Raw genomic sequence first — 72089 nt, forward strand, 5'->3', positions numbered from 1 at the left:
GCTCCCATAACAGTTCCCTCTTTTTGTCTATATAACTTTCCACAAAATTCAAAAAAATTATTTTGCAGGCAAAAATCCAGTAATTCAATTATGTATTCTGTAACTGGACATTCACCTAAAAAGAATCTTACTGCCTCTGGACCAAAATTACGACTGATATTTGTGTACAGGCTCTTAACATTTATAGATATCCAGAACATATTTTCATTCTATTGTACATATCTGATTTTCTCTAAAATCAAATATATCTCTGACATAAGCTGGTAAAAGTTGAACTTTAGGAAGCAAGAAATAATGAAGAAAATGTCCTATTTTACTTAGAAAATATTCTCTGTCCAAATCTATAGGATGTCCCGGGAGGTTATAAATACATTTATGAACTTTAGGAAGACAATAGAAGTGAGACATTTTACATTCCTTTACAGCAAACCTCTTATCAATGTCTTCCCAAGTAAAATAACCCAATCTGTATAATTTACCAAGTAATTCATTATATTCATCTAAGGCTTTAAGATACACACCATTTTCAACATTTTCATAAATATTATCGTTATATGTCATTATGCATACATTCTCTGACACTTTCCCTAAGGGTATCACCACATCACAGGTGTGTGTTAGTGTTGGTCCACAGTTCATGCAGTGGGACATGGTGGACATGTTACTGTGGTTTGTCCACATGGCCTTGCATATGACTTATGTGAAGTGTGTTATGTTGTTATTTGGGTGTCCAATGACATAACATGCATTGGCAGTACGTGTGAGACACGGGCCTTTGGCAGGTGCCTGTGGGGCATTAGGTGTTGGTGCAGGCCAGATGTGGCAGGCCGTTGCATTCTGTCAGTCCTACAGTCCCAGACCACCATACAGTATATTCCCCTGGGGTGTCAGGGTAGGTGTGATAGTTGTTCTTGCCAATACCTTCTACCAGTCTTGGTCAGGTGGTGTGGATGCTGACATAGGACACATGCACTGCATGATGCAGTCTTCTGCTATTGCCATATACAGGTGGGGTCTTACTGTACCCATTCCTTGCAGCAGGGATATTGTCAGAGTGGTGCCTATGGGTGGTGTTTGCATGGCTGGGTGCATGTGTGCTATAGACACTACTTGCATCTGACACACATATATGCATGAAGCATTACAGTTATGCTGGCATGTGCTGGTACAACATCTGATCCCCAATACATCAGTCCTACCTCCTTTGTGATCTGCAGCTGTTCAGGCAGACATACCGGTATCCCCTACTACATGTCCAGTTACTGTGATGCATACCTATATGTACAAATCCAAGGGTGTCTCCATTTTACATTGACACATTATATACTGTATGCCTGGGGTACTTTCCCCTGTCTACTGCTTGTATATCTAGCCCAACAGCCATGCCATGTCAGTCTTTCAGATGTGACACATATTACCACCATACATTTACAATGGCTTACTACTAGCATGTGCTATACTGGTGGTGATTGTCTTTGGCACTGCAGTTGTGAGGGCTTATCCCTGTTATCAGCAGTAGTGGTCAATGGCCACCAGGTCTTACCTCAACATGCATACATACTGACCACTCTCACACATTATGAAACACACACCATCCAAACATGCACAGACCTGCATATTGTGCAAATGCTACAACCTATCGTGCTACCTTGGCCACCTCTGGGCATCTGTGCTCCACTTGTATTATACCTATTAATACATGTTACTACATTTCTACACAGTATTGGGGGGCACACTTGAGTTTTACTACATTTCTACATTGGATTGGGGGAAGGGACAGACCTGTCTGTTTCTATGTGTCTAAATAGGCGTGGGTAGGCACACCTGACTGTTACTACATTTCTACATAGGATTGTGGGGGCGGGGGGTTACACCTGACTGTTTTTACATTTCTTCACCGCATGGGGGGGCACACCTGACTGTTACTACATTTCTATGCTGGATTGGAGGTAGGGGCACATGTGACTGTTTCTACATGTTTACATGGGAGTGGGGGGCACACATTACTGTTTCTACATGTCTACATAGGATGGGGGGGCACAGCTGGCACTTACACACATTTGCTATTACTGTACTGGTATGTCATGTACTTCATTTCATTCTGTATTCTAACCTATCATATTGACTAAAGGCATATCAGTGTACTACAGGTCTTTGCTTTGGTTGCCCTACATATTAGTGTCTGACTTCCTACCATTCAGAACTAACATCCCACTGCCTTACCTGCTGTATTTTGCCTGTGTAGGCCAGGGGGGAAGGTTATCCATAGGCATCATTCAACGGCCATCGCAGAGGCTCTGTTTGGGTTTGTCTACACCTGTCCTGCTGACTGAGACTGTTGTTGGGTATGTGAACCTCCCTGCCTGGCATGTGTGAGTCATATGGACACACATGTTGCCCAGCACATTTCCTGCAGTGGGTTTGTCCCCCTGTGTAGTACTGGCTACTATGGTGGCTCCAGTATGTGTTACAGAAGTCTTGGTGCCACTATGGGTGTCTACTATCTGCTGCCATCACATTCAGCCACCCATTTCCCTTGCATGCTCACATCCATACCATAGATACAGGTAAAGCCAGATTCTACTCTTTTTGGCAATTGGTAGGTTGATTGACTTGCCTTGTGGGTGTGCCAGGATTGAAGATGGTGCTGGAGGACTGCCTATGTTGGATGCACATAGTACACTCCCTATACATGGTTGAGCACAAGTAGTGTCATGTATGGCATCCCTTTAACTGTATGCATAAGTCAGAAAGAGTTCTCATTCCCTGGATCCCTACTGTGTCTGTGTATGTGCTATGTGTTGCCTCTTTGCCAAGGCCAGGGCATACTGGGCACACCTCCATCTACCTACTTGGGCAGGCTCAGGTTATTCCTCCTCTGAGTCACTCTGTGCCTGTACAGGCCTTGGCATTGGTGGGGGGGGTGTGTGGCCCTGTCCCATGCTGTTCCTGCTGCACCTGTTTCCGCAGGATCATATTGTGTAGCATGGCACATACCATAACAATTTGAGTACATGTAGCTGGTGAATAATGCAAGTCTCCACCGGATGTTTCCAGACACTAGAACCGTGACATGAGTATCCCAAACACATGCTCTATTATATGTCTGGTCTGTGCATGTGCCTCATTATGGCATTCTTGTTCAGGTGTGTGTGCATTTCTGATGGGTGTCATCAGCCATGGCTCCAGTGTGTAACCAGCGTCCCCCACTAGGTGGCCGTAGGGGATGTCCCCATTGACAAATCTCTGGTACAGCTGCAACAGATGCCAAATGTGGGAATTGTGATAGCTTCCAGGGCAGCCAGCACACCAATTCATTATAATGCCCTGGGCATCACACACGACCTGGCAGTTGATGGAGGGGAGGCCCCTGCGAATGATGTAGGCCCTATCTTGATTATCGGGTGGTGTTTTGATGCATATGTGCATGCAGTCTATAGCACCTACCCTTCCCATGATGTCAGCTAACTCCTAGGCTTACACCAAGCTATTCCTTCTCTTACACTGTTGGGACCTGACAAGCATGCTGGGGAAAAGTGGGATTCACTATCATTCCCCTCATTTGCATAGGATGTCCTGCTAATGCATAGTTACATTGACACACTGAGCCTCCCCCTTTAGCAACCACTACTCACTGGCCATGTTGTCTTCTACCTGCCATTGACTTTCATGGCAGAATACTGACTTTAGTTAGAATGTTTATTTTAGATTTATTTTATTATTTTCCCCCCGATCCTGTTTGCGCGCAGCTGCCCTATGCTTAAACAGTCGAGATCGAGTAAAAAAAAAATAAAAGTTGATTTTTTCATTTTGTAAGCTGTGTGCATTGCCAATGGCCTTATACTTGGCCATTGGCATGCTTCCTGTCTGATATGCAGCCTTTATTTGGAGCTGTCACGGCTCTGATTTGGATTTTGCAGAAATGTACTCGGTTACTAACCGAGTACATTTCTGCAGATTACACTAGTCCTGCACAGCCATTTTCAAGCTTCCTGGATCACAATTTCACCTCATTTGCATGGATTTCTCCTGCAAATGTGGTAATTTGCATACAGCAGCTTAGGTTCATAGGTTCATAAGTTCATAGGTTCATACTAGGCTATCTGCCCTAGGGCATTTATAAGCCTAGCCAGAGTGTGTTTGGCTTTCGCCACCCATTTTAAATTAATTTTGCTATGCCTTTTTTTGAGGTTAGTATACTGTGCCTCTGTCTAACAGTGACACAGAAGTGATAGCCAGGGTAAACCTACGATTTCCCATCCACTCATCAAGATTCCTCTTGAAGAGAGTCAATGTGGGACTCTGCCTAACCTGGACTGGGATTTTATTCCAGAGTGAAGGGAGCCTCTGGGTTATGAATCTGTCCCTCCGGCATGTCCTATTTATTTCAGTGCTGAGGTTCAAGTCTCTCGAGCACGTAGCTCGATGGGATTTGGATTTTCTGAGGTGCAGCATGTCCATTAATTCCGGGTTGGACATGGCTTTATACGTCAGGCACAGATCGCCTCTGAGCAGGTGGTATGCCACTGAGTAGAGCTGGAGTTTCTTTAACCGGGCAGCATATGGCATCTGTTTGAGCCCTTTGATCCTCTTGGTGAGGTACTTTTGGGGTCTTTCCAGTTGCTGCAGGTGTCTGGTAAGGTACATCCCAAAAGGGGCATTGTACTCAATTATGGGCCTGATGAGGGGTGAGTAAAGAGGTACAATGACTTCCCCTGATCTAGATGTGAATCCCTTCATTATTAGGTGGGCTATATAAAATGTTTTTCTAACCACTTTGGCAACGTGGTTGTCAAATGAGAGATTGATATCAACTTGGGTCCCCAGGTCCCTAATGACTTCTTCTGTACTTAATGGATTACCACCTATGTGGTAATTTGTGGGCACTTTATTTTTGCCAAAGGGGATGACTATACACTTTTTGGCGTTTAGCTTGAGGCCATGGCTCTGGCACCAGTTGTCTATTTCTATGAGGCCCTTTTGGAGGATGCTTGTGTCGGCTGGAGAGTTGATTATGGCGCCCAGTTTGCAGTCATCTGTGAACTTGGTCAGCCACAGTCCTTCCGTGTTGGCCTGTACTGCCGAGAAATATATACCGAACAAGAGAGGTCCCAGGACTGAGCCTTGTGGGATGCCACTTGTAACTGGGTTGAGTCTGACATGGCTCCAGCAATTCTAACCATGTGGGTTCTGTCCTTGAGCCAGTTTGCAACCCATCTAGTGACATAGGGGTTTATATTTAAGCTGGTGAGCTTATCTATAATGCCCAAGTGGGGTATTGTATCGAAGGCTTTGCGAGGTCCAGGTAGGCTGTGTGGACCAACTTCCCCTCGTCAATGGCCTTGGTGACTGTTTCAAAGAAATCGACCAGGTTTAAGAGGCAGGATCTGCCCTTAACAAAGCCAAACTGGGTAGGATCCAGTGTCTGTAGGTCCCCAATATCTTTATTTATGAGGTCCATGATGATCCTTTCCATAGCTTTGCAGACCAAGCTAGTCAGGCTTATGGGGCGATAGCTTCCAGGATCCGTTGAGGCACCACCTTTGTGGAGAGGGACCACTGTTGCTGTACGCCACTCTTTGGGTACATATCCTGTAGTAAGGCTAAGATTGAACAGTAGTTTTATGTTTGGGTTTAGCTCTTCTTGGAGTTCATGTAGACGCAGCCGGGCACCATCTGGTCCCATTGATGCTGTGTTTTTTGCTTTGGAGAGGGCGGCTCTTACCTGAGCATCTGAGATGTCACGGGGGCAGCACTCTGTTGGAATAGATATTTGCCCTTTTGGTGGGGAGAGGGGGAGAAGTTTGCACTGAACCTGTCAGCTAGGATGTTGGCAATGTCTGTGGGCTCGGTGTATTTTTTGTCATTTTGGACTAATTCTGAGCATATCTGGGAATTCCCACCCAGGTTCCTAACATAACTAAAGAAAGCCTTGTGATTATCCTTTGTGTCCTGTGCAATTTTTCTCTCGAAGCTGGCCTTAGGCGATTTTATGAGTGCCCGTAGTTTTTTGCTAATACTGATCAGAGATGCCTTCTCTTTTTGGGATTTTGCTCAATCATGTAGTAGCTTCCTCCTTCTATTGTATAGTTTGTTTATGGCTGGGGTCCACCAGACAGGACGTCTGCCTTTGGAGGATTGGGTCTTGGTTTTATTTGGGATTGCATGATCCATGCATTCCTGAAGGTGTTCATAGAATGTGTTTATAAAGGATTCTGCGGTCTGGGCCATATTTTCCACAGGCCCGGGGGCTTTGAAGGATTTCGCCTCGGTTTTGAGGCGTGTGAAATTTTCTTTAGAGAAGTTTTTCACTGTGGTTTTCTGGGCAGGGGGTGGGGTCGGGATGTGAATATCCAGTGAGATTAGTTTATGGTCTGATCTTACCAGTGAGGGATACACTTCTGGTCTGGAGCATAGTGTCCCCATGTTGGTGATGATCAGGTCCAGTATGTTTTCCCCTCTTGTGGGAGTGGTAACAAGTTGTTCCATAGCATTTGAGTTTATAAATTCTAGGAACCTTTGGGTTAGGGTGTTGGAGCTAGAGTAATGCTCCCAGTCTATGTTTGGGTAGTTGAAGTCGCCCAATATAATGGTGTTTGGAGAGACCTTCATATTTTCCAGTATTCTCAGGAAGGCCAAGTGGGGTTCCTGTGTTTGGGAGGGTGCTCTGTAGCAGGCTATAAACTGGAAGGCAGTTTTACCCACAGTTAGTTGCACATGGATAGTCTCTGATGCTTCGTGCTGTGCCACCAACCTGGAGGTGTGGGTATCTTTGACGAATATTGATACTCGTCCTCGTTTTGTGGTTCGGTCCAAGTTTTGGGCGAAAAGCATGGTATGAGGTATAACCTGGTAGTGCTGGGGTGCTCTCGAGCCTTGAACCAGGTTTCTGTTACTGCACAGATATCGATGTTCTCCATGCTAAGGAGTGTTTCGAAAAGTGCATCTTGAGGTTTAGACTTCTGGCGTTGAGTAGCATTACTCTTAGTTTCTTATCCCTTGTGATACCTATGGAGGTGGGTTTGTCTTTTGAGCCTTGCCTAAAAAGGCACTATGGGGTAGCAAGAGCCTTTGCCAATATCCGAAAGCTCAGGGGTGACAGGTGCAAGCCGTCCCTAGCGAAGCATCGTGGCTTGTCGAGCATGTCATCCCAGGCTGACAGGCATTGGATCCCCTTTGAATGACACCAACACTTAAGCCAATTGTTGAAATTGATCATCTTGTCTTCATATTGTGGCATCATTCTTGGTGAGGGTAAGATGCTACTCAAGGTCAGGGTCATACTGGCCTGGGCTACATGCTCAGAGAGCTCCTCTATGTCTCTTTTCATGTAGTCCAGGGAGGTACGTCTCAGGTCATTCACACCAGCATGGACAATGACTGAGTCATATTTGTACTTGCCTTGGAGTGACCTGAGTGCTTGTGTTATGTGGCGGATCCTAGCTCCCGACAGGCAGCTCACCGTGACCTTCTCCTTTTTCAGCCTGGTGAGCGGGACGTCAGTGTGCCTGACGATAGAGTCACCTATTACAAGTGTATCAGGTGTGTTGTTTAGCCTTAAGCACTGTGACTGTTCGGCACACTGGCTTTGTGAGCTATGTGTTGCACGTGTTTTGTTTTGGGGTAGTGGTTGCTTGGGTGTCTGCTTTGGAGGTCTCTGCTGCTTAGGCAGATTTTTATTTAGAGCCTCCGAGTATGTTTTTGTGTGTTTATGTGTTTGGTTTGTTGTCGTGGTAGGTCTATGTGAGACTGGAATTGTAGTGAGTGTGGTTTCCTTCTCCTCCTGACTGGTTACACCAGTACTTAGTTGAGAGAGCTTAGCCTCCAGTTTGGCTATATGGTTGCATCTCTCACATGTGTTGGAATTTTTTTGAGAGGAGGAGAGGGTTGTCTGTGTACATGAGGCAGTTGTAACATTGCCTCAAGATTCCCAGATTCACCAGCTGGACCAGAGAGGAGATTGACAACTCACCTTTGGACATGCTAGAATAGTATTGGGAATTCCTTTATAATTGAACAAAAGGGCCAATGGGGAACAAGGTACTCAAGGGGAGTTTGTGAGGGTGTAGTGCTTTTATTTTTTTAGAGCTGACTTATATAATTGCTTTAGTGAGCAAGTGCCAGGTAACTTAAATGCAATGTGTTACAGGTAACTTAAATGCAAAAACGACAAACAGTAACTTTCTTTCAAGTGAAACAAGAAAATAAGTACAGTAAGCAATGCAGATATCACTAGGGATCCACAGAAGTGCTAAAAGGCCGCGTTTTAGGTGGAATTAGCGTTTCAGGAAATAAACAAACAACAAGCATACAAATAAAGCTAGATTCAGCAGGCCTGGATCTAGTCTATGCTACAGCAAACAAGGTGTACCAATTTCAGTAAGAAACAGTTAGAATATGCAGGCACTATAAGCCTTTAACCAGAAATTCCCTGCTCAGAAGGGCAGAGTCCAGCCTCTCCTCCCACAAGAGTGCAGACCGCAATCCTTCTTAATGTAAAATAATTGGCCTGAAGCCCAAGTGCTTAAACCAGAACTAATACACTTTTAGAATAACAGACACTGAGCTCTCAATCAGCAGTTCCTAACTTAGAAGGATGTAAGCTACCTGTCCTACCACCACAGTGCAGGCCGCAAACCTTCCTAATGTAAAACAACTGGTCTGAAGCCCAAGTGCTTAATCCAAAAGACTTAGAAATGATAGCTACACTTTAATCAAGTTACTACCAGCAGTAATAAATACAACTGAATACTTTAAAGAGTGCCTGGATTAGTGCTCAAATTATACAAACAAAGCTAGATTCAGCAGGCCTGGATCTAGTCTATGCTACAGCAAATGAGGTGTACCAATTTCAGTAAGAAGCAGTTCAAATATGCAGGCACTATAAGCTTTAACCAGAAATTCCCAGCTCAGAAGGACAGAGTCCAGCCTCTCCTCCCACAAGAGGGCAGAACACGAACCCTCTTAATGTAAAATAACTGGCCTCAAGCCCAAGTGCTTAAACCAGAATTAATACACTTTTAGAATAACAGACACTGAGCCCTCAATCAGCAGTTCCCAACTTAGAAGGATGTAAGCTACCTGTTCTGCCACTACAGTGCAGACCACAAACCTTCCTAATGTAAAACTGGTCTGAAGCCCAGGTGCTTAAACTAAAAGGCTTACAATGAGTTACACCAAGCAGTAATAAATACAATTGAGTACTTTTAAGATGACGCAAAAGCAAAATAAAGTAAGAAAAAACACAAATACAGTAAAAGCAGATACATTTTTTTTTTTTTTTTTTGGAAAGAGAGAAAGGAGTAGCAGTAGTCCATGCAGGACTAGTGCAGGAGCGCTTGTGCACGCCCCTGCAGGCTGTTTCTGTATCGCACGGCAGACATATTGCCTGCTAGAGCTCCTGCACTAATCCTGCAAGCCATGCAAGGTATGCAGAATCTGGTGGGTTATTTCTTTTAGGATATTATGGAAAGAGATGTGGTAATTTATTGTGTAATAAAAATACAGAAGGCAAAGATATGTTGAAGCAAATAAAATGTGACTATGCACAAAAGGATGGGGTGGATGAATGTATTTTATTTTCCTTTTTTAACTAGGAAGATTGTGTTAAGGTTATTTTGTGTTATTTTTCTTTGGTATTTCAGAATTAGATTATGTTATATGAAGAAGGAATAATCTGAAGATAGGGTTGTAAAGAATATTAATACTGTATTTCATAAATAATTTTTATAAATAGTATAAATAATGTGAACACACACGCACACACACACATACATACACACACACATACATACACACACACACACACACACACACACACACACACACACACACACACACACACATACACACACACACACACACACACACACACACACACACACACACACACACACACACCACACATATATATATATATATATATATATATATATATATATATATATATATATATATATATATATCTACCCCCGGATTCATGAAGCTTGGCGCAAGGCCGGTGTAAGGCCTGCGCCAGCCGTGCGGCGTATAAATGGTGTAGTAGCGCCATATGCATATTAATGAAGGTGCGCCGCTACCACATCCACGTGCATAGGACACGTGCGCGAGTGCATGGGGTGTTACTAAGCTGCGACCGGAGGCGTGTCAATGTCGGCTGGCGATGAGCAACCTAAACTGCTGAATATTATAGCCTGCCTGCAATAGTAATCGCACCTATCAGTGTCTGTGGATAATAAAACGTATGCAAAGCATGCAAGACAGTTCCTGGCCACACAAAATGGAGAACCAAACAGAAATGCATGCAACATAAGATAATATTCCGTCCATGGAACAAATGATATTTAAAATCGTGTGTCCATAATGTACTGCACTGTCAGAAGTTATACCCAGTGGAAGTGAAGCGCATCATGTCAGCGTGCCGCCAATACACACGTCTAGCCCCATGGGTATGGTCACCAGCAGTTCCACAGTGGTAGTGATAGTACACAGCAGGGCAGTTGTGGCTATATAACAACCGTAAAGAAACCTGACAGTCCAAATTGTATACCAAACACACACAAACATATGTATATTAAAATGTGCTATACACATAAACAGGAACGTAACCGTCACATACACATAGGATGCTATACGCGGAACCGGGATATCCAAAAGTAGAACCCATGCATGCAAATGCAATATGCAACAACCCCAGTATAGCACATAACCTGCACCCATGTCCGAATGTCCACCAAATCCAGCTACCAGCCTTGCGCATCCGTACACCTGCACATAGCGAGTATTCCCCATATATAGTAGGAAGTATCGTCCTAGGCAGTGTCCGGATTGCAAATATGTATCCCACGAATGTAAACATCCCATCACAGGTACGTAAATCCAAATGCCCGCGCGTTAATGTTACGGAAAAATGTGTGTACATCCCGCGTGGGATAAGTAACCTGTTGAAACCTCAGAGTTGTTTACACACCACGGTGTCCATTACTGTACACATCTGGACAAAACATATATGTGTAGTCACGGTACTGTTCAGTTTCTACACAGACATGCAATTCATACTACGCAGGATGGAACAGCTGCCCACCATGCAGGTCACCCCACTAGGGTTGCCACTTGTTCAGATGGCCAAGGTGGGACATCCCTTGTAGAAATGTGAGAATTTTCTGGATAAAACATACCCCCGGCCAGTGCAAAGGACAGAATTACATGTGTATGCCAAGATAAAAGCTCATGCCATAGCATTTGAATAGCTTATGCTATCCCAAATAATAGTTATGTGTACCAGATACAAAATACCTGTATCATGCAACTAGTACAGAAAATAAGAAATATATTATTGTCTTAAAATCACAGGACATTTGCCATGTCTTAGGTGTCGTTGCAGGACACAACTGTCCAAAGTGGGACCTCCCTAAAGAGGAACAAGTGGTAACCCTACACCCCACAGAATTATCGACAGTATATATTCAACTCAATCACATACCGACACCACCTCTCAACCTATTACAGCAACAAAACCTGGACAAAGCCCAAAAGGATGGGAGGACAAATAGGGACAGATGTAATTACTGCTCCCACAAGCTTCGAAAGTTCACTGAATAATAGTATGTACATAAGCAGGAAATGTTGTGAAGGATGTGGGGTAGTCCCCAGTATTACAGAGGTCCGTAAATATACTGTAACAAACCGTCACATATGTTGACTGTACTACTGCATACCTGTAGTTAATTCATAGTTACGTCATGTGCAAAATAATAACCCCCATAAGAATGAATACAGGAAATAGTCAAATGTGAATGGGAACACCACTCACTGTGGATTATGTATCGTAACCACCCCCACCCATATTATGTATTGCCAACATCATAAGCTGCGGACAGGTGCCCAAACACCTGTGTCTGTAAACAGATTAAATGTTCAAAATGTACAATCCCTGTCCATGTGCTTTGTCTGACATTTGAACATGGTCAGGGCAGTTCCGTTCACCAGTCAGACAAGCCTAAACCCAGATCACCACATGAACACCCTGACAATTAAAGACCTGTATGTGTCAGGAATATAAGCCTTTGGGTTCTGAATATCCCTGCAGTGATGAAATATGCAGCTTGGGTCCAGAGCAGTAGGGAATAGGGAATGTGTAACATGTAGTACCACATTCTTCCCAGCAGGAGAATGGATGCCTGTGACGTAAGTGAAGCAGAGAGGCATATGCTAATGTAGCTATGTACTATGGGTATGCATATAAATGAGTCAGAACACCAAACGTATACTGATTACAGCATCCGGCCAACGTGAATACAGTCCCGGTTGAACAACGACTACAGCACATATAATGTGAAAGTGTAATGAATGCGTCTGTGCTGTACAGACAGTTAAATATGTAAAGGTGAACGTGTGTTTCGCAAAGATCCGTTAACGGGATTACAGATAAGTACTGGTACTGTCACAAGTAATAAAGCCCACATAAGCACAAAGACTTAGTAAACATATGTAACCCACAATAAGGATATGTATACCGCCTGCTGTAACCTACAATAAGGAAATGCAAGTGCGCCTGTGCGTGTGTGATCCGCTCACAGCATAGTAAATGAATGCTGTTTCCCCCATGTTAGTTATACATGGCTCAAACCCGTTAACCTCGTAAAGTAAGAAACCGGACGAAGCCATGCAAACTACCGGTACATATAGGGACAAACCCCAGATATGTGCCAGAACAAACATAGAAAGTGGATAGAATAACGGGTGTGTCAGTAGCATGGCTTCTCTGAAGGGTATGCAGTCGTAACCTGAACTGCTTGCCAGAAATCCCCACCGTAAGTCTCAGATGAAATGCCACTACATTGCCAGATAGATACAGGTTTATGTAAAACACAGCGAAGATAAATGGCCAAGCAGCTGTACACTCAGCGACAATCTGTATAGTGGAAAGGTATCAAACAAGCGAAAGGAGCTCCAGACCACGAAGAACACCAAGCCCAATAGTTCTTTCCTTAACGCAGTTTTATTGAATGCACAAGTAACAGCAGCGTTTTCGCTACAAACACAATGTAGCTTCTTCAGAGGATTTTAAAACACACAAAAAGTATGTATGCTCCTTTTATACAGGAGTTACAAATCACTAATTTGAAAAACCACTTAATGACATCAATTACTGGTGCAATTACAAATTAAAAGGGCTACCCACATACTAAAAAACTGAAACGTTAAATAGTTGCAGTTTCCCTTACATGCTCTATTTAAATACTACAACAATTTAACATTTAATATTTAAAAATGCTCATTCAAAGCAAATAATCAGCAATAAAATAAAAAGTAAAAAATATACAATATACAAAATAAAAATGAAAGACGCAGTCTAAAACATGAATAACACTCTAAAACGTCCATATAATAAACTCATATATGAGTGTTAAGGGAAGTAACAACCATAAACATAGTCGCTCAGACAAGACCTCAAACAGCCAAAAAATTTTTTTAAACAGGCCGATGGCCGTATGTGTACACACAAGATCAGCCATATATACATCGCAAACTTACTTAAGACATACATGCCATTTTTTTAATTAAAAGCAAAAACACATGTATATGTAAAATTTAAAAATAGAAGCCCCAACATCAGGGGTATGTATGTACTAAACGTGCGCTGTATGGCTTACATAGTAAACTTTGATGTAAATATAAATCCATTAGAGCACAAACAATACTTGATGTCACAACACCTCAACCAGATAGCTAAACATTAAGCCCAAGAGTTGGAATAATAATTTTCATCTCAAGTATGATTTGTACTTCAATACTGGGGCTATATTACAACTTTCATTGAGCCCCGGAGTATTAAAGGAATCCAATTTTAACTGCCATAAAAGCTCACGTATTTCCAGTATAAGAGAGGTGGGACCACCCCTAATAGAGGAGGCCACATGGTCAATGCCCATAAACAAAAAGGCATGGCCAGGGTTGTTAAATATATGCTTGGCCAGTGCATTTTCGCATTTATTATTTTTAATTGCGTAACAATGCTGGTAAATGCGCTCCTTAAATTTCCTATCCGTCTTGCCGACGTAGAAAGCAGGGCAACATGTACAAAAGGCCAAGTAAACGATTTTGTATCACAACTGATCCTATGCTTGATAGAATATTTTCTATCTGAAATATCAAATGAACTACCTGACTTGATAAATTTGCACCGATTACACAAGCCACAAGGGAATGAACCCTTAGCCCTGTTAAAAGCATCACCCAAAGGAGCGCATTGTAGTAAGTCCTTCATATTCCTACCTCTCTTAAAGACAATACAGGGTTTAACACCCAGTTTGTCAGATAACAACGCATGTGTGGAAATGAAGTACCAATTCTTGTTTAAAATACCTAGGATAGTGTCGGAGTTTAGGTTAAATGTCGTAACAAAACTACAAGTGAACTCCTGTGGTGGGGTTTCAATAACAGAATTTTTGTCACAACCTGGTGGCAATAACAAAATATCACTGGCTACAGGCCCAGAAACAACCTCCCCTATAGATAGTACAGGAAGAAGGGGTTTATAAAAACCATCCCTTCTCTTAGTGGACACTTCGTTTATCAGGTCGTCCACCAAACACAATGGATAGCCACGATGTAAGAAAAACTCCTTCAAACAAGCAACTTCCGATGAAAAATCACTCACCTCACTGCACATTCTTGCCGCCCTCACCAATTGGCCTTTTACTATAGCTCTTTTTTGTTTTAATGGATGAGAGCTCGTAAAATGAAGAAAGGAATTAACATATGTTTCCTTTCTAAAAATGACCGATTTAAGCTGGCCAGACAATGGAAATCTTGACAATCTAACATCAAGATAGTCGGTCAAATTGGTGTCAAAGCGGTAGGTGAATTTTAAAAAGGTTGTTGTTAAGTTCAAGTACTCAACAAAGGCGTGTGCCATTGATGAATCGCCCTTAAACAATATAAAGATGTCATCTAAAAAACGTGTGTAATAAATCAACCTATCATTCCAATCTTTGTTGTTGAGTACAAAATGCCTTTCCCAGTAAGCCATAAATAGATTGGCTAAAGCCGCCCCACAAGGTGAGCCCATAGCTACACCCTGTTTCTGGATATAAACATCTTTTTCAAACACAAAAAAATTGGAAGACAAAATAATGTCTAATAATTCAGTGACATTATTAATGTCATTTTTGGGGGCATCCAGCTCAATTAAAAGGAGTTCAACCCATTCCAGTGCTTCCTGGTGAGGAATAGGTGTATATAGATCGACTACGTCAATGGTAAGAAAATTTGTAGTCTCTTCTAACATAAGACCATTCAAGTTGGAAAGAAAAGACCAGGAGTCTTTACAAATGCTAGGAATGAGTTTAACATACTTAGAAAGCAAAGAATCAATATATTTAGAACAAGGGTAAGAAATAGATGACCTACCATCTATTAAAGCCCTCATAGGGGGGTTGGCCAAGTTTTTGTGGACCTTGGGTATACCAAACATGACAGGTGTTTTAAAGTTCAAAATATCTATGTATTCGAAAGTGTCCATGTCAATTCTACCACTAATGAACAGGTCCCTGAAATAACCTCTAATTCTCCTTGAGCAGACGTTCATTGCATTTAAAGAAGAGGCTTCATAAGCCGGGGAATCAAGGACCTTATACATTCTTTCCACGTAGTCAGTTTGTTCAAAAATGGCCAACCCACCCCCCTTGTCAGGTTTAATAATCCTGACTGCAGATGCCCGTAGTTTGTTTAGGGCTGACAATTGTTCTTTAGAAATGTTAAAAACGTTGCTAGATTTCGGAATAGATACCTTATCCATGTACCTAATATCTAATTCACAAGCACACTCAAACATTTTAAAGCCACATGTAAGGTGGATTAAATACACTAGGCAGTTTTAATTGATTGTCACAACCTGTCGCATCATTGAATAGTAGTTTTAAATTAAGCTTCCTAACGTAACATTTTAAATCTAGCAGGACCCTAGCAACATCACATCTACTAGATGGAACAAAGGCATTACCTAGTGCTAGAAGTTCAAGAAGCTCTGGCTCAAGGGAAGGGAAGAAAAATTATAAATCTTAAAATCACCACATGCATTTACCAAGATAGTAGGTGAACCATTAGTAAACACCCTTTCAGGCGAATTCAATGGTTCCAATTCCTGTTCCCCCTCTGGCCAGTTGATTGTTCCTGTTCACTAAAAAAGAATTGTCGGAATTTGAGCTTCTGGAAGTGCATGCATTATTAGTGGCGATAGGTGGAACAATACGCCCACCCTTATTGTTGTCTTGTCTCTCCTTATTTCTGTTACTTCTCCTTAAAGGCCGTTGGCCTTCAGTGTTAGAAATGTCAGGATTATCATTAGAAAAAGTTTCCATATCTTCCCTATCTAAATGTCTAGACAAGTCATCCACATTTACGGCCCGGTTGTTACTACTTAGCTTGGGATAAGCCCTTTCATTGGAATATGCCAACCTATCCCTATATAATTTTTTTTTTTGATTTATTAGTTTTGAAATCAAAACTAATAAATAAAAAAATTACATAGGGATAGGTTACATAGGGCTTATCCCAAGCTAAGTAGTAACAACCGGGCCGTAAATGTGGATGACTTGTCTAGACATTTAGATAGGGAAGATATGGAAACTTTTTCTAATGATAATCCTGACATTTCTAACACTGAAGGCCAACGGCCTTTAAGGAGAAGTAACAGAAATAAGGAGAGACAAGACAACAATAAGGGTGGGCATATTGTTCCACCTATCGCCACTAATAATGCATGCACTTCCAGAAGCTCAAATTCCGACAATTCTTTTTTAGTGAACAGGAACAATCAACCCCGTCAGAGGGGGAACAGGAATTGGAACCATTGAATTCGCCTGAAAGGGTGTTTACTAATGGTTCACCTACTATCTTGGTAAATGCATGTGGTGATTTTAAGATTTATAATTTTTCTTCCCTTTCCCTTGAGCCAGAGCTTGTTGAACTTCTAGCACTAGGTAATACCTTTGTTCCATCTAGTAGATGTGATGTTGCTAGGGTCCTGCTAGATTTAAAATGTTACGTTAGGAAGCTTAATTTAAAACTACTATTCAATGATGCGACAGGTTGTGACAATTCAAAATTAAAACTGCCTAGTGTATTTAATCCACCTTTACATGTGGCTTTAAAAATGTTTGAGTGTGCTTGTGAATTAGATATTAGGTACATGGATAAGGTATCTATTCCGAAATCTAGCAACGTTTTTAACATTTCTAAAGAACAATTGTCAGCCCTAAACAAACTACGGGCATCTGCAGTCAGGATTATTAAACCTGACAAGGGAGGTGGGTTGGCCATTTTTGAACAAACTGACTACGTGGAAAGAATGTATAAGGTCCTTGATTCCCCGGCTTATGAAGCCTCTTCTTTAAATGAAATGAACGTCTGCTCAAGGAGAATTAGAGGTTATTTCAGGGACCTGTTCATTAGTGGTAGAATTGACATGGACACTTTCGAATACATAGATATTTTGAACTTTAAAACACCTGTCATGTTTGGTATACCCAAGGTCCACAAAAACTTGGCCAACCCCCCTATGAGGGCTTTAATAGATGGTAGGTCATCTATTTCTTACCCTTGTTCTAAATATATTGATTCTTTGCTTTCTAAGTATGTTAAACTCATTCCTAGCATTTGTAAAGACTCCTGGTCTTTTCTTTCCAACTTGAATGGTCTTATGTTAGAAGAGACTACAAATTTTCTTACCATTGACGTAGTCGATCTATATACACCTATTCCTCACCAGGAAGCACTGAAATGGGTTGAACTCCTTTTAATTGAGCTGGATGCCCCCAAAAATGACATTAATAATGTCACTGAATTATTAGACATCATTTTGTCTTCCAATTTTTTTGTGTTTGAAAAAGATGTTTATATCCAGAAACAGGGTGTAGCTATGGGCTCACCTTGTGGGGCGGCTTTAGCCAATCTATTTATGGCTTACTGGGAAAGGCATTTTGTACTCAACAACAAAGATTGGAATGATAGGTTGATTTATTACACACGTTTTTTAGATGACGTCTTTATATTGTTTAAGGGCGATTCATCAATGGCACACTCCTTTGTTGAGTACTTGAACTTAACAACAACCTTTTTTAAAATTCACCTACCGCTTTGACACCAATTTGACCGACTATCTTGATGTTAGATTGTCAAGACTTCCATTGTCTGGCCAGCTTAAATCGGTCATTTTTAGAAAGGAAACATATGTTAATTCCTTTCTTCATTTTACGAGCTCTCATCCATTAAAACAAAAAAGAGCTATAGTAAAAGGCCAATTGGTGAGGGCGGCAAGAATGTGCAGTGAGGTGAGTGATTTTTCATCGGAAGTTGCTTGTTTGAAGGAGTTTTTCTTACATCGTGGCTATCCATTGTGTTTGGTGGACGACCTGATAAACAAAGTGTCCACTAAGAGAAGGGATGTTTTTTATAAACCCCTTCTTCCTGTACTATCTATAGGGGAGGTTGTTTCTGGTCCTGTAGCCAGTGATATTTTGTTATTGCCACCAGGTTGTGACAAAAATTCTGTTATTGAAACCCCACCACAGGAGTTCACTTGTAGTTTTGTTACGACATTTAACCTAAACTCCGACACTATCCTAGGTATTTTAACCAAGAATTGGTACTTCATTTCCACACATGCATTGTTATCTGACAAACTGGGTGTTAAACCCCGTATTGTCTTTAAGAGAGGTAGGAATATGAAGGACTTACTACAATGCGCTCCTTTGGGTGATGCTTTTAACAGGGCTAAGGGTTCATTCCCTTGTGGCTTGTGTAATCGGTGCAAATTTATCAAGTCAGGTAGTTCATTTGATATTTCAGATAGAAAATATTCTATCAAGCATAGGATCAGTTGTGATACAAAATCAATTGTTTACTTGGCCTTTTGTACATGTTGCCCTGCTTTCTACGTCGGCAAGACAGATAGGAAATTTAAGGAGCGCATTTACCAGCATTGTTACGCAATTAAAAATAATAAATGCGAAAATGCACTGGCCAAGCATATATTTAACAACCCTGGCCATGCCTTTTTGTTTATGGGCATTGACCATGTGGCCTCCTCTATTAGGGGTGGTCCCACCTCTCTTATACTGGAAATATGTGAGCTTTTATGGCAGTTAAAATTGGATTCCTTTAATACTCCGGGGATCAACGAAAGTTGTAATATAGCCCCAGTATTGAAGTACAAATCATACTTGAGATGAAAATTATTATTCCAACTCTTGGGCTTAATGTTTAGCTATCTGGTTGAGGTGTTGTGACATCAAGTATTGTTTGTGCTCTAATGGATTTATATTTACATCAAAGTTTACTATGTAAGCCATACAGCGCACGTTTAGTACATACATACCCCTGATGTTGGGGCTTCTATTTTTAAATTTTACATATACATGTGTTTTGCTTTTAATTAAAAAAATGGCATGTATGTCTTAAGTAAGTTTGCGATGTATATATGGCTGATCTTGTGTGTACACATACGGCCATCGGCCTGTTTAAAAAAATTTTTTGGCTGTTTGAGGTCTTGTCTGAGCGACTATGTTTATGGTTGTTACTTCCCTTAACACTCATATATGAGTTTATTATATGGATGTTTTAGAGTGTTATTCATGTTTTAGACTGTGTCTTTCATTTTTATTTTGTATATTGTATATTTTTTACTTTTTATTTTATTGCTGATTATTTGCTTTGAATGAGCATTTTTAAATATTAAATGTTAAATTGTTGTAGTATTTAAATAGAGCATGCAAGGGAAACTGCAACTATTTAACATTTCAGTTTTTTAGTATGTGGGTAGCCCTTTTAATTTGTAATTGCACCAGTAATTGATGTCATTAAGTGGTTTTTCAAATTAGTGATTTGTAACTCCTGTATAAAAGGAGCATACATACTTTTTGTGTGTTTTAAAATCCTCTGAAGAAGCTACATTGTGTTTGTAGCAGCTGCTGTTACTTGTGCATTCAATAAAACTGCGTTAAGGAAAGAACTATTGGGCTTGGTGTTCTTCGTGGTCTGGAGCTCCTTTCGCTTGTTTGTTTCCTGGTCTTTGGTTTCTTGATAGTGGAAAGGTATGGTATGGATATAGATATATGTGTATACACATAATACACAGACGTAAACCAAAGCAATTTATGAAATGAGGATTGTACATGTATATATGTATACACAACAGATTTATGTCCCATAGATATGACATATGTACATAAATAGGCGACATTACATCTAATATGGGTAGACAAACAGACATGCAGGAAAGGTGAATAAACCGCAGCATTCAAAAACATTGGCCAGAAAGTGACAGTCCAGCAAGTTCTACACTTTAAACATGCAGATAGGTGTCCATTGCAGGACTCCATAAATTGGAATACGTAGTGTCAACCAACATTGACGCAAAAGAAGTGACCGCAGCAAATACGAAATAGTTGTACATGCAACAGTATCAGGTGCAAGGGTGATGACACATGTGTCGATAGAATGTATGATGTACGAACTGATATCTGGAGAGTGGGGAGTGCATACAAGTGTCTCCACACTTCAGTAACGCACACATTAAAAATGTGTAATGGGTACTGTAGAGGGTTGTCAGGTATGGGAATCATGGGTATGCAGATATGGGCCTAGGTGTTGTTTGGCAGGGATTTCATAGGCCCGCCCCGCGGGAGTGATGTGGGTATAGCACACGCCTATATCCCCAGTAATGGGGCAAACCATCCACTGGATATTGCGGAAACCATTTTAGCAATATGTAGGGCCCTATATCAATGTCATGTAGTCGATAATCATGGATGGACATGCGTACGACCAAGATGGTACCCATAACTGGCAAACTGTCAGAATAACACAGCTGCACTAAGGCATAGTACATGAAATACAAATAGGGACTATATTAGATATACTCCAGACAAAGTCAGAACATTGTGAGAATACTGGCGTACCCATGAATACGGATGTTATGAGTGTTACTAATCATGTAATGGAAATGTCAGTCACTATTATCTACCGCACAGTCCGTAATGCCTTGCCAGCAATTTACCAGAAAGGCACATCACTATGACAAATGTAACAAGGTCAAACGTCAGAGTGTTTACCCATAATGTGTACAGGTTAGAGGTATGAAGGTAACCTGTCCAGAATACATGTACAGAACTAGTGATACTAGGTGGACAGGTGAGAAGAAAGACATCAGGACAAATGAGAAAACATGTACAAGTCACACGCATGTACACCGACAAATGTGAATGACAACGTATGCCCTGTGAATGTCAATGTGGAAGGTTAATAGACACAAACATAATGTGTCCCTCAGGGTGTCATGCAGTGTCACCGTAACAATGTCCAGTCCCCCAGGCACGTACGTGAGCTCTGCCACTGACGGAAAGCGCAAATACCGGCGCACACATATGGCACATGATAGACCAATTAGTGTGGATAAGCAGCTGTTGGCCTGTGTGAGGAATACAACTGTCTGGGTGGGTGTGTCCTGCAATATAAATGTAATGGCATGTGGCCTGTGATGCCACCATACAGTGTGTGTATTGGTGTCAGAAAGTTGTTATTTTGTTACAGACACATACTCCGCAACTGTACAGATTTACGAAGAATGTGCAGAGTTCTGCCTCATATGTTGGGTGTGTTCCCCGTAACAGTAACATTCTGGCACTTCCATGATAACTGAAGACATGAAATGATGACAAACATGCATAAGACACCAAATCCGACAGAAAAGCCATACTAATGCAAAACCTATTATTGTGTCAACTATTTACGTTTGTAAGAGCAACATGTCAATACTGCCCTTATGTGTCCCACTATCAGATAAGGCCTTGTCCAGCAACTTGCTCTAGGAGGTGGAGTGGTATGAACAGAAACAGATACATGTGTGAGGAAACAGCAATATCGACTGCAAGATAACGCAGAAGGTACGACATGAGCTGCAGTAGGACATGCAGTACTGTCCGCAGGTATGTGCTGACATTGCAAATGACACAGCAGTCTACATGAAGAACCTTTAGGGCTGTCACCTTTACAAATAATGATACTGGGACATACCCACAGCCATGCACACAGCACAAATAGACATACACACATCAAAACTAGGCCATGATACATGAAGCCTCCGGCATGTACGAGTACAGTGAGAGTACAGCAAGGATAGATGTCTGCCAAGATATACAGCAAACGCCTGTAAGGGCGTGTAACACCGCCTGTAACACGGACGTTGCATGGACAATGTTGGGAGTTGCAACAAACCCCATTGGTATGTGAAAGCTATGCAAATATGCGATACATAAAACAGTCAGCTGCCCATGCAAGAGCAGGGTTATGGGCAGAAAATATATATATATATATATATATATATATATATATATATATATATATATATATACATATATCTATATATCTATAGAGAGAGAGAGAGAGAGATACAGACACACATGTGGCAAGGCTGGAATCGAACCTACACATGACTACCCTATCACACTACAGCATGACGCATTTACAGAACACGCTACCGAGACTACTAAACACAGCAGACACACAGGCATTCTACTAGGTGCATGTCAACATCCGCAAAGACAAATATGGCAGCAGGATACGTCTGTATTGCAAAGCATCTAAAAGCATGACCTGAGTCCCCAGGCGGACGGGAGCATGCACACATACACACACACACATCTGGCAGGCCTGGGAATCGAACCTACACCTAACTACCCTATCACACTACAGCATGATGCATTTACAGAATGTGCTACCGAGACTACTGAACACAGCAATCCCAGAGGCATACTTCTAGGTGGGTGACGTCATCCGCAAAGGCAAAGATGCCGATAGGGAATGTATGTGGTGTGAGGCATCTAAAAGCATTACTGTGTCCCCAGGCAGCTGGAAAAACACGCACACACACACACTTGGAAGGGCCGGGAGTTGAACACACACCTACCTACTCTAACACACTACAGCATTACGCATTTACAGAACGCGCTACCAAGATTACTGAACACAGCACTCTCAGAGGCATACTTCTAGGTGGGTGACATCAGCCGCAAAGGCAAAGACGCCGATAGGGAATGTATGTGTTGTGAGGCATCTAAAAGCATTACTGTGTCCCCAGGCAGCTGGAAACACACGTACACACACACACACACACACACACACACACTTGGAAGGGCCGGGAGTTGAACACACACCTACCTACTCTAACACACTACAGCATTACGCATTTACAGAACAGGCTACCAAGATTACTGAACACAGCACTCTCAGAGGCATACTTCTAGGTGGGTGACATCATCCACAAAGGCAAAGACGCCGATAGGGAATGTATGTGTTGTGAGGCATCTAAAAGAATTACTGTGTCCCCAGGCAGCTGGAAACACATGCACACACACACACACACACACACTTGGAAGGGCCGGAAGTTGAACACACACCTACCTACTCTAACACACTACAGCATTAAGCATTTACAGAACGCGCTACCGAGATTACTGAACACAGCACTCTCAGAGGCATACTTCTAGGTGGGTGACATCATCCGCAAAGGCAAAGACGCCGATAGGGAATGTATGTGTTGTGAGGCATCTAAAAGCATTACTGTGCCCCAGGCAGCTGGAAACACATGCACACACACACACACTTGGAAGGGCTGGGAGTTGAACACACACCTACCTACTCTAACACACTACAGCATTACGGATTTACAGAACACGCTACCGAGATTACTGAACACAGCACTCTCAGAGGCATACTTCTAGGTGGGTGACATCATCCACAAAGGCAAAGACGCCGATAGGGAATGTATGTGTTGTGAGGCATCTAAAAGCATTACTGTGTCCCCAGGCAGCAGGAAACACACACACACACACACACACACACACACACACACACACACACACACACACACACACACACACTTGGAAGGGCCGGGAGTTGAACACACACCTACCTACTCTAACACACTACAGCATTACGCATTTACAGAATGCGCTACCGAGATTACTGAACACAGCACTCTCAGAGGCATACTTCTAGGTGGGAGACATCATCCGCAAAGGCAAAGACGCCGATAGGGAATGTATATGTTGTGAGGCATCTAAAAGCATTACAGTGTCCCCAGGCAGCTGGAAACACACGCACACACACACACACACATACACACACACACACACACACACACACACACACACACACACACACACACTTGGAAGGGCCGGGAGTTGAATACACACCTACCTACTCTAACACACTACAGCATTACGCATTTACAGAATGCGCTACCGAGATTACTGAACACAGCACTCTCAGAGGCATACTTCTTGGTGGGTGACATCATCCGCAAAGGCAAAGATGCCGATAGGGAATGTTTAGAGAGTGAGCAGTCTGAAAGCATATTACCGTCCCAAGGTAGACGTACACAAACACGCCAGTGCTGTCAACGGGCCAACTAAATATCTACAGAGCACAACAAACACTGAATAGATATGGGATGCGCCACAGACAGTACACCCTTCGAGAGAGCAACAAGTGTGTTCAATGTAGGCATCCATCGTGACATTGAAATTGGACATCTGGTGCCTGGATGACCACCATGGCTATACAGGATGTTAATGGCCATGCCCACACCCTTAGTATCACACGTCTGTTTGGAATGTACTGTGTGTCTATCTACACAGCGGCGTACTGGGCATGCTCACACACATAGCTGTTGCAAAGGGCCATCTTGCATGCACACGGAGTCTAATCATGGGCGCAGTGTGGAATGTACTGTGTGTCCATCTACACAACGGCGTACTGGGCATGCTCACACACTTAGCTGTTGCAAAGGGCCATCTTGCATGCACACGGAGCCTAATCATGGAGGGGCGCAGTGTGGAATGTACTGTGTGTCCATCTACACAATGGCGTACTGGGCATGCTCACACACTTAGCTGTTGCAAAGGGCCATCTTGCATGCACACGGAGCCTGATCATGGAAGGGCTCAGTGTGGAATGTACTGTGTGTCCATCTACACAACGGAGTACTGGGCATGCTCACACACTTAGCTGTTGCAAAGGGCCATCTTGCATGCACACGGAGCCTAATCATGGAAGGGCGCAGTGTGGAATGTACTGTGTGTCCATCTACACAACGGCGTACTGGGCATGCTCACACACTTAGCTGTTGCAAAGGGCCATCTTGCATGCACACGGAGCCTAATCACAGAGGCAGTGTGGAATGTACTGTGTGTCCATCTACACAATGGCGTACTGGGCATGCTCACACACTTAGCTGTTGCAAAGGGCCATCTTGCATGCACACGGAGCCTAATCACAGAGGGGCGCAGTGTGGAATGTACTGTGTGTCCATCTACACAACGGCGTACTGGGCATGCTCACACACTTAGCTGTTGCAAAGGGCCATCTTGCATGCACACGGAGTCTAATCACTGAGGGGCACAGTGTGGAATGTACTGCGTGTCCATCTACACAACAGCATACTGGGCATGCTCACACACTTAGCTGTTGCAAAGGGCCATCTTGCATGCACACGGAGCCTAATCATGGAGGGGTGCAGTGTGGAATGTACTGTGTGTCCATCTACACAACGGTGTACTGGGCATCCTCACACACTTAGCTGTTGCAAAGGGCCATCTTGCATGCACATGGAGCCTAATCACGGAGGGGCGCAGTGTGGAATGTACTGTGTGTCCATCTACACAACGGCGTACTGGGCATGCTCACACACTTAGCTGTTGCAAAGGGCAATCTTGCATGCAGATGGAGTGTACACACAGAAGGGCACAGTAAGGTATAACTGCCCTCACGCACAGGGTGGTCACACATGCAGTGACCTGTACACACACAGCCGCCATCACAGCTGTCACAGGTGCAGGTCACACACGTACACACTGCAGTGTACACTGTAGCTGTCAAGTCAGCATCATGTTGTTGGTGAAGCACTACACAGCCTTATGGTCCCACAACACCATGTTGCACATGACCACTGGGCTGTACAGTGGTGTACACCAGCTGTGCAGAGTACACACGTACCAACAGGGATCCAACAGGTGTTATGCATTGCAACGATGCCAGTATACATGAACAGGTCGGCTCATGACATACCATGGCCCTTACACAGCTGTGACACCTGACTGTTGCTGTACACCAATGAACACACGTCTGGGTCCATTGTACATGTGATTGTGTGGATGTGTGCATGGACTGCACACACAACACATACATACATGGCCTTTGATGTACTTTGTGCATAACATTGGCCCAATCAATGCTACACATGCGAATTGAAGGTAGGCCCATGTCTATTGAATGCTCACACTACAGGGGGTAGCAGTGTTGATTGGGACACATACCCCTCTACTGGTCGCCTGTGACACCCATGATATCATACAGCAGTCCATGTGTCATGTATGTCAACACACATGTCCGACAATAGCAATGCATACAAACATGGCAACAGGAGACACATGTGACATCTGTACTGGGCATGCAGCAAACATGCATGTGCAGGGCCGATGTCCGTAACGTAGTTGCACCTACCTACGACATGCAGACGCAATGCAGACCCATCATTGGCATCTGTATACGGTGACATAGAAACAGCACGTATGGAGGGATGTGTGTACGTAACGTGGTGAGCCACCTATCTAGATGTATGTGTGCAGGGGGTGGCTCACAGTTGTGTCACACTCCATCCTATCATGCCATGTGCTAACTGTACGCTATGTCACTGTTACTTGATGGTGCTGATATAATGCATACACAGCGGTCAGGTGTTAACAACTATATGTCATATGGCACCTGTAACACCTACAACCTCCCGTGTGTATATAGCAGCACATTTGCCAGATATAGCTTTGGTACACATAATGCAATCAATACCGCTGCATGTCCAGCAAACGTGTCATCATATGGCTGGTGCATCATTCCCAGCACTGCCATGTGTGTCCGAATGTGTGACCAGGGTTGCCACATATCGCGGGGAATATGTCCCAGTTGCTACACATCCCTGTACACCATTGTAGAGAACTGTACATACGTCAGTGTGGGAAGCATGACGTTAGCCGGTGATGTGCATCACACACATCGGCTGTCCATATACACATGTGTGGTCACCACAGTGTGTGTGTGTGTCTGTATGTATGTCTGGTGCTTGGTGTGAGTGTGTATGCTGATATACAGTGGGAAATTATCGCTGGCCCCACGTGTTGACTAACCCGTAATGGTGATGCATTGCACAACCCTGTTGATGCCATAGGTCCCAGCCATACTGGCTACCTGTGCATGTCCCTTCTGTGACACTTTGCATGGGTGCATAGTACTGTGAGGGTGATGACCACACAGGCAAGGGTCCCCAGCTGCACACTATGGGGTGTGCGTTATAGTGGTGTACACCCCGTGACTGCGGCCATGTTCACGTACTGTTACGGGTCCTACTGCTGCACAGTGTGGCCTCCAGCTACCAAGTGACACCTCACATCATCATTGGCCAGGCCGCTGTGTACAACCCCTGCACCATGTCACCATACCTGTAATGTGTCCTGCTATGTATGTCACGTCTCTGTCCAGTGTAGCCTGTGGCACCGACCACATGCGTCAGGTGCAGTATATGTGCAGACATCTGTGTCATGTTTGTGTGTCCAACAGTCAGGATGAGGGTACATGTAGCATGCTGATATTGCCAGACGTGCCTGTGTGTACTCCACAGTTACACGTGGGGGACTGCAAACACTGCTACCTGTAGGCACATGCAAGTACACCATAGGAGGGAACCAGGGTATCACAACAAACATGCTGCTACGTAACCGAGACACATACCATGAACACATCACAATGCATGCTGCACCTGCATTACATGGTGTGACTGGTGCATGTCGACAGTACACAAACCTATGTCACATACACAACTCAGTATTCACACACAACCACTGCAACATACACATCCCTCACTATGCATACACACCTCTCACTATGCTGTTCACCCTGTGCATCAGAATATTTGTGCATAACCCTGCACCAATGGTGTGGATGACAGGGATGTGGCACAGGCTTCATCATATGCAAAAGGTGATATGTTTGCCAGGGGCATAGGCTGCACACAAACACTGTGACATACACATCCCTCACTATGCATACACAGGTATTACATATACCTCTCACTAGGCTGTTCACCCTGTGCATCAGAATATTTGTGCATAACCCTGCACCGATGGTGGGGATGACAGGGATGTGGCACAGGCTTCATCATATGCACAGGGTGATATGTTTGCCAGGGGCATAGGCTGCACCAATGGATATCATCATGTGTGTGTGTGAGGGCTGGTGAGTTGACTGGACATATCTGTGCAGAATGCATGTGGGTGTTGTGGAGCCCTACAGTTGTGTTTGCTGTGTGTGTGTATGTGTGTACACAGTTGTGATGCCTACACGGGGTATAATTGACAGCCCCAGATTGTACAGTGCAGGTTGTACAGCTCACTGTGTCCGTCCACGGCCACGTGACCTGTGCCTGCCTGGGGTTGCACGGGCACTACCAGGTGGAGGTACAGAGTGGCTACTGTCCGACAACACATTTCCGCTGGAAACGTGTCCCTGCTGAGACCGTCCAGGGCCACGTCCACGTGGCCTGCTGTGTCCTGGTGTTGACAGCGCAGCAGCAGCTGCACTGCTACTGCTACTGGCACTATGGGAGCGGGCATGTGAGGTGGCACAGTCACGTCGACCTACACTAGGTGGTGTTGCTGGCCTACGTCCACGTGGCCTACGCCTCACTCCTACCAGGTGTTCCAGCACAGACAGCTCCCGCTCGCAGATTGCCATGCCTCGGTCAAGGATACTGACCATTTCACCTAGTTGCCTATCCAGAACATTAGCAATCTGCTGTTGAGCATTCGCCAGTGCCTGGATGTTGTCATTTAGGGTGTGGATAGCAGCCCTCTGCAGCCTCTGCCCTTCTCTGTTCTGCCGTTCAGCATGTGCCTGTGCCGCCATTACAGTCTGGAACATGCGTCTGGTGATACCAGCTGCTGCGCTCTGTCCTGCAGGTGCATGTCTGCCAGAGGTCCTCCTAGGAGCAGCACCGGCCACATGCCTGTTTGGCACATTTGCAGTCATTACACTGACACCATGGTGTGCAGACACACCTTCTGTAACCACCACACGTTCCTGTCCCACGCCAACAGACGCTGACTGTCCTTCCTCTATGGCCACCGGTGATGCGGTATGTGCTGGCAGCAGAACTGTGTGCAGGGAAGAGGGGAACATAGCTGGGATGGTAACCATTGGCACAGATTCAGCCCCTGACAACCCTGCCTGTACCTCATGCATATGTTCATCACCGCTAGTATCTGTGAGGACACTAACATCAGATGGACCGCAGGAGGGTAATGCACCTACATCACCTGTGAATGCAAAGAAATACTGTAAAGTACAATAGACACAGACACACACACAGACACACACACAGACACACAGACACACACAGACACACACAGATACACAGACACACAGACACACACACACAGACAGACAGACACACACACACACACACACACACACACACACACATACACACAGACACACACACACCCACACACAGACACAAACACACACACACAGACACACACACACAGACACACAAACAGACACACCATGCATGTGATTTGTCAGATGGCATGCAGCATGCCTGCGATAGAGCAGAGGGCATGCAGCTCAGACATTAATAGTGTTAGTAAGCATACCTCCCTGGGGTGCACACTACAGCAAGCAGGTGTCATATCAGTAGCCATGCAGGTCACACAATCATGGTAGTATGCATGCATCTCCATGATACACCATGTGGGCCAGAACAGGATAACAGTACACGTCTGATGTGTCCTTGACATGTAATTTGCTGACATGTGCATTAACATGCATACATGTTTGACACAATGGTGTTCTGACACATGTACAGCATCATAATGGGCTTCACATTGCAGTGTTGTGTGTATGCCCTACAGATGGAATGCATGTTTATTAAATGTGCATGAGTACGGGAGGGTAGTGTGAGCCGTCCACATTGCTATACAGTGTGAAGTACAGACACTGTGCCATTGTATGGCAACATGAGGCATGTATGTTGCTGTAGAATGCATAATGTGTACACATTGCATAGCCATAACTGCAACACAGTCGTGATGTTCGACAGATCATATATGGTAGAATTCAGTGACACCTCCAGTAGCTGTGCACAGGCTTTTAGGTTGTCCACTGTACCACATCAACTGTATAATCGGTCAACTAGGGCTATAATTGGACCATGTGTGGACAATGTGCAACAGGGTGTATACACAGCCCATGTACTGTGTGGCTACATGTCTCTGGCCATCCCCCATGGCCATGTGTGCACATGTGGTGGCCATTGTGTGTGATGGGCATCTTCTCCACATGTCTGTGTGGTCCCATATGATATACACCCATACATGTCAGATATGTCACATTCCACAGGTCTATGCAGACAACGGGTTGTATGTTTGGTATGTGGGGAATAGGTCATGTGATAGTGTGACAATATTGCAGACAGGACACTACATGTCTGGGACATGTCTGGTGGCACATCACAGTGTGTGCATCTGATGCAGGGGCATATGACACAATGGTGACACTTGTGGGCTGCCCAAATCACAGCTCACTGTGTGGTACTGTGTGCGTACCACACATGCTGTTCATTGCATACTACATATGCCTCCATTGTAGAACACCTCCACCGTTGTATGCACAGCTGACCACACATGTCGCAATGACATGTACTGTGGTTTCAAGTCTGTGTATCATTACGTTTGCATATATTTTACATGGGTGGCGTGTGTGAATGCATGTTGGTGCGACCTGCATATCATGACTGGAACAAACATCAGGTGTGCAAGTGTTAACTGGCCACATGGCAAATAGATCTACACTGTAACATGCCTGATACTGATGACAGTCTCACCTGCAATGGACCCATGTCTGTGCAGCACGCCAGAGGTACCTGTATAGGGGTGACACACCAGTATGTACATTATCCATGACTGTATGACAGCCACAGGTTGCACTGTGCATGTGCACACATTCACCTGTGTAATAGCATATAGTATGCACATGTGTGCATACACAACGTAGCATACTGTACTATGCAGCATGTGTGTCCACATACCTGGCATATGTTGTTACTTTACATTATGTACAGTGACACATGCAACTACATGGGATATAATAGCCATATGTGCATTACTGACTTACCAGGCAACTCCAGGCTCATTGGTTGGGAGACACCCACCTCCACGATGGCAGCTAGTGTTTCTGTATGCTGTTCCCTGGGTGTCCCCAGACTGGCCAGTAGCTCCTCGGTGTGTGTGAGTGGGGGCTGGGTTGGTGGCCCACCACTTGTTCCACCTTGTTCCCTGGTGATTGCAGTGGCACGCTGTTTTGCATGTCGTATTAGGTCCGTGCAATGTCTGCGCACCTGCTGGTAGGTGTGGTTATAGCCACCCACATCGTTCACCCTCCTGCGTAGATCCTGCCACAGGTCATCCTGCTGCTGGGCATGCTGTGGCACATGGCTGAACAACAAGTCATAGTTGTTATGGAGCAGTGGGATGAGGACATCATCCTCCTGGCGGGTGTATGCTGGGAGGCATGTAAGGGGCATTATCTGTAAAACATAATGATGGTGACAGGTCACAGTTTCAGAGATGTACAGAGATACTGCTGCACATACATTTCTATGACATCTACTGCATCTGCACAGTTATCTTTGCAAAGCACCATGACACTGACACTACTGACGTGTTTGTGTCACACATGTCACACCCATTATGCATTGGATATCATCACCATATATGTGTGTCGCCTCATTGCAGTGTTCATACTCCATGTAAATGCTGTCTTGCTGTGGGCTTGTCTATCTGCCTGCACTTGTGTTCTTACCTATCTGCACATGCCTCGATGTGTCCACAGTACTACTGTTGACCTGGATGCTGTGTATATGTCACATATCAACACTGACACAGCCGGAATGGACTTGAGCAGTGACAATGCACACATACACATGGACACCTGTACATGCATGTGTTTTGCCATATACATCTACACAGCACTGTACAACTGTTCAACATCCTGACACGGATTGCCTGTATTACACATGTGATAGACATGGGACAATGGATAGTCAGACGACATTCGCAGGGATGGTCATCAACCATAGCATGTGCGGACATGGTTTCCACGCTGTTACAGATGACCATTGTGCCACCGCAAGCTGCATCAGTGCCACATTACTGATCCAGTCAGTTGATAGTACATCTACCATGCGGCCATCACACCATGTATGACTGGGATGACATCTGCAGCTTTGATGGACAGGCTTGCATGGTATGGCGGGAGTATGTCACATGTATGGCACAGGGATCTGTCCAGCCTGTGGCGATCCTAGTATTGGAACGGTGGCTGTCCATGACATATGTCATATAGATCAGGATATGGACATGTAGCATGTCCATCATCATGGTGTAGCAAATGTCCTTCTGCAAGGTAGACGGCATGCTGCATAGTGGAGGTGTGGATTGTGAAGGCTGTTCGCACATCCATGCATAGCCATTACCCTTACAGGTGGTATGTGATCCAATATTGGTCACCACAGTGCTGTATATGCCTGGCCAGTGATCTCCGTGCTCATGGATGGCACCCTGACATGACATGTGTACCCCAGATGACTACCTAAGGGGCCTGGAGATGTCACCATGTCGGGGGTGCACTGCACAGCACCATCCCTTACACAGTGTCCATAATGTTGACCACAGCCTAGGTAGCAGTTTATGGGTACAGGGATGTTCACCTAGTGGTGACACTGCTGGTATCATCCATCAGACTGTGCACATATGTGACACACCTCACACACACAGCCCATTCTGTATGTTGTTCACAACACTGACACAGCTAAACTGATAGGTCATGGCCATTCACAGCCTCACATACACAGATGCCTAACATTTGTCTGTGTGGTATGGGCTACAATGAGGGTAGGGTACAACACAGTAACCCTGTTCTACTGTATCTGGCACAGATGTGCTGTGCACATGTCACTGTTTCACCTTTTGTAGTTGTGGGTCTGTCAACAGGCCACTGGTGGAACACACCTGTGACATGCAAAGGTATTTGTAATCAGATATCCATGCTATCTTGTACATCTGTACTGCTAACATCTACAGTGCTAATGGTCCATGGACATGCACACCATACTCAGCAGGGTTATAGTGCGGTGCCACCCTAAATGACTGTCATCACCTCTTGTGGGTTGATATTATCCAACACCCTATCTGTATTGTATGGTCATGCTAGGCACTTGTTCGGAACATGTGAGCACGTCATGAGCTACTGATTACTATAGTGCCCATTCCACACCACTTCCCACAGGTACACTGGCTGTCCTACACTTCCCAGCTTGCTTAAGGTACGACAGCTGTTGTGCACATGTAACGCACATATCCTGTGGGACATGGTTGTATATGCAGGCATGTCCAACTGTCACATACCAGTGCTACTGCCTGTCTATATGAGGGATATGTCGTACATGTGGCAATAGAGCAATTGTGTCATGTACACATTCAATGCTCACTTCCCAACATACGGCACTACAGCCTGTAGGGGATGCACGTCTGCAGCCGTGCTGGGCCATAGCTCTCAGGTGTACCTGATTACGGGGAACGTACCTCATTTGGAGTTCTAAAAGATGCATGTTCCTCAAGGTTCCACATTGAAAGGGTAAATCACACATTCATTGTTGTACATAGTTTACCTGCTAGCCATGGCTAGATAGATGAGAATCATATTAATTCATTGGAATATCTGTTTTATACATAAGACCAGCCTATTTTAGCCATCATATGCCCTTCCTAGTTGACGCTGTTAGTAAGCCAGTTGTAAGTGTTCCATGTTTCGCCCATTTGTCACACTGTATGAGGGCTAATGTTCCTCATTTTGGGGACAGGAGGATGACAGCTATGGCTGGGGGTAATGCTGTCGCTAACCCTGACTGCACCTGACAGTCATTTGGGGATGTGTAACATTCACAACACACCCCACCCATCACACTGTCTCGCATAATCTACACCACTGGCCACACCTACGCGGACAACATGTTCAGTACGTCTCCATACTCACTGTAGGCACCAGAGGTAGCCCCCATCATGGAAGACATCATCACCAGCTTATAGCCCACAGACTCATGTGTGCCCACCACATACAGCCAATAGTGTGTTATAACATTCACAACACACCAGTCATAGCAGACTCTGTAGGGTGTCACACTGCAGTTCCACACAGCAGGCTACACAAGGCATTAGTTGCTTACATCTTGCTGTCGGGTAACTGCTTCTGCAACATAACCTATGCACCCATGCCACACCTCACCAGGTATGATATGTCTGTCATTCGCCATGTTAGTGTGACTGCCCTGTGATGCCACTTCACAGACTACGTGTGCAGGGACATGCAATAGCTCACCAGTCTTATAGCCCTGAGGGTGTGGGCCTAGCCCTGGGGAGCATTTTGCATTCGTCCGGACATGATACCACTGTACAGTGACCAACTGTGTCACTGCAACAGTTGCCTATGCTCCTATTGTCATTCCACAAGCATGTGGTATCTGTCCGCTATGACTGTCCTGGTCAAACACAATGCTGTGGCACAGAAGACTTGCACCTGTCGGCCCTGGGAGTACAGCTCACATGCTAGGCTCTTGCTGCTTCTATTCTGCCTGTCCTGCACAGCTCCCAATAACTGTCACCGGCAGGGCGGTAACTGGCATGCGCGACATAGGGTCATGTGACACATTGCTTGCATCTTCCCCTGTGACACACGCAGGCAAGGCACACCTTATAATGCACCACTCCAACATCTCTGCAGTGACTGGGACCTGCCTGTAGGCTCTGCAGAGCACACCTGCAATGACAGGTTATAGACGGACCGTACCTTCCAGGCACATACCTGGACCGGCACACCCACAGCTGAGGGGTTCCCATATCCCACTATGTTGTCACCAATCTGGCAAGTTGCTTAGCACAATGCATCAGAGGTGCTCCACGTGCAACTAACTGTGTCTGGGACTGCTATACACATTGTAACAAGCGACAGAGTCAACATCATACCCCACGGGTAACATACCTTCTATGGTGGTATAGTGGACAGTGGGCCTCAGCTATTACTGATGTGTGACTGACACTACCCCACACTTCACTGGGATAGCCACTCATGTAGCTACACATCCATGAGTCATACCCTCCACTCAGCTGGATCAACACATGCACACCACCTCCAGGACCTGCATTACCCTTGGCATGGACACTACCACCATGTGACTGATGTTACACACCTGGGGTTATCCCCTCATTGGTGGATTCCGAACATATGCTAATCTACCGTGTTAGCCACATCCCGGAAACACACCCATCACAGCATACACAGTACATGTGTACTACTACACCTACTACAGACGTCTGCTGACAGCGGTTGTTGACATCATGACACCCGTGCAGATGGACAATGCACATACAAATGCTGACACATACCCCAGTGCACTTAATTAGCATGTACACAACTGCATGGATCATGCTATTCCACACAGAGCCATGATGGTACACACCAGATAACAGACGCCACTCTGGTGGTCATGTTCCACAGACATATGATGTACAACAACAGGTGTAGGCTGTTGCACAGTGGTGTACATTCCCATGTGTGGGGTGGCTCACTGGTCAGCCATGGTGGGTCCACAGGGTCCCTCATCACATACTCCCAGACTAGCTACGTAAACATGACTGCCACACATTCCGGGTGTACCACCAGGCATTATGGTGGTATGTCAGTATTCGATGGCAACACCCACATCTGCTGTCACATACAACAGTCACTCAGGAACATTGCAGACCCAGGTATTGTTGGCAACATGCTGGAGGATGGATTCAATGCTGACAGTACACCCTCTCACTCACTACAGGGCTGCAATCCATACATGAACATTGTGGTGTCCCTGTGGTCACACCTACACAGTACTGACCTACACTCTATGTGCCCTGGGACACTGGCCCCATGTCACCTTCCAACGTCCCAGGCTGTGATGTCCACCAACCTCCGAATTACATGTCTCACCACTAGGCCACCATATTCAGTAATAGCCTTGTTTCAGACATTGTAGACCATGAATGGCACACGGCAGCATTTATCACACTACACACAGGTGGCACCGCATTGCACGAGTGCGACTATAGTCCTACACACCTGACTGGACTGTTCTGCGTGGCTATGGGGCACATCATCAGGGACGTCATTCTCAGAGACATTGTTGGTCTCCCGTCCTCTGCTGCCACCCGGGTTGGGCTTGTTAAGGCCAGAGCATGGCCCCTACCCATGGTGGACTCCTTTCATACAGTTACCAGGGCAGTTGCTGATGGTACGGGAGTCCACACATCCTACATTGTCCTCTCATTGCCTTTCAGCACCATTCCCCATTCTGGTATTGACAACATACACATCCACCTGCACATCGTACCCTGTGTCTCATGATGTTATGCTATGTGGCTCATGGACAGGACACACAGTGAGGCCAGCATACCATAGTACCTACTACATGTCGGGTACTTTGGCATACCACGGTCCTCAGTCATAGGGCCCTATAGGTTATGTATATGCTTCCCTGTGGACAGGCTGGCACAGGGGACTTTCCCTGCCTGGCTTTAGAACCCCTACATACTAAGCGCCATGATTGCTCCACCAGCTGATACTGACTTCAACCATACGGATGTCGCTGTGACAGATACATAATATGACTATCATGGCAGCAAGCTGCATGACACAAGGTGCATGCACATCACCTTTGCATTACACCATTCACCCACTGACTATCACATGGATGGTGGTCCCCTACATACATATCACATTGTACATGTTTGCAGTACACACATATGTCGCACCCACTCCTGTGGTTACCGTATTGCCACTGTGGCGTGGATATCCTCCTACGTGGCCACACCTATCTGTACTGGGTGTGTAACTGGTACATAGGCACCCATTGTACCTCTGAACACATGACATCTACACACATTCAAGGGTACACCACCCCATTTAGGGTGTACCTTACACAACAGCTACAGCTTTACATGCCACAACATTGACACACCATGATGTTTACTGAGCTCTGACAGTGTCGATTTGTGGCTGCAGTACAGACACCACATCTGTACACATTTGCATACTACATACTCAGGGGTGACCTCTGCTGATCAGACAGGACCCATGTCCACAACATTATTGATGGATATACTCCTCATACGCAACATAAGCAGAGGCCACTGTGAGCAACATGCTCATGGATATGTGCACACACGCCACAATGAGTGGGATGTGCTTCTGGGTTACATTCCCAGACTGGACACTCACCATGCTGTGGAACATAAGTCCTCAGTACATCACGCAGGGACACTCAGTAGCACTGTTCATGTGATACCTCCCTTGGTGGTTGGGAGACACATGTAGGCCTGGGATCACTGCAGTGGCTGTACTGTGCAGTGGTGCAGGTGACGCCTGGCTCTGCTCTTCACAGGGCACTACCCTGGAGAGGTGGCACTAGTGTGAACACTGTAGTTGTGCTTACACATGGACTTGACAGACTGCATAGTACCCCACTATGCACCTGTGCAGCTATTACTTGTCCTTTGTGCATGGTTACTTGGTAGCCCCTCCATTTAGATTAGCTATCATGCTATTACTATGTCCCATACCTACAGGCCATATGTATCCTGTTATTGTACATACTGATAGACGGTACCTGTGGTATGCATGTTATGCCTGATATGCTGTGTTGAATATCTGTCATATCTACCTATAATACTATACATTACACATATTTCACATAGTATCCCATGATGCAAAGCATACTTGCTCAGCGGGACCACCTTACATATGTCACTAATGTTATTTGCCCATACACATGCGTGCTGTGACAGTAGATCAACATATACTATCCCCTGCTATGGCACGTCCTTGTTGGACATAACCTACCACTGATGGCAGGTTGTATGGCATTGTTCTGTGTAATGGCCTCATGTAGCATCCCTTCTGGTGTCTGTGCTATGTACCTTGTGTCCCACTGCTGGACGCACAGAATCTACAAGTGTTAGTATGCTCAGCAAGACATCACTACATAAATACCTTTCCCCACTTTATGCATTGCGGACACGTTTAATTAATGCAAACCAGGCTATACATACAGTAAAACTAATTAATACAGATCATGCTATACATAACCTTACATATCGGGCGTTCTACATACCTTGTCGTCGTTACGGCATTTCGATTCTATCTGTCTCACAGTGTTTCCAATATTTTTAGGTATGAGCATACGGTTTGAATGTCTGGCGAGTCATCCTTATATACGTCGATACCTGAAACATGTGGATTCTTCCCGCCAATTGGTGTTCCTGAGTGACTAATTACTTGCATATCAGCTGTGCAGCTACTCCATTCGCCAGTTATGCAGCGACAGTGGGGTATAATTGGATTCTCCACTTGGGCGTTGCCTATTTGCCCTACCTTCAGGGTGACGGTCTGTATTGTGTTTTGTTATGTGTAACTGCAACTGCTATGCATGGAGACAAGTATAGTTTGGATTCATGTCCCCCATGGATTGTGTGTGACAGGTAGAGTATTTGGTTCAACATGTGGGTGTACCTGTCATCCCGACGTCTGATAACGGAGTACTGCAATCAATACCTGTAACATGGCTGTTTGTTCCATTATACTACGCCTGCAATTTTGCATGTTGCCTTTAATTGTGTCTTCCACATGGTATGTTGAGGGTTCTGCAGATGTAATTGACTGACTGGATGTATGTGCTGCTATTACAGTTTGTATTGCTTTAGTTTCTATTGTGGGGGATGTCAGTGGTTGTACGTAACTTATACGGTTTGTGGGCCTTGCATTTCTACATAATCCGTATATATGTGTGTGGGCTCCGTCCCTGATTAGAGAGCTAACAGTTAGTAGACTTATGTTACGGGATTGTATGTTGGGACGTTGTTAATTGGTTTCTATATCGTCTGCAGGTGAGCTTGCTACTTGTATACCTCCGTAATTGCAGCGATATATCAGGGGATATGTGTAGGTGACAGCTATCCCTTGTATTTCTGTCCCAGATATTTGCAGTCATTGTGGTTGTGTTGTTAAAAGAGCCTGTTTGCCATGGGTTGCCACCTTATCATATGGTCATTGTTGGACACTTGCGGGACACAAAGCGGTGTTTACAGGCCAACACGTGGCCATGGTCAGTACACAGTTAGCACATACTTTTATCCTCATTACATACCTATTGTTGTGTGACTTTGGATACCTATCATATTGCATGTGACATTTAAGTTTCTTACATACAGGCATGACTATTAAATACAACTGTTACATTATATATGGGACATATTTATGTCCTACCATCTCGGACATTTGCCCTTTGTACTGTTTTATGTCAGGACACACCTGCCCAGGGTGGGGATGTCCCTCCTACTGTGGTACAGGTCGTAACCGTATGCCTACGTCTAGCTATACCCACACCTACCATACTGGTCTGCCTCTGACTTGGCACCAACATACACATGTTGCGGACACACGCACATTACAGTCACACAGAAATGCACACGGCACCCTCGTCGCACACTTACACAGACCACGGCACTCACATGGTCTGAATCCCTCTGTGCCTGTACTGGCCTCGGCAATTGCGGTGGGCTATGAGGGCCTTCACCATTTTGTCCCCGCTGCAGCTGCTTCCGCAGGATCATATTATGTAGCATGGCACATACTATGACGATGTGGGCACACGTGCCTGGAGAGTACTGCAAGGCTCCACCAGATGTATCCAAGCACCGGAACCGTGATTTCAGCATCCCGAACACATGCTCTATGATGATTCTGGTTTGTGCGTGTGCCTCATTATGGCGTTCTTGCATGGGTGTGTGTGCATTTCTGATGGGAGTCATCATCCATGGCTCCAGTGCATAGCCAGCATCCCCCACGAGATGGCCATGTGGGATGTCCCCCCTGACAAATACCTGATACAGCTGTGAGGCATGCCAGATATGGGAGTCATGGTAGCTTCCAGGGCTGCCAGCACACACATCCATGATAATGCCCTGGGCATTGCACACGACCTGGCAGTTGATGGAGTGGAATCCCTTGTGGTTTATGTAGCGCATACCCTGCTCACCAGGTGGTGACTTGATTTGTATTTGCATGCAGTCTATCACACCCAGTACCACCGGGTATTGTTTCACATGGTGGAAGTGACGCATATTGCTGGCCAACTCCTCCTGAGTTCTGGGGAAGTATATCTGCTCATTAGCATGTGGTAACATGGCATCCAGTAACTGGTGTGGTACCCTGGATGCTGATGCCTGTGAGATACCCATTATATCTCCAGTTGGCCTTTGAAAGGTACCTGTGGCCAGTATTTGCAGGCTTACACATACCTTCATGCCCACTGGTATGGGTTCCCCTGTGTTGTTTCTGGTTCTCAGGCGTGGCCGGCACAGCTCCACTATTTGCTGTAAGATGTCTCTGTCCACCCGGTAATGCTCTACTATCTCCAGGTCATGTAGCCCCTGGTAAGTTACCTTTGGTCTGAACACTCTCCTTCTCCTCCGAGGCCTGCGGTGGTTGTCGGCATCATCCTCAACAACACCGTCAGTCTCTGACACATGCTGATGAATCACAGCTATGGCAGCTCCCAACATGTACATTTTAAAAGTTCCCCGTGTGTTTACACCTATGGTGCGGTGTTTGGGAATACACAGGTGTGTGTTGGGTGCTTACACACTTTATACTATTGTACTGTGAACACGGATGATGTCATAGGGTGTGTATGTATGTTCGTAGCTACAGGTTACGTTATGTGTTTTACTGCCGGGACTACTTTTGTGGTGCCTTTGGTGTTGAATTACATTTGCCTGCCGTGGATTACCTCTTGACCTTCCCTTTACATTTCTGCACGTTGCACCTACCATTTTCTGGCGTGCATCCTGCAGCCTACTTTCATTTGTGCTTTCCTGGACCTGGCGTATCTTGCGTTATGTGTGCTACTGCCGGTCTGCTGTCGGTTTGCTTTGCTCTGCTGTGTCAGGTCTCCTATCTTTGCAATCCAATACCTCCCCTCCTTTCTTTGCATTCACATGCCTCCCCTATCCTGTCTTGCAGGTTTCTGCAAGCGGACTTGTCAGCTGCCGTCGATTGGCCTTCGTGGGTTGATTGGTGTTGATTACTCATTAGTACTCCAATTACCCTACTTCCACATTTCCTTCTTTTCTTCCTCTGTCCTTCCTGTTTATGCTATTGTTTGCGGCGCGTGCGTCTAATTACTGGGTTTCGGGCACGTTTCCATCCTCGTACACATGCGCTTTTGGCCACCATGTGTGCTCTCAGCTAAACGATTCCTCCCCACCCCTGTCCTGCAGCTTTGCTTAGCAAGGATAGGCCAGATTTGCACTGCTCCAATGTGCTTAGTGCTATGGTGGCACACCTCTCTGCTGATGTCATGTATCTCCTCTGAGCCACTCCTCGGTGTTATACCGCTGCGCCGTATGGTACAACCTTCGTCCAGCGGGACATTTGCGATTCAGTATTATCTGCCTCATTTGCATGGCATTGACTACTAATTCATAGTTACCGCACCGAACACTATCGCAAGCCCTTAGAAACCCTTGCACCTTGGTTGTGGTGTTCCATGCCTACCATTGTGTATTATGCTGTAAACCTAATTTCTATTACGTTGCGATTTTATGACATTTTTATATTATTTCTTTATGTTACAGCTTCCGCACACATGCCCTGTGGTTCTGCTGTGCGTTACTGTGGACATGACATTAAATGTTGTTATATACGCATTGTGCATCTTTTCTTATGCCATTGGCTGTGTATTTTGCCATTGGCATATGTTCAAGTTGTGATACCTGGGTCTGGCCCTCTTCCATAGCTCCGATGTTATGTTTGGGAAAATGTAAACCGTGTTTTTTGGTTTACATTTCCGTGGGCTTACGCTACGCCTGCACCACTTCATGAATCGCTATATGCCTTAATTTGCATGGTGCAACACTGCACATGGGGTGATTTGCATACCTACGCCAGGGGCTGCGCAGATGTGGGGTACGCCGGTAGTGCACATGGAATTGGATCGTACCTGAATCGCTCGGCAGCCATATTTGGCATTATAATGCCTACGCTATGCGTATGCCTGGTGCAAGCTTCATGAATCCCGGGGATAGTTTAAATACTGTATATAATTTGAAAGATTTAAATAAAGAAATCCTTACTCTTTTTCATAAGTGACATAGGATTTATTCGATCCACTTGAGCTATCACCACTTAGGCAGATGGGGCATTTGTTTAACATTTCATTTGAAGGACAGTATATTCATGAGTGAAGAACCCTGCTTATGTTATACTGCAATGTTAGTATTGGAAATAATGATAAAAATAGCTGGTGTAGGAATTCATCTATAGCCTGCCTTCTTCACCAAAGGTGAATAAGCTGCCTGTTGATCTGCTGGGAGTGCTATAAAATGTACACCACAATGTCTTCAGCGCCTTTTGCAAGTTAGTCCCTAAAGATATGCTCCAGTTCAGACATTATGTGTGAGTGTGGGGGGGGGGGGGTACATTTCTAACTTTAAGCTAAGGGTATCCTGTTTGTTCTGCTTGCAGCAGTCTGGTAGTAGGATTAAAATACTAAATGAATTTGGATCATGCTGTTGGGTTGGCCACTAAGGTAACTTTGGCTGAACAATAATAATAAAGTACCTTCTTTAGTAGTTAAGGAATCCTTCACCTGACACTCAGCTTTTAAAAATAAGCACATTTTGTGGGAGCTACATGCTGTTCTGGTAAGTCTGACATAGCATAGCAGCAAAAAACATGTTTTTTTTTTTTTACTAAAATATTACAAACTCATTGAATGCTACACTTATTACTGCTCTAAGCTGCACACAACCTATAAACCTATAAACAACTGATTTACTGCATAAGTTATAATGTATATAAGAATGTTTTTTTTTCTCATAAGAATGCACATGAAGTAAAGTGCCACTGTACAACAGAATTATTTAAAAAAGGCAATAAAATAAATAAGACCAATGTATGACAGCAATCATCCCTGTGGGTTCAGGAGGGCATTTTAGTTTATTTATCCTGTGATATATTTACCATTTCATATTGTGGGTATACTCCCCTGCCATATAATTCCAGTAGTGATTACTTTTACTATAACCACCACTGGAATTATGAGACCATTTAAGATACATTTAGCTTTCTTTATACATTTTCCTTTTAACTTTTGCCATTTTAGCAGATAATGTCTAAGTAAATACATGCATGATATGTGGACAAATAATTGGAATTCATAAATGATAAAGCAATAAAAATTAAATGATATGAGTATATTGCACCTACACCTGTCTACTCAACACATTAATGACCTTCTTTTGTTCCAGTAAAATAAAAACACAGTACTAATAACTTGTAATAAGTGCTACAATCTCAGGAGAATGTAACTCATTATTCAGTAACAACTAACTGGATAAGGACTAAAGACATGAAACCAACATTCAACAGCTTTGCCTATTATTTTATATATATGACAATTCCTCTTGAATGGGCATTCATGGCAATAGGTCCATATTCTCCCGAGGTCTCCAGTTTAGCAAGAATTGTCTATTACTAATTGAACAAAGATGTCAATCAAACAATTAAAAAAAACAATTGCATTGACTGATTCTACTGATCTAGTGAATGTAACTCTTCAAAACTTTTAAAAGTTTACTTTAGTATGTTGAACTCAGTTTATCAATATTATTTTCAATGGGTCTATATCATTTTATCAAAAATTGATAACAATTGTCAACAAATGTAAAATAAAAAAAATAAAAATAAAATAACATCGAATGTTAGTTGATCGACCACAAAAGGTCAAACAACCAAAATAGCAAAGACACAGAACAGCAAATTTTTTTCCCAGGGAAAAAAAATAGCTGTTCCATAAAAAATGAATAAATAAATAAATAAACACAACATAAAATGGGCGGCTTTGCCCTCCACCCATCCCCGATGAGGGGGGCTGTGCCTCCCACCCCCCCCTACTTAAATATACCAACTCCGAGATCAGACCACAGTAGAGAAAATGGCAAACTCCCGACAACAGCCCAGCAATTTTTTTCCCTGGGAAAAAAATTGCTGTTCCGTGTCTTTGATATTTTGATTGTTTGACCTTTAGAGGTCGATCAACTAGCGTTCAATGTTATCACCTTTCGATAAGCTGATATAGATCCATTTTCAGCTACAGTTATTTTAATTTTCATTACCAATCCTTTATTAATTATCAAGTTTATGGCACATTTTTACTTAGTTTAAACATATTTTGCATGTTTTTTGTTTCATGAGAATACGATTCAGCCATTTAAGATGCCAGGCAAAGTGACTTTGCAGATGGGCTTTATCTTTTATAATCCAATAAGAGGAATATGTGTTGAGAAACTAGCTACTCCTAACACTAAATAAGATATTCACATTTAAAATAATGCATAGCCTTTCTTTTCCCACAAATTAAGTTCATAGCTATATTGGGCTTTGTTACTGGAGACACATTTAGCACTAATAAAGCACCACAGTCTTAGTAGAGTGATACAATATAATATTCCTATCATCACAGCCCACAGAGAAATGTTGAATATAACGGTTTTCATTATATTCTGATGTACACATGAGCTTTTAAAGCCTTAGCTCTTTGCATTGCACATATGGATTTAGCCTTGACTATGAGCATATTACTTGAGTTTGGATAGCAGTTCTTGATATAATGGAACTAGTCAGGAAAGGAAGGAAGGAATGATTACATCCCTAGTGGGAAGCTGTGGGGCACATATCAGGGACATTTCTCACACAGATGTATTCTTAGTGGAGGAAATATTAGCATGAAACATCCATTCATGGAAGCAGGGCCAGTTAAATGACATATCTCCCACAGACATTACCGATATTTCCATGGTGCACCCAGAACATGTACAATCATAGAGTTTTTACCACATCATGGAGGGCATTATGGCTAAAAAATGTGTTAATGACTGCCTTTGTTATGCCAAAACTTTAAATGTCTTTCACACCAGTGAGAGTACAGGGAAGGATCATGGTAACTAACCAGGTGATTAAATGGTGGAGGGTTTAAGAAAGATATTTGAAAATACAATTACTGCTTTGTTCATGATATTCACTAACTACATGAGAAGATGATGACCTTTTCAAACATGCATTTGTAAGGAGGAATAGAATCAAGGGTAGCAAAAGGACCAGAAAACCATTTTCCTCAGGTAGATAGCAAATGATGGAGATGTGATGGGGAAGAAAGAGATAACTGGGAACATGCTTTTGTTGGCTGTATCTTAAATTATGAGTGGAGGTAATTACAATAATATTTCAGACCTCAAACTTGCTAGTGTAGATAGACAATATAGAATATTATGCATCAGACAGTAGAGCTTAAAGAATGCAGTAAAATGGAAAATTAAACAATTATTTCATTGTATTGTTACATTTCATGGCTTAAGCAATGTATATTTAATTAACAATTACATGCTTTCAGCACCTTTATTAAAATATCAGAAAAGATATAGGCACACACACATTAATAGAAAAAGAAACAAATGTGATTAACATATGTTTCCATTTCAATACATTGTAAATTACATATGTTTTTGTTCTTTATAACAACTGTCATTCAGTTTAACATTAAATAAATCACTCACTTCCTCCCTTCCCTTAAAACTTACTCCCCATGAACATTATTCTACATGTATCATGTTCACAAATTCAGTTTATTTCCATGTAAACTGCTCCTTCCCTTTTCTAGAGAACTTTCTTCCTGTTCTTTTATCTCTTTTTATCCAGTACTTTGGATGTAATTGGTATATATTTTGATCTCCATTATCTAGCAATTGTTATTTTTGGTAACCAACAGAATTAAACATAATAAGGCCTTATTAGACAATGCATATCCTGTGTCCCAGCTCAAAGCAATCATTTTCTTAGCTACAGACATTTTTTCTCCAACATTTCTGACAGGGTTCTCTGTAGGGAATTTTTCAAATCTGCCAATTCATTACAGTCGCCAAAAAGATGTTCCCAATTATCTCTATCTTCCCCATCTCCTCTCCATCATTTGCTGTCTACCTTAGCAAAAATCTTTGAAGTCTGCTTGGCATATAAAAATATGCAAATACTTCCAAGCAAAAACCCTAAACCTTCTGAACTTTGTTGCATAACTGGGTGCCATACATATGTTTTTTTCCCTTGTAAATTGCTTTCCCAATTTCACTTCCCAATCTTTTCTAAGCTCCTCTGATTGATTCTTACAGTTATGCAATATTTTTTTCTGTCCTACTAATTATCTGTTTTTTGAAAAGTAGCTTCTGTTCTGTTCTATATTTGAAAAAAAAACTCTTCCAGAGTAGGCCTTTCTCTTTACCTGTATTCTAATATCAATCCCCGACAGGGATGTCAGTCTGTTAAATGGAGTATATTGATTCAGAGTGGGCAGACATTTCATAGATAGAGGAAGCAGAGATAAAGGACCCATGAATAAAACAAAACTGGAAAAAGATGCACACTTATCACAGCAGAGGTAAAAAAGACATACCAACAAATGAATGGAGTAGTGCTGCTTTACAGGCAGAATATAAAGCATTTTACTCAATATTGTTAATTTTTTTCACGAGTGACAAAATAATGTATTTACTTAAACATAAGACAGCATTTGGAAACAATTAGCACACTGCTTTAAATGAAACAGCAAGATGAGTGGCAATGCACATAGTGAGGATGATTGAGAAACATGTGTAGTATGACTGAGCTACCATAGGAAATGGTATAGTCAACATCCATATAATGATGTGCAAATGAGTGAAATTATGGAAATGAGACTAATGTATAACTTATGAATGAAAACAGTGTAAACAACATGGTGAAATTGTTGAGAAATGCATAAAAATTGCACAATGAGCCACAATAAGCAGCAAATCCGAGCACTGTCATATCCTGGTTAACAGACAGACTGACTGACCATTCTAAGATGTTAAAAAAGGCATCTGTATTAGCTGAATAGCACATGTTAGCACTATGGGACAGAATAGAGACAGATTAAATAGAACAAAACGGATGAATGTAATACTACATCCTGGCTATATGCAGTATTGTAATTTGAATGGTCACGATGTGCATAAAACATTACTTTACATACATAAACCAGATGGGTGGGCAGGACATATTTGTCATCATTTATACTTAATATCTGGGGAGAGAGGGGCTGGGATCAGCAATAGCTACATAGGTGGAAGGAGGAAGGACTGGGGTAGGCGGAAATGTTATTGAGGTACATGATGGGAGCATAGGAGGATTTAGATATACTGTGTAGTTTTCTTAGGAAGAACAGCAACCAGATACCATAGGTTGTTGCATTTTAGCTTTACAGGAAGCAGTTGCAGCAGATGATTGAGCACTACTGGAGTGTACGGCATGTGTTGTGGCTCTACAAGTGAGTAGAGAACAGAATATGAACATCCTCAGCCATGTGAATCTCCTTATCATGCAGTGGCATAGCGACCAGCATTCAGTGGCATGGATGATGAAGAAATGCATGCCACTGGCTGCCTCATAATGCAATGAGTAGGATAGGCATGGAGGTTGTGTCCATGAGGTTCACTCCATCATGCCACTTCTTGCTCATCAATGGTAGGTGGTAGGGACGATGTGGCACTGTTTGACCTTGATGTGCCTGTCCTGTGGGATGAACCCAGAGTGGAGCCAGAGGAGTGGTGGCCACTTATATAATGAAGAAGGCTTTGTCTTGGTGTGCTGTCAGACAGAACCATTATGATAACTGCCACATGCCCAGGAGGTTTGTGGCCCATATATGTGGCACATGGAATAACCATGGCAGGCTGTGCTACCTGACCCCATGGTAGCTGCAGTAGCTACAAAGTGATGCCCTGAGCAGGTGTCTGTGAGTGTGTGTGTGTGTGTGTGTGTGTGTGTGTGTGTGTGTGTGTGTGTGTGTGTGCGCGCGCGCATGCTCTCCTGACCTCTGTATGACTATGCAGGCATTGCAGGCCTCATGCATGTCATCTTATACAATGCTCTTCACTTTATAACATGACATATATGGCTTTTGTCTGTGCCTGGATCATTGATCTCCACATCCACTGACTGATGTCTTGTTCCATGTAAAGGATTGGAACTGTGCAGGAGTTATGGCACATATGTCTACCTTGTAGTTTGTATTTGTTTGGCAGTGGCAGCACTGCTCAGTGTAGGTGAGCGATTGTGAACCATTTCTTGGGCTTACATGGATGGCCTGTCTGTTCATACACAGTGTGGTGTTGTGTAATGCTCACAGCCACCACCACCATGTTTGTGTTGTTTAGTGGAGTTTGTACTGATACTCATCCTGTGAAGTTTATTTATTTGTGGCAATGCCAACTTCTGAATTCAAGCAATGTAAAGTCATCTGAGAAGGGTGTATGCTTAAATTTTGATGTGAGGATGTCTTTGTGACTGAGCATCGTTGAGGCGCATTATACCTCATATGTCAGGAGGCATGAGTTGTTTGCAATGAGATTAATACTATGGGACATTACAGCAAAATGCATAGAGCTGCATGTGTTTGTGTCAATGGTCAGTAGCGACCTGTACAAGTTATTATTTACACAGAATGTTCTGGGATCTTGGACAGTATTCTTTTTTTAAATCACTTAGTGCAGTTGAAAGCAGCAACAAAGGCCAATTTACATAGCTGAAGCTCTGGTTAAAACAGACAGGTTATTTTCTGATGATGAACTTTTAAAGCATTGTCCGTGCATATTTGTAAATATTACTTGCCCTGACAAAAGCTTGATGGTACAAAGAATAAGCCTGTCATGCAAGACTGTTGCCAAAATTGTTGATGGCTTAGCATTCAGTATTGAAGAAAACGTGAAACAAAAATACTTTCCATATGTCATTTATCAGAAACTGTTGTATGCAAAGTCACTTAAAATATAGCATGTTATTGAAACCATAGTTTCAACAGAAAACGTAATTTGATCCAGAGGCCTTAGCTGTTTACAGTTTCAGGCATGTCTTTCAAGCAGAAGTCTGAACTAGAAAATGCATTTTTTTCAGTCAAGTCTCAGAACTCACTGTAACCAGGTTTTAGGAATTTGGGAAGGTATTTATTACTAATAAGGGAAAAATGTCCGTTTTTTAATAGCAATCACAGTGAACACAGTTAAACTGATGAAAAAGGCAGCATGCTGAAGGTAAACTCAATACTCCAAAATGTAATCCAAAGTCAAATAACAGGAAGTTTCTGACTAGACAGAGATGAAAGCGCTTAAGCTATTGTTATAAGGAAAGTTGTTTTTTACCCACAAAGACATCTGGACTGTAGATATTTTAACAGAGTGTTTTGTGTTCGTGCACAAAGATCAGCACTGGTATTGTGTGTATTTGCTTTTAAACTGTTATTTGACTTTGGATTAAATTTTGGAGTATTGAGTTTACCTTCAGCTTGCTGCCTTTTTCATCAGTTTTTTGAATGCCGGAACAGGAGTGAATGATTTGGCATTCACGGCATGATAACTACACATTTAACTCCTAGGAAAAAGCCAGCATACCCCCAAAGTATATGAGCAAATTATTAAATTTATCCAAACAAAGAGATGTTGCAGAAACAGTTATGTGAGAAGGAAGCTGTTCACAAGGCTCATGGAAACAGCAGAGCATAACAAATGCTCTAAACTTCTCATCAACCTGATAGAGCAATTTAATGCAAAGTGTACAGATTTTATATTAAATCTTGATAGTATGGAAATGTTTATAAATCCATTTGAAGAATATCCAGCTGTAGGCCCTGATAAATTCCAGATGAAGTTAACGACCTTCAGAAAAAAAATGCATAGAGAATCACATTCTCTCAAACATATAATTATCTTTTATGACTACTATATTCTTACTAAATCATATCCCAATTTCATTATCTGACAGCAAATATTGTTATGAACAGTTATATTCTCAGATGAAAAGTGTAAATCCAGAACTCATCTTTTCAGCAGTCATTTATTAACAGCACTTAGAATTCCTGCAGGTGTTGACACAAGCATCGGCTGCAACTGCAAACAAAAACAGTGCAAAATATCTCATTAACTTCAGTTGATAAGCTGCACAGAATGCAGGGTCTTGCGAGATGCTGACTAGGATAAAGCAGGTAATAATGGAAAATGATTGAAAAAAATAAGTTCTGATATTTGAAATAGCTGATGACAGCTGAATCTGAATAGCTTTAGTAGATTTGTATGACTGGGTCTTATTATTTTATTTGATACATTTGTTAACTAGTGTTGTGGACTGACCCAAAGTATCCCCATTTCAACCTGGACAAGATACTTTACAGTGATATGTAACTACACAGCCTACACTGTTTACAATTCAGAAGGTTACAAATGCAGAGATATCACACACACACACACGCACACACACACACACACACACACACACATATATATATATATATATATATATATATATACATATATATATATATATATATATATATATATATATATATATATATATATATATATCCCGTATATATATATATATATATATATATATATATATATATATATATATGTGTGTGTGTGTATATATACCCCGGTATATTAAAGTTGTGCATAGACAGAAGCATATACATATGAAGAAATAAAAATTAATTTAAGGTAATTTTAAAATTATATAGTAAAAAAGGGCTGAAGCTTTAGAACTGCCATATATAGTTATTTACATAAATTAAGAATTTTTATTTATAGGTGTGTAACTTAAAAAAAAAGTGTAGTAAGAAAATGAGCATGAGTACATATATTATCCAGATGAATGTTTTAGGTTATTGTAAGTTGTATAAAGCAGGAGTAGGCATTCTTTCTTGAAAGTGTTCTAGCAATTTTTGTCTGAATTGTTTAACTACATGATAGTTTCTGATGTTGCTTGGTGATGTGTCCCACATCCTGTGCCCATAAGATGAAGCTGTGGCAGTGGAGATGAAGTTATTTTCACATCAAGAAACACTGTTCACTGTAGTAATTACAAACAGGCTTATACTGAACGTGTTTTTTTATTAATCCCAAATTAGGAATACGTATAGCTTCATAATAAAGAGTGCTGTTAGTGAATGTATGTAACAGTAGAGCTATACATCATATTGAGAGCCAGTTTGCTGACTTGAGAGGAGTGCATTGGGGTTCTTTAATTGAGAAGAATGGAATGACAGGTTTTGATGAATGCCATTTGTAAATCTACTGTTTTTTTTTTCTTTGAAACAAAAACAAGGATGACTAGTCCATGTTCTAATAGTGTTGTAAAATGCTTTTACCTATTGTAAAAACAAGGATAATTAGTCCATGTTCTATCAGTGTTGGAAAATGTTTTTACCTGTTGTTGCTCTACATCCATGTGTGAGGTAATGAGAAGAGAAGTTTTCAACAGCTTTTTGTGGCTGAATGTGTTTTTACCTTAAAGCTAATGATGTGAATTTGCATAATTAGATCATTGTCTGCAGTGTTGATGATGTGCTCTGATTTTGCATACCTTCAGTGGTGCTTGTGCTGGCTGCCTTGTCTCATTCAAGCCAACAGTGTTTGAATTACAAACTACACACAGAGCTTTCTTTTAGTGTAATTTAATTTCTGCACTCAGTATGCAGACTTGAGTGTCATTATTAAACCTGTATAAATGTGAGACATTAATTTTAACTGAAAAAAGTAAGGCAAAAAGCTGATTATTTAAATTTTCTTTCACTCTGAGCTCCATATAATTACTGACATGGCTTCCAACTGCCAGAAATATGACACCTTATTAACGGACTGCTGGCAGATTTTAATTAGTTAATTAGCGGTAAAGAGTTATGGCTAGGCATTTGACTAATGATATGCTCTCAGTATTTTGTTTGTTGTAAATAAGGGGCAATAAAAGGCTAGGTAAACTTTTACATTTTTGGAGAGTATCAATCAATTTAGTCTTTCTGGCAGTTGCTTATATTTTAGCCTGATTTAGGTTTTCATGGATATCCAAAATAGTTTTGTGGTGAGAAGAAACTTCAAAGAATACTAGGCCTTCTTCAAAAAAAATAGTTTGAAAGTTTGAGACTAGTGGGAAGATGGTTAATAAATATGCAAAAAAGAATATGCCCCTGTCAGGATCCTGTGTAGATGCCATCAGAAATATTATCAGGAGGGGCGGTGCCTAGATGGCCAACTGAGAGCAGTGAATTTTGAGAGCTCCATAAACTAGTATAATAATACAGGAAAATTTTATTATTTTTGAGTTTAAAAGGTCAGAAATCTATAGATAAACTACTAAAATGCATAAATATCAATTTTGGTGGAGATATACAAAAATGTTCCTGTCAAGTAACTTGGATATATATTGAGTCACTGAATATGAACAACTCAAGGAATTCTCATCCAGATGCTGCTTTGAAAAAAGAACTGCAATTTATGACATCTACCATACAGGAACTATCTTTGAAGATGGATGGCTTTAAAAATGACTTAGAAAACCTCAAATTAAATTCTCAAAAACAGACTGATACTCTTAAGGAACTGTTACAGCAACACCATACAAAAATAACATATATAGACACTTCTCTAAATGACATTGAAGGGAGACTCAAAGAGGAAGAATTCCAAAAAGAATTTCTGCTTAAACAGAATACATGGCTGCTTAACAAAATAGATGACTTGGAAAATAGGGAAAGGAGAAACAACATAAGGATTTTTGGTAAAATAGATGACTTGGAAAACAGGGAAAGGAGAAACAACATAAGGATTTTTGGTCTGCCTGAAAACACTGAAGGAGAAGACATTATTTAATTCTTAACAACCTAGATTCCTGAATTTTTAGACTTGAAAGAGTGACTTTCATTTAGAATTGAAAGGGCACATACTTCATCTAGATCCATAGTTATAAAATTTCTTTCATTTCTTGACAAGGAACTCATATTAAAATCTGCTTGTAGAAAATTACCCTTAGAATACAATCAATGCCTGATAAGGTTTGACAATGATTATTCTTCCAGAATACTAGAACAAAGGAAAAAAGTCTGGCCAATAATAAAACTGTTGAAACAAAACAACATTAAAGCACAGCTGGCATTTCCAGCCAAGACAAAAATACATTGTGCCAATGAGATGAGGTCCTTTAATGACTTAGAAGAAGCTACTGTATTCATCAAAAACAACAACATAGTGTCTATCTCAGAAGAAATTAAATGGATGGCCCCTACTCTTAAAAGAATAAAATAAACATATCCTTGGACTGATGCTAGAAAGAATAAACAAAAATCTGATTCCAAGATAGGCGTCCCAAAAATAACTCCTACAACTACATCTCTCAAAGTATCAACTGATATGGAACATCACTTGTCATCTGTTTTTATTTAAAAAAGGAGGGTTTCTTAAATAACAGAGAAACAGTAATGATTTATTCAGAATGATCAAAGACTCCATTAATTCTTCACAAAGGTAGGTCAAGATGGGTTACTATTTACATTATATATAGGCCAAACAAAGCAACATATAATATAAACATAGAAGTTTCTATTCCCCTACTTGAACTCAATGAATACTTATCTTGTTCATTTTTCATAGTTTTTACTTATAATAATTTAAGTAATTAACTAATTCAACAAGGTACCATTCACCAGAGTTCAGACTCAAATGTAACAACTTAACATCATATATAATAAGAGTAACAGTAGAGTGTTTTGAAAAAAAATGTTATCATGGAGACTAATGCCTTCTTCAGTTAAAGTATGATTTAGAAATGTCATGTATATCCTGGTTGAATAATAGTAGCAAGCTCTTAGTACAAATGTCATCATTATTCTGTCTAAATATAGTTAATATCAATTATTGCAGGTATCACAGATACAAGTGCTGTTTGATCAATCCTGATATGTTGTGCGTGGATGCAGCTGTGTCAGGCAGCAAGTACAAATGTCAATATTATTCTGTCTAAACATAGTTAATATCAATTATGGCAGGTATAATAGCTTTGAGTGCCGTTTGATCAATCCTGATATTGTGTGCGTGGATGCAGCTGTGTTTGGCAGCTAGTACAAATGCCATTATTATTCTGTCTAAACATAGTTGATATCAATTATGGCAGGTATCATAGCTTCAAGTGCTGTTTGTTTAAGCCTGACACAGTGTGTGTGGATGCAGCTGTGTCTGGTAACTGTTGTATGTTGCCGTTTTCAACTCCGGGAACCTGCAGGTTGCGACTTGTGATCAAGGTTTACTGATGCTTGTGTATTAGGAAGAGATATTTGGAGTTTTAGCCTGGATCCAGGGGAAGGGGGGGGGTGGATAAAACTGTGAATTGGGATATTTTGGCAAAGAATAGTTTGTTTATACATCTGCTGAGGGAGTGTTGGAAATGCTGGAAGAATGTGTTAACTCTTGTTGTAGTGGCTTGTTGGGAGTTTTTTTTTTTATCTGTTTGCTCTCTGTTCTTTTCCTGGCTACTGCCTCGCTGAAAGGGAGGGAATTTAGGCTATAAAGTTTCAGTGAAGTGAAGCTTTGCTTCAGGTGCATCGCGAGCCTCTAGTATGCAGTACACAGACACACCATCAGAAACAGATGCTCCCAGGTAGCAATGGTAATGGAGACAGAGTGAAGATAATGCTTAATGGCTCTGAGGAGCCTCCGGGATGATTCTCGGTAATGGTTTCGGTTTTAAAAATATATATATGTATATAATAAAATGGCAGTTTTAAACCACATGTACACATATTGATGGTTTCCCAACACTTCATTTAGCTCATTAAGTTGATTCTTGATAAAAAAAAAAATAAAAATAATAACAATAAGCATAATTTTATATTTAGAATGTATTTTGGTCCAAAAACATTAAGGACTTACATAAGACTGGACGTCTGAGTTATTGTGAAAGACTAAGAGCACTTGGTCTTGTGCAGAACCCTTTGCAGTCATCTGGGAGGTGAACTTGCTCAGACATGTTGGGCATATGTGGATAGCTGATTCTAGGAGTGTTTGACGTTGCTGAGAAGTGCTAGAGTCATCAGATTTCCTTCATGGAAATATCTGTGGGAATGGAAGTTGTGTTGAGTTGTTCACTGGCAGAGTGGCCACTGCATGGAACAGGCTGTTAAAATGGAACAGAACAAATATTGGTTTGGATATTTTAAGAACAGCCTGGAAATACACCACATGAATTAGTGAATGGTATTCTGGCAAAACTGGATGGGTATTGTTGCCCGTGCTTGAAGTACTGATATGTGTGTATATAAGGATGGAAATATACTTCTAATAAATAAGAAACTAGAAGGATCTCATAATTTAAAGTCTATGGACAGTATAAACATGCTTGGAAGGAGCTAATAATAAGAATAAGCATTACAGCTTGTGGGCTCTCAAATAACTAAGCAACAGCCACAAACACACACACACACACACACACACACACACACACACACACACACACACACACACACACACACACACACACACACACACACACACAATAATTATGTAAAGTATGATTGTAGTAAATCTAGACATAAAATATATAATTATCATATAAGATGAAGCAGTATGCTGAATTTAGATATTAAAGATAGGATTTAATAACATGGGCTTGTGTATAATAACACTACTGTCTTAAATTGTCATAAATGATATACACTATGTTGAACATCAAGGGGAAGCATGATGATTCTCTTATATAAGTAAATATGTATAACAAGTCATGTAATTACTTTAACTAGAATTGCAGATTTTGTAACCCATCTTGACCATATATAATACTTAAGTGGTTAATAAGGTAGCTAATGTTTATACATGACATCAAACTGACAAAGTTGTTCAAGAGAAACAATAGAAGCCTGAACTTGAAATGTCACAGAATGTAACAATCATATTCTGAACAAATAGTATTAAATTGACAATAGACACTCAGTTTAATAACATGAGCTTGCATATAACACTACTGTTTTAACTTGTCATAAATGACATACACTACATTGAACATCAAGGGGAAGCATCATGATTTTCTCATATAATTAAATGTGCATAGCAAGTCATATAATTGCTTTAACGTGAATTGTGGTTTTGTAATACATCTTGACCATACATAATACTTAAGCTGCTACCGAGGTAACTAATGCTTTATACATGACATCAAACTGACAAAGTTGTTCAAGGGAAACAATAGAAGCCTGAGCTAGGAATCACATTCTGAACAAATAGTATTAAATTGGCAATAATCACTCAGTTTAGCCTTTGCTGATTATACAAAATATAATGTTGCCATTTAAATCTAAAAACTTTCAGTATATGCCATAAAATGGCAATTTATGAATATGGAAAGAGAACCTGTAATCATGAATCACAATAAGTGAATTTTTGGTTTTTAACCTGCAATTTCACTCATTTTATTATAAGAAATGTCAGATATTAAAATCTTTATGTGTAGGAAATAGGGGAAAGATGGATGCTCTGATAATTAAAATGCACTAACTTTCATCAACGTTCACATAAAACAAAGCTGATGCTTTAAGTAAGTTAGCAACAAAGTGATTACTTAAATGCTGTCAAACAATGAAATGTAACTTCTGATATATCCAGTAAAATACATTGCATTATAAATATTAGGTATAAATATTATTACCATCTATTTATATCAAGTAATACATTTTGAAATACTTCATCAATAAGGGTGAGTATGTTAAATAACTGTGTGCTATAATATTTTACTGAGGTTTTATATATGATACATCTTATTTTACTATGATTGAATTGCTTATCTATCTTTCATGTAAATATTAATTGCTTATACAATAACTAGACATTTATATTGTATTAGAATTATGTCTAATCTACAATAGTACTATATCTGTTCAAAATAATATAAATATTGCTTATTCATATTACAAATATTCTGCATATGATAATTCAATTTATGGAGCTCAGATTTTCCAGATTGTCAAGGTATAAGTGATAATCTGATGGACTTAGGTTCATGCATCAGATTAGGAATGATTTTCATTCCAAGGCTAGTGTGGATCATTGTTAACAATTAAATGTTAACATTTATTAATTTAAATTTGTTATTTCACAAAAAACATTTTTACTGTGCCTGACCAAAACATTGGTAAACACTCAAAGTATAAAACTGATAATTCCATTTAAAAGCTCAAACATATACTTCATAGATATCAGAGGAAAATGTTTAATAGTCACAATAAAACAAAAAAATAAATACCCCAGGATTTTCTATAGCTTGCACGAGTGCAAGATCGGTGTAGGAGCTCCAGCAGGCAATATGTCTGGCATGCAATCCAGGAACAGCCTGCAGGGGCATGCACGAGCGCTCCTACACTAATCCTGCATGGACTAAGCCCCTATATGCAAATCACCCCATTTGCAAGAGAAATCGATGCAAAGGAGGTGATTTTGCAATCCAGGAAGCTTGCGACCGGCCATGCAGGACTAGTGCATTCTATGGAAATGTACTCAGTTAGTAACCGAGTGCAGTTCTGCAAAATCCAATCCGGAGCTGTGGCAGCTCCAAATAAAGGCTGCATATCACATAGTAAGCATGCCAATGGCCAAGTATAAGGCCATTGGCATTGCAAACAGTGAAAAAAATAAAATAATCATCTTTTATTTTTTTAGCCGATCTCGGCTGTTTAAGCGTAGGGCAGAGGAGTGCAAACAGGATCGAGGGGAAAATAAATTAAACCTAAATTAAGCATTCTAACTAAAATCAGTATTCTGCCAAGCAAGTCAATGGCAGGCAGAAGACAACATGGCCAGTGAGTAGTGGTTGCTATGGGGGCAGGCTCAGTTTGAGACATGCAACTATGCATTAGCAGGCAAGCCTATGCAAATGAGAGGAATGATAGTGAATCCCAGTTTTCCCCAGCATGTGAGTCAGGTCCCAACAGAGTAAGAGTAGGAGTAGTTTGGTACAAGCCTAGGAGTTAGGTGACATCATGGGTGTGTGTGTCAGGCATACTGTCAGTGGATTGGAGCCATGTGGCTTGGGTTTGCTCCTATCTTAGCACAGCTAAGCTAGGGGATGTGTCTAAACCTGCCTAGCACTCTTTACATTGCAGAAGGGGGTGTGTGTGCCACGCACCAGGTTTTAAAGGAAGAGAAAGAAAGTTAAACCTGTAAATAGCAGCACTGTGCACATTTGAGCACTCTGTTTGCATGATGCACCCCTTGGGCTTAAACAGGAAGGCAATGGGAAGGGAAAACAGCAGAAAGAATGTAATCAAGGAGAACTAGCATAGCTAGCATAGCTAAAATCTGCAACAACTGGAAAGGCCACAGAAATACCTCACTAAAAGAATCACAGGCCTAAAGCAGATGCCCTACACTGACCGCCTTAAAAAACTCCAGCTATACTCTGTTGCATATCGTCTACTCAGAGGTGATCTATGCTTAACACACAAGGCCATGTCAAACCCAGAGCTGTTGGACATGCTACTCTTAAAGAAATCCCAATCCCTCAGAGCCACACGCTCCAGGGATCTAAACCTTGTCATCACAATAAACAAAACATGCTGGAGGGATAGGTTCCTGACCCAGAGACTCCTCAGACTCTGGAATAGATTGCCCATACATGTCAAGCAGAGTGCCTCTTTGGCCCTCTTCAAAAGGAACCTTGACGATTGGATGGGAGAAAGGAAATTCACCCTGGGGATCACATCAGTTGCCCTGCTAGACAGGGGTCCAGGGAATTAAATAGTGTGGGAAGAAATAGCCAGGGAATTGTTATGGCTAGGCTTGTATAGGCCCTAGGGCTGATAGCCTAGTACCAAGCTATGAACCTATGAACCTATGAAATGTATCAGAATCAGCCAATTACACAGGCAGTAGACCAGCCAAGCCCAGAACAGTACTATAAACTATGCAAACACCTTCCACTCTGGTTTTTCCTGCATTCTACACCACCAGTGTATACAAGTGGGGATATTTTAAAAACACACCTACAAAATGAGAAGGGCTGCAACAGGCAACATAGAACAACATGTGCAAGAGACTGAGGATGGCGAGGATGTTAATGCTGCTGATCAACCTACAGTGAGGAGAATGAGAAGAGTGTACAGACCCAGAGTAACCTACCAGGGGCCACATGAGCTGGAGATAGTGGAGCACTATAGGGTGGACAGAGACCTCCTACAGCAAAAGTTGAGTTGTGCTGGCCACACCTGACTTTGTGCTGGCCACACCTGACACGCCAAACTGACCGAGGGGAACCCATCCCAGTAAATATCAAGGTATGTGTTGGCCTAAGAATACTAGCCACAGGTACCTCCCAAAGCTGAACTGGGGATATCATGGGGATCTCACAGGCATCAGCATCAAGAGTATTCCACCAGCTCCTGGATGCCATGTCAGCAAATGCCAGTGAGCATGTATATTTCCTCAACACATGTGAGGTGTTGGCCAGCAATATACGTCTCTTCCACCAAATAGCAGAATACCCTGAGGTAGTGGGTGCTATAGACTGCATGCACATATGCATCAAAGCACCACCCAGTGATCAGGGTAGGGCCTACATCAACCACAGGGGCATCCCCCTCCATCAACTGCCAGGTCATCTGTGATGCCCAGGGCATTATAATGAATGTGTGTGCTGGCTGCCCTGGAAGCTATCACAATTCCCACATATGGCATCGGACGCAGCTGTACCAAAGATTTTCCAATGGAGACATCCCCTGCGGTCACCTAGTGGGGGTTGCTGGGTACACACTGGAGCCGTGGCTGATAAGACCCATCAGAAATGCACACACACCTGAACAAGAATGCTATAATGAGGCACACACACAGACTAGACATATAATAAAGCATGTGTTTGGGATGCGCAGGTCATGGTTCTGGTGTCTGGACACATCCTGTGGAGCCTTGCAGTACTCACCAGCTACATGTACCCAAATTGTTATGGTATGTGCCATGCTACACAATATGATCCTGTGGAAACAGCTGCAGCAGGAACAGCATGGGGTAGGGCCACACAGCCCCCCACCAATGCTAAGGCCTGCACAGGCACAGAGTGACTCAGAAGAGGAACAACCTGAGCCTGTCCCAGTAGGCAGATGGAGGCATGCCCAGTATGCCGATGCTGCGGCAAAGAGAGAATGCATAGCACATACAGACCCAGGGAATGACACCTCTCTCTGACTCACACATGCAGTAAAAGGGACGCCAAACATGACACTACCCGTGCTCAACCATGTATAGGGAGTGTACTATGTGCATCTGAGATAGGCAGCCCTCCAGCACTATTCACAATTCTGGCATACCATCAAGGTAAGTCAATCAATCTACCAATTGCCAAATGGAGTAGAATGTGTCATTACCTGTATCTATGGTATGGATGGGACAATGCAAGGGAATTGGGTGGCTGAATGTCATGACAGCAGAAAGTAAACACCCATAGTGGCACCATGACATCTGTAACACATACTGGAGTCACCATAGTAGCCAGTACTATACAGGGTGACAAAACCCAGTGCAGAAAATGTGCTGGGTGACATGTATGTCCATATGACTCAACCATGCCAGTTAGGCTGGTTCACATACCCAACAACAGTCTCAGCCAGCCGGGCAGGTGTAAACAAACCCAAACAGAGCATGTACTATGGCCCCTGAAAGATGGCTATGGTTAACCTCCCCCCCAGACCTACACAGACAGACTACAGGAGGTCAGGCAGTGGGATGTTAGTTCTGGAGGGTAGGAAGTCAGACACTAATATGTAGGGCAACCAAAGCTATCATCTGTAGTATACTGGTATGCCTGTAGTCAGCATGATAGGTAAGAATACAGAATGAAATGGCGTACCTGACATACCAGTACAGTCATAACAAATGTGTACAAGTGCCAGGTGTGCCCCCCATGCTACATAGTAATGTAATAACAGTCAGGTGTGCCCCACAATCCTGTGTAGAAATGTAGAAATAGACATTTGTGCCCCCATCCTACGTAATGTTGTAATAACAGTCAGGTGTGCCCCTCCCAATCCTGTGTAGAAATATAGAAATAGGCAGGTGTGCCCCCCATCCTACATAGTACTGCAATAACAGTCAGGTGTGCCCCTCCAATCCTGTGTAGAAATGTAGAAATAGACAGGTGTGCCCCCCCATCCTACATAGTAATTTAAGAAGAGTCAGGTGTGCCCCTCTAATCCTGTGTAGAAATATAGAAATAGTTAGGTGAGCCCCCCCATCCTATGCAGAAATGTAGTAACAGGCAATGCCAAATGCTCGATGGATACCCTGCAGAAATAGCATATTACCAATCGGTGTACAACACAAAGGTCAGCACTGCAGTACAAACTACCTGGACTCAATCCACACATTAAATACAGATGGGTATACTGGGCATGCTCACACACTAAAACACATGATGGCCATGTCAGCAAACACCAGTGGACCAGACATATCTGGCAGTCACAGTTGTTAGTGCAGACAATCATCAGTATGCATCATTTACGCCTTGCACACACAGTGGATAGGAATACAGACATATATGTAAGGACAACACACTATAATAAGCCAAAGGTAGACCTACATAGATGTGTGGAAGAGGGTGACTGTGACAAGGAGCCATCCAGGCCTGTCCCACCCAGCACACAGTCAAAGGCCCCAACCACATGAGGTTCAGATGTCACTCACTGCAGATACTAGCCACCAGTATCTGTCAGCATTGCAGATTATGTGGTGCACGTGCCAGCTGTGCAACATGACTGTACAAGGAAGTAGTCATCTAGCAGCTGTATACACGTACCTCTGAAATATGACCCTGTGTGTGCCTGCATGTGGTATGTCAGCCTCTAGATGAATGGGTTATGGCCCATGCACACACACACACTGCTCTCCCCATAGCCCTACTATGACAAGCCTGATGAGGCATCCACTGTGAAATACACCTTTGTGAGAAGTGCAGCCCAGGAATCTTCATGGCACAGCCCATAACTGCATACTGCTATAGTGTAGTAAACTAGTTAGATAGGAGTTCAAATCCCAGACATGGCAACTGTTTGTGTCTTTCTGTGTAGTAAGCAATGCGTTTTAGGGTAGTCATACTCCCTACAATTGAAATGCTCTACTTTGGTAAGGCTGCCGATGTCATCCACCTAGAAATACATCTTTGTGAAGGTTGTAGCCCAGTAAGTTCTGTAACATGTGCCATACCTGCATACTGCTGTGGTATGATGCATTAGTTAGGTAAGAGTCTGAATCCCAGACTTGGCAAGTGCATGTGTGTGTGTCTGTCTGTGTAGAAAGCAATGCTTTTTAGGGTAGTCACACTCCCTACAATTGAAATCCTCTGCTTTGGTAAGACTGCTAATGTCATCCACCTAGAAATACACCTTTGGCAAGGTTGCAACCCAGTAATCTCCATAGCGCATTCTATAACTGTGTACTGTGGTAGTATGATAAATTGGTTAAATAGGAGTTCTGTTCCCAGACATGACAAGTGTGTGTGTGTGTCTGTCTGATTCTGCTTTTTAGGGTAGTCACACCACATGCAATTTGAATGCTATACTTTGGCAAGGCTGCTGATGTCATCCACCTAGAAATACACCTCTGGGAAATTTGTAGCCTAGTAATCACTGTAACATGCCCTATAACTGTATACTGCTATAGTATGATAAATTAGTTACATAGAAGTTTTGTTCCCAAACATGGCAAGTTTGTGTGTGCGTCTGTCTGACTCTGTGTAGAGAGCAAGCATGTCCCATAACTGTGTACTGCTGTAGTATGATACATTTGTTAGGTAGGAGTTCTGTTCCTAAGCATGGCAAGTTTCTGTGTGTCTGTCTGTGTAGAGAGCAATGCTTTTTAGGGTAATCACACTACATACAATTCAAAAGCTATACTTTGGTAAGGCTGCTGATGTCATCCACCTAGAAATACACCTCTGGGAAAGATGCATCCCAGTAATCTCCGTAGCATGTGTTGTACCTGTGTATTGCTGTCGTGTGATACAGACTCCTGGTAGGGCTCTCTTCCCACCCATGGCAATTCAGGATGTTATGTGTGTGTTTCAATATCTGTGCAGGAAGCAATGCATTTTTGGCTAGTCACACTCAGTACATTTCAAATGCCCTGCTTTGACAATCCTGCTGATGTCATTCCCTGTGAAATATACCTTTGGGGAAAGAGTACTCCTGTAATCCCCATGGTTCATCCTATAATACCTTCATGCTGTAGTGTAATATAAATTTCTATTTGGAGTTCTATACCCACACATGTTGTGTGTATTTCAATGTCTGTGTAGGAAGCAGTGCATTCTCGCCTAGGCACACTCATTACAATTCAAATGCCCTGCTTTGGCAATCCTGCTGATTTCATTCACTGTGAAATACACCTTTGGGGGAGGAGCTCTCCAGTAATCCCTGTGGTGCAACCTGTAACAGCTTCATGCTGTAGTGTGATATAGACCTCTGTTATGGGTTCTATACCCACACATGTTGGTTGTGGACATTTTGTGTGTGTTCAATGTCTGTGTAGGGAGCAGTGCATTCTAGCCTAGCCACACTCACTACAATTTGAATGCCCTACTTTGGCAATCCTGCTGATGTCATCCAATGTGAAATACACCTTTGGAGAAGGACTTCTCCAGTAATCTCCATGGTACGTACTATAACTGCATACTGCTGTAGTGTAATAAAACAGTTAGGTACAAATTCTAATCCCAGACATGAGGTATGTGTGTTTATGTGTGTGTTTGTAACCTGTATCCTGTATAGAGATGGTTGTGAGTGTGTAACAACTGGGCCCAATGTGGAGTGGGTTTTGCAAATTTCTTATATGGTGGCCCTAGAATATATCACAATGTCCACCATATATAACAGATGTGAAATGGCCGAGAGGCTGGGGTGCAGCTCCATACCCATACATGTGACATCAAGGCCAGGCAAACAAAGATAGCAACCCTAGTATTAACCAGACAACACTCTCAACCCATGCCTCACACACACATATTTGCCTAGGTAACAGCCACTATGTTGGTAGTACACTGCATATTGCCCACTGATAGTAACTATGTAGTGATTGCAGTAGCCTACAGAGGGCATGGCACCCTGTCCATCTGTCCAATAGACATGTACATGCAGACAGTGTATCTTTGCCATGTTCCCCATTGGACACATGCAACAACTGTGGTGCCATCAAATGTGACCCACAAAGGACATAACATGCCTGAAAACATGCCCTGTATGGACAGATGCCACTGACACCAGGGAATGTGGTTAGCATGCTATCAATGTAGGTGCAGGGTAAATCTGCTGTGCATTACCAGTTCCTGCCACATGAGGCCAGGACTAGCACATCTGATGATAATCTGTGTACACAACAAGGGCCAGACACCCCAGGTACAGTTCCACATGTCTCTGTACATGCATGTGGGAGATGTGCACATCACAGACACCGTCCATGTCATGGACTATGAAACACATACATGGCAAGCAATGCACAGCATTGCCCACATGCATTAGTCACCCAGGTGACTGGATGGTGAATACAATACCCACTTGTGTGGGCAAATCCAGTATCTACACCCCTGAGCCACAATGCAGACCATTGTCATGTGGCCTGATGCCAAGGTGTACCCATCACCTAGCCTTGTATAGCTGTCTGGCACAGTTCACCACTACACACACATGAATCAATGCACCCATGCATGTCAGTACTGGCACCGTGTGTGTGTGTGTGTGTGTGTGTGTGTGTGTGTGTGTGTGTGTGTGTGTGTGTGTGTGTGTGTGTGCGTCTGTGTGTTCTGTGATGCATATGTTCACATTCACACTCAAGACAACCCCCATTGCCCTACTGAAACATGCTGTCTGATGTCAGACACCTCCCCATATCCTTTGCCCATATAACCTCTGCATGACCCCTGTGGTGCATATGATTCCTGCACAGTAATGTGTTGTGGCAATCTCACTAGTGATGGGTTGTATTCCTGGCCATGCCAAGTCCGTCATTGTGTGTGTGTGTGTCCCTGTGAAATGTGGCTGTGTTGACACTGGCACCTGTGCATGTGGACAGGCACGTGTACTACACCTACCGTATAGCGACCATATCACTGTTGCAGATGTCACTCACCATCACATATACATTCTGAGGGCTCCACAACATGTAACCTATGTGGTGCATCCAATAATTGCATAGAAATGTGATAGCACTACATAGTCGTCGGGGGTTTGATACCCTATGCTAGTAGGTGTGTGACACAAACATGCTTAAGTGTTACTCTTCCACCCCTCCCTGACTTGTCTTTGCCTCTGTTTGCCTCTCTCACTCCCTCTCTGGTGGATGTGGAGACCTACACCTGCTTTGCTTAGGCAGCAGCATGTGTACTGTAAGTGATGCTCATGATCAGCTGATGGCCTCTGCATGAATTGCAGCCCTCCCCTAGCTGATTGCATGTGGAACAGCTTTGGTAACATTCCCATAGCCAATTGCATAGAAACTCCAATATCTAGAAACATCATGTTGGTGTTGGCCCTTTTCATTCACTGTGAGCAGGAACTAGATTTGTTGTTTAGCAAACAGCATCTCAGATGGATTGGGGATTTACCTCTAACAACAGACACTGTGGAAACAGGGCAACACATAGGAGGGGGATGTGGCTGACTTGACTACAGATTGTAAGTGCTTATGTGCTGTACACCATAATTAGTGCCATCATATCTGATAACAAGCCAGTCAGATATCAGGCTGATATACATGTCATGTACAGTAGGGGTTATATTTGATGACATAACCTGGGCATTTTGTGGTTGTTTGTGCAGTACTGAGGTCTGTGTACTTATGGTGAATGTCTACAGTGTGTGTATTGTTAATATGTGCTTTGTCCTGTGTACAGACTGTGGTAGATGAGATTGTTCTAGGTCCCGTCCTATCTGATGTTACATGCTGCTCCACTGTATGTCACTGTATTGGCTTACATGTTTGCAAGGTCATGCATACACATGTCCCATACCACAGATAGGCATCAGACCAAACTGTGTAGCAGCCCAGTATATGTAGGGTTAGTCTGTGAGTGGCACATATGAGGAGAGTGTTGAACAAATAGCCCATATACTGTAATATAATGCTAGCTTACCATATGTGGCTGTGGCTGTGTTCACATTGGTTGTGGTTATGCACTTTTACACAGGTGTATCTACCCCTGTGATGTGGCTTGCCTTAAGGGCCTGCTATATATGCAGGTAAATGTGCACTCCCCCATAGGATATATAGGCCAGTGTTGAGCCAGTCTGCCTGTAGCCTGCACAGTGCATTGTTACATGCCTCACAGTTTAGTGTACTTACCCAGTGAGATTTCATGTCCAGGTACTTGCCAGATGTACTGCTGCCAGGCCTTCCTTAGTTATATATGTCAGACATAACAGTGGGATTCTGTATACATGTATGTCAATATCTAGTGGGTAGGATGTGGCCATGGCACCCCTGTACCAGAGGTTATTATGTGTCAGGACAGACAGGGATGTGTGAATGCATAAAGTATGGTGGCAAATGTATACCAGTCATTATGTGTTGCACCCTTCTACATGGCTGTTAACATCCATATTGTCAGGCTTGGTCCACATGTTTTGCCCTAAGGGGTTCTGTATATAGCTCTGGACTGTACAGAGTGTGTCAGAATGTCCACATATATTGGCCAATATCTCTGCTGCAGTCCACAGGGTCATCATGTGCTAGCAGCGGTACTGTACTATGATGTCCATAGGATGTCTGTCAGTAGCCAATGGTGCACATGTGAAAAGCAGATGTGATCTCCCACACACACTATGTCTGTAAAGACAATCCCAATTACAGTAGCAATAGTCTACTAATATATCTGCTATACATACTTGACATCCCCTTGTACTAAGACGTTGGGACTATATGGGTTGCAGTAGGGCTACACTCCATGTTCAGGACATATGGTGACAATATATGTACATATAATTATCAAGATATCTATATATATATATATAATTGCACACATACATATCGACATATATAGATTGGTATGTATATGTACCTAGATATACATATACACACCCAGAAATATACATATACAGAGCAATATATGTCTACACATATACAGATAGTGATACATATGCACATATACCTATGGCTATCTGCAGATATATTGACAGCAGTTGGTATATCAGAATAGATGTGTATGCACATATAGTTATATATATATATATATATATATATATATATATATATATATATATATATATATATATCTATATATATACATACCAACATAACTAGGCATATCTGTATACATAGGATGTATATATATATATATATATATATATATATATATATATATATATATATATATATATATATATATACACACACACACACACACACACACACACACATATGTATACCTATATATACACAAATGTATATATACATATACATGTATATATATATATATATATATATATATATATATATATATATATATATATATATATATATATATATATACATATATACATATGTACATACGAAGAGATGTACACATGGCTATATATATGTAGCACTATACAGATGTGTATACAGACATATGGATGAGTATACATGTGTATGTACATGTGGCCATATATATGTAGCACTATACAGATGTGTATACAGACATATGGATGAGTATACATGTGTATGTACATGTAAACATATATACACCTATGATATGTATACAACCATATTCCTGTCATGAGTAAATGTCACGGTTGTGCATACCTCCCACATGTATCTCACCGTATGTATCTGCTATATGCACATAATGATAAAACAACATATGTGATGCAACAATCGTATTAATAACAAGGACTATACAATTTAGGAACTAAAGGCAATTGTTCATAGGTTCATAGGTTGGCACTAGGCTATCGACCTTACGGCCTATACAAGCTTAGCCATAACAATTCACTGGCTATTTCTTCCCACACTATTCACTTCCCTGGACCCCTGCCTAGCAGGGTGACTGACGTGATCCCTGGGGTGAATTTCTTTTCTCCCATCCAATCATCAAGATCCCTTTTGAAGAGGGCCAAAGAGGCGCTCTGCTTGACATGTATGGGCAGTCTATTCCAGAGTCTGGGGAGTCTCTGGGTCAGGAACCTATCCCTCCAGCATATTTTGTTTATTGTGATGACAAGATTTAGATCCCTGGAGCATGTGGCTCTGAGGGATTGGGATTTCTTTAAGTGTAGCATGTCCAACAGCTCTGGGTTTGACATGGCCTTGTATGTTAAGCAGAGATCGCCTCGGAGTAGACGATATGCGACAGAGTATAGCTGGAGTTTTTTAAGGCAGTCAGCATATGGCATCTGCTTTAGGCCTGTGATTCTTTTAGTGAGGTATTTCTGTGGCCTTTCCAGTTGTTGCAGATGTCTTGAGAGGTACATACCAAACGGGGTGTTGTATTCTATAATGGGTCTAATGAGGGTTCAGTGCTAATCAATATGTGTATTGACAGCTATATTGGTAAAACAACAACTGTTTTCACAGTGGTAATGGTGTAGTGGTTAAGTGCTGTAACTTCAGTGTAAAGGTTCCTGGGTTCAATCCGTGCAAGGGTTATTCATTTTGTTGCTGGGAAGAACAGAGACTGTCAGATACAGAGTGGTTAAGGCATTTTTGAGCACCTTTAAGCATGTTTGCCTGTGTTTGCTTGAAGCTAAGCATTGCTAAGCTATAGGTAAACATACCAGCACTTACACAGTGTAGGCAGCACTTACCAGTACACAAATCAGCTTAGCTGTTATATTGCAGCAATGTTGATACTTGCTAAGCATAGCTTTGCCCTGGTAACCAGGACACACAACCCAGTCTGATAACCTGTAATAAGTGTATGTAATGCCATGTACAATACATGCACCTATGTGCTGTCATTACAGTAGCAAGGGGTGTGAGTGTCATGCATTGGACCCAGACATATATGAGGCCTGTACAGCACTGTTATCCATGTGAATGTGTGACATATAGTATAGTAGCCCAGGGTACATGCTGTCACATTGGCATGTAGTGTATCATGGCAGTACTACTCTTGACAGTGCTAACCCAGGCAAGAGCAGAGCGCTTAATGTAGTACTGACAACAGGCACACCTGCAAGCATGGCTGGACACCGAGGCCTCCCTGTTATATCCCTGGTGTGTGAGCTGTGCCACAGTATATACCCCTTACTGGTCTGTTAACGCACTCATGCTACTGCATAGCTACCTGCTAAGGTGATGACTGTCAGTTCCTGTAGAAATGTGCAGATGGCAGTTATCCAGCTGTGATATGTACAGGCAACTGATGCTTAATTGACGTCCTACTACGCTTGTGGCATGTGCATGAGATGCATATCACTGTAGTACCAATGTTGGGGTATACTATGGGTTTTATCGCAGTCATGGACAATGTGTGATGGTGGGTATGGCAGAATGTAATCATGGGTTTCAGAGAGTACAATATCCAGTGGGGGATGTGGGTGCTGTGTACACTGTTATTACACCAAGGTACACCAGGTATATGTCCCATGTACCTCGTTATGGTTATCACTGTCACTATCAATCATACAGGTAACTGCTACCACAATCCAAGCCAGTTATGCATGTGATGTGTGCAGCCTACCTGCAACACATTGGAGACACGGTCAAGGTAGTTAGCAGCAATAGGCCCTGATATCTCAGATGTGTGTCTGGCTGTTATGCATCTGCAAATGTGTATATGATGGTATGTCACACTATGTATCATCTAAATACACCCAATACATCCCCATTAGCATACTGTACATGCTGGGGGATGTTCTGCATGTACCATGTAACCTGAGACACACCTCACCCTAAACACTGTGTGGTGTGAGCAATGTAAGCCACACATGTCAGTATCATGACATAGCTAGGTAAGGGTTTAGTCCCAGTTTTGGCAAATAACAATGTGCGTGTATGTGGATGGGTCTACATCATGTTGCAGGGTATACACGCCTCAGCGGGCCACCTGTCCATGTGGCACAGGCAATAACTGGTTTAGTAACCTGCGAAATGTGTTTGACTGTACCCCAGATATGTCACAGCCATGGTGTCAGTACAGTGACATAACCTGTTGTGCATTATGACTGCAGACCATCCTCATGCTGACACATGTACACCTACAACACACATGGATAACATTATAGGGACCTCAATCAACCAGTGTTACTAACAGCTATAATGCATCATTGCTGGACGACTACACTACCTGCCATATATGCCTCACACTCTACCCCCTACAACATGTTACACTGCAGGACTGTGGTACACTGTTGTACAGTCACCGTGTGCATCAGAACCATATCAGCCTGTCCCCGCATCAATGGTATGGATGACAGGGATGGGGCACAGGTATAATCATTTGCACAGGGCATCCTAGTGCTGACACATGTACACCTACAACACAATTGGATAACATTATAGAGACCGCAACCAACCAGTATTACTAACAGCTATAATGCATCATTGCTGGATGGCTACACTACCTGCCAAATATGCCTCACACTCTACTCCCAACATGTTACACTGCAGGACTATGGTACACTGCTGTACAGTCACCATGTGCATCAGAACCATATCAGCCTGTCCCTGCAACAATGGTATGGATGACAGGGATGGGGCACAGGTATCATCATATGCACAGGGTGTGGTGTTGGTTTGCTGAGGCCGAGGGTGGGCCATACATTTGACACCATATGTGTGGGTGAGGGGTGTACTCTGGGAAGCTGGCCGAGGTGATGTGGTGTGTGTAAATATGGGGTTGCCCTAGGTGTGCTTGCATAGTATGTGGGTATGCATGCACAAAGTTCTGCCATGTGGCTGCCCTACACAGGTCTTTATTGACAGCTGCAGACCATACCTGGCAGGATGTGCAGTTCACTGCCTCTGGCCATGGACACATGGACTGTGCCTGCCAGGGGTTCCGTGGCTATGTCCAGGCACAGGCCTCGATGTGCTACTCTCCCCTGCTGATGAAATTTCTCCACTGGTACCAGGTCCCTCCTGGGACTGGCCAGGACCATGTGCATGTGGCCTGCTGTGGTGTGGTGTGGACAGCAGGCCTGCCGCACTTCCGGGGCTGCTACTGCCACTATGGGAGCTCATTGGTGTCCTAGCACATCCACGTTGACTGTTAGCTGTTGGTGTTGCTGGCCCATGTCCATGTGGGCGTTGCCGCATTCCCACCACACGTTGAAGCACGGATACACCACGGTTGATGAGGACCATAATCTCATCATGTTGCCTATCCATGTGCTCTGCATAAGCATGGATGGAACCCGACAGTTAACGGAGGTTGTCACTTACAGGTGCAAGAGCAGCCCTCTGCAACCTAAGGCCCTGTCTGGTGTAATGCTCAATACATGCCTGCACCACCAGTACAGCCTGAAACATGCTTCTGCTGGTAGCAGCTATGTGGCCTGTGCCAGGGGCATGATGTCCAGCTACCCTACCATGAACACCCTGGGACATCTGCCTATGTGGCAGCCTGCTGGACATCCAGCTATGCCTGCTGTGACTGGTCACAGTAGGCATGGTTACCACACTTTCCTGTGCACCGGCACTGAACACTAGCTGTTCCTCTGCTATGGCCACTGGTGATGGGATGCGTATAGGCACTGAAACTGTGAGCGGGGATATGGTGGCTAAAAGGGGGATGTCAAATGTTGGCACAGTGTCAGCCCCTGACAACCCCACCTGTGCCACAACATTATTATCATCATCATCACTGGTGTCTGTATGGACACCTACATCAGATTGCATGCAGGAGGTACCCTGACTCACCTCGCCATCTGTGGGGAGAACAATAAATGCACTTTAAAACCTGTACAGCATTGCCTTACAGTATGCACACACACACACAGACACACA

The sequence above is a fragment of the Protopterus annectens genome, chromosome 2.part1 (assembly GCF_019279795.1).
Source record: "Protopterus annectens isolate FY-2018-M chromosome 2.part1, PAN1.0, whole genome shotgun sequence".
In the NCBI taxonomy this organism is placed as follows: Eukaryota; Metazoa; Chordata; order Ceratodontiformes; family Protopteridae; genus Protopterus; species Protopterus annectens.